Source organism: Salvelinus fontinalis, chromosome 32, assembly GCF_029448725.1.
Source record: "Salvelinus fontinalis isolate EN_2023a chromosome 32, ASM2944872v1, whole genome shotgun sequence".
Classification (NCBI taxonomy): domain Eukaryota; kingdom Metazoa; phylum Chordata; class Actinopteri; order Salmoniformes; family Salmonidae; genus Salvelinus; species Salvelinus fontinalis.
In genome coordinates, this window is record NC_074696.1 from 22,686,870 (window position 1) to 22,758,958 (window position 72,089).

A 72,089-nucleotide genomic window follows, 5' to 3' on the forward strand; every position below is an offset into this window, starting at 1 on the left:
ATCCGAGTAGGGGCAGTGTGGGAAGTGTTGGATGAGAGCGAGAGGGAAAAGGATACAAGGTAGTGGTCGGAGACTTGGAGGGGAGTTGCAATGAGGTTAGTGGAAGAACAGCATCTAGTAAAGATGAGGTCAAGCGTATTGCCTGCCTTGTGAGTAGGGGGGGAAGGTGAGAGGGTGAGGTCAAAAGAGGAGAGGAGTGGAAAGAAGGAGGCGGAGAGGAATGAGTCAAAGGTAGACATGGGGAGGTTAAAGTCACCCAGAACTGTGAGAGGTGAGCCGTCCTCAGGAAAGGAGCTTATCAAGGCATCAAGCTCATTGATGAACTCTCCAAGGGAACCTGGAGGGCGATAAATGATAAGGATGTTAAGCTTGAAAGGGCTGGTAACTGTGACAGCATGGAATTCAAAGGAGGCGATAGACAGATGGGTAAGGGGAGAAAGAGAGAATGACCACTTGGGAGAGATGAGGATCCCGGTGCCACCACCCCGCTGACCAGAAGCTCTCGGGGTGTGCGAGAACACGGTTGTTAAGTGCTTCGTTGAAGCATGTGTTCATACTGATAGGATCAAAAGAAAGGGAGTGCTGCTCTTGGATTAGCATCCTCCATTCAAATCTTTCATTAACATTAGAATTATCTCACAATACTGACTACGGATCAGCTCCTAGAGAGATATGACAACCTATGGTTGTAAATATTGATTGCTTACCCAATGAAAATTAGCTACACTTAATGAAGTATATTGAGACAAATTGCAGACAGTAGCCTAGCAACATAGAACTCAATTGATTGAACATTAAATGTATTCCAATATGATTGAAAGAGGCATGCATAGCCTACTGTTTATATTTAATGCAGTCATCTCATTTTTCATTTGAAGCATATTTTTATACGTTGCTTGTTTGTATCAACTGCAAAGACATTGACAACTTTGTATTTGTAGTCAACTTTGTTATGAAGTTATCAGCAGTCACAGAGAGATGGATATCTGTTGCCAATTCGTCTTGTCAAGCTTACCAGCGTGTTTTCTGAGTTCCTGTTTTTTTACTAGACTCTGATTTGACCTCTTGCCTGCCCTGACACTGAGCCCGCCTGTCTGACCATTCAGCCTGCCCTGACCTCGAGCCTGCCTGCCGCCCTGTACCGTCTGGACTCTGACCTGGTTTATGAACTTTTGCCTGTCCTCGACCTGCCTCTAGCCTGCCCCTTGGTTGTTCAATAAATATCAGAGACTCGAACCATCTGCCTCCTATGTCTGCATCTGGGTCTCGCCCTGTGTCATTATACCCTGAGGATGAAGTCACCATCAGACTGGAACACTCAGGTTGTCAAGACCAACTGGAGTTAGTAATTATGATCATACAGAGAAACTGTGAATGTTACGGCATACTATGTAGAGAGGCTAACATTTTCAGTCCACAAAAAGGACCTCCGTCATGTTAATTGATCATTTTTGCCTTTGAATATTGGTAAAACATTTAACTCTATGCATATAGTCATAGGCTATTAATTTATTTTTACCTCAAACCACAAATTCCCAAACGTGCAAAATAAAAACGAATTACCTCAATGATAAAGCATTTACTGTGTGGAGAGGTGTCCTCTTTCCTGGCCAATGAAGTCCAATTTTGGGGACCATTTTTTACTCGTCAACGGCCAAATGTTGGAAAACATTTCACAGTTGAGTTTTAATCCAAAACTAGTTGGAATACCACAGATCATAATTACGTCACTTGCAATTAATGTCTGCACTGTTGACTTCAAATTGCATAGCCAATTACCATTTTCTCATGGACATTTACGATAAGAACTGTAATACGATCTTTGTAAGCACTGAGAAGCTGTGGAGGAGTGTCATACTAAGACCAACGCCTAAACAAGTACCCATAATTCATTAACATTTTTTTTCTTCTGTTCAGTTCCAGAGGATGACAATGCAGGTTTCATCATTGGGAGTGTGGAAGCTGCTGCTACTTTTGCTGTCCTCCTGGCTGCTGTCTGGTTAAACAGGAGGAGGACTAGTGGGGACCAGTGGGGAGAGACTAGTGGGGACTAGTGGGGACTAGTGGGGAGACTAGTGGGGACCAGAAACATGGGGTAGATTCATTACATTCAGGAATGTCATTCCAACTAGTGTTCTCCCCTATCATTTGTATTTTCCTACATGGAATTCTTTAGGTATTATACAGTATATTCCTCCACCAGTTTCCCACATTATGAAGAACTTCTCATTCTAGATAACTATCAAGTTAAGTGGGTGGGTAATTTATTACAATATTATGGTTGTTCTAGTCTAGGTAAACAGCCAAGTAATGTACATAATGTTAATATGGAATATGTGTAAGTTATGTGCAAAATGTAAATATAGAATATAAGTAATGTACAAAATGAGGACATGACTGTGTAAACAGATGTAAATATGTTCATCAGACAAAAGTCAATCCAAAAGGTTAAATTTTTCACATGATATGTTTATACGGAAAGTTGCTGTATTTTTCTAGCCTTTTTTATACTCAAAGCAAACTTCATTGTGATACTGTACAGTACGTTGATCATAAAAACCTGATTGTAGTTGTAGCCTAGTAAAGAGAAACCAGTTATAATCAGCAAGCCAATTTAAACTAATTAGAGACCACATTTGTATTAATGTTTGTATCTTTGTTATGAAAAAACAAAACGTCTGCTGTGTTTTCCTGACATGCTGATGTTGAAAGGCCCACAGTCAGTTCAGCCCTGGGGTGATGCTGTTCTGACTGCTCTGTTCTGACAGCCCTGGGGTGATGCTGTTCTGACTGCTCTGTTCTGACAGCCCTGGGGTGATGCTGTTTTGACTGCTCTGTTCTGACTGCTCTGTTCTGACAGCCCTGGGGTGATGCTGTTCTGACTGCTCTGTTCTGACAGCCCTGGGGTGATGCTGTTTTGACTGCTCTGTTCTGACTGCTCTGTTCTGACAGCCTTGGGGTGATGCTGTTCTGACTGCTCTGTTCTGACAGCCTTGGGGTGATGCTGTTCTGACTGCTCTGTTCTGACAGCCCTGGGGTGATGCTGTTCTGACTGCTCTGTTCTGACAGCCTTGGGGTGATGCTGTTCTGACTGCTCTGTTCTGACAGCCCTGGGGTGATGCTGTTCTGACTGCTCTGTTCTGACAGCCTTGGGGTGATGCTGTTCTGACTGCTCTGTTCTGACAGCCTTGGGGTGATGCTGTTCTGACTGCTCTGTTCTGACAGCCCTGGGGTGATGCTGTTCTGACTGCTCTGTTCTAACAGCCTTGGGGTGATGCTGTTCTGACTGCTCTGTTCTGACAGCCCTGGGGTGATGCTGTTCTGACTGCTCTGTTCTGACAGCCCTGGGGTGATGCTGTTTTGACTGCGCTGTTCTGACAGCCCTGGGGTGATGCTGTTCTGACTGCTCTGTTCTGACAGCCCTGGGGTGATGCTGTTTTGACTGCTCTGTTCTGACAGCCTTGGGGTGATGCTGTTTTGACTGCTCTGTTCTGACAGCCCTGGGGTGATGCTGTTTTGACTGCGCTGTTCTGACAGCCCTGGGGTGATGCTGTTTTGATTGCTCTGTTCTGACAGCCCTGGGGTGATGCTGTTCTGACTGCTCTGTTCTGACAGCCCTGGGGTGATGCTGTTTTGACTGCGCTGTTCTGACAGCTCTGTTCCAGTCATACGGGCTCAAATGTCAGCCTATTCCCTATATAGTGCTCTACCAGGCCCCATAGTAGTTATGGGTCTATGGGCTCTGATCAAAAGTAGTGCACTAAATAGGAAATATGGTGCCATTTGGGACACAACCATGGTGTCAGTGTAACAGAGACACTGACTCAGCAGGAATTGACATTAGTCCTTCGGACAAGTAGGACAGATTTTTTTACTTTCCCGAAAGCTCAAGGACCAGTGGAAGCAAAATTTCCCTATAACCTCAAAGATCCTCCACCATATTTTACAGTAGGTATGGGATTATTTCATGCATGGGGCGGCAGGTAGCCTAGTGGTTAGAGCGTTGGACTAGTAACCGAAAGGTTGCAAGATTGAATCCCTGAGCTGACAAGGTAAAAAAAAAAACTGTCATTCTGCCCCTGAACAAGGCAGTTAACCCGCTGTTCCTAGGCCGTCATTGACAATAAGAATTTGTTCTTAACTGACTTAAATAAAAGGTCAAATTTAAAAAAAAAAATTCACTTGATGCAAAACCCACCACTGGTGTGCGTGGCCAAATAGCTTTTTCTAACAAATTTAAACACCTATAGTTTGATAAACGGCATTGGAACTGGTGCTATGGTCAGATGACATGAAAATAGAGCTCTTTGGCCACGCACACCAGTGGTGGTTTTTGCGTGAAAAAATATGCACATGCAGAAAAGTACCTCATACCTACTGTAAAATATGGTGGATCTTTGATGAATGCATTAACTGTAAGTCACTCTGGATAAGAGTGTCTGCTGAATGACTAAAATGTAATGTAAAATTTAAGGGGCTATTTTGCTTCCAATGGTCCTGGGGCCCTTGTTAAGGTCGACGGCATCTTGAACTTTATCCAGTACCAGGACATTTTAGTCGAAAACCTGTCTGCCTCTGCCAGGAAGCTGAAACTTGGTGTATCTTCCAGCAAGACAATAATCCCAAACACACCACAAAGAAATCATTAATTGACCACAAAAAATCAACATTTTGCAATGGTCATCTCAGTCCCTGGAATTGAACCCCATTGAAAACGTGTAGTTTGAATTGGAGAGGGCAGTACATAAGTGGAGATGAAGGTTATCAAGAATCTGGAAAAATTCTGTATGGAGGAATGGTCTAAGATCCTTGTAAAACTGTTCTCCAATCTAATACAACATTTTAGAAAAAGGCTATCTTTAAGATAAAAAAGATTACTTGTTAAACAACATTTTTCTCTTAGCAATTGTGTTAGTATAAAATAATATACAGTTGAAGTAAGAAGTTTACGTACACTTAGGTTGGAGTTATTAAAACTTGTTTTTCAACCACTCCACACATTTCTTGTTAACAAAATATAGTTTTGGCAAGTCGGTTAGGACATCTGCTTTGTGGATGACACAAATAATTTTTCCAACAATTGTTTACAGACAGATTATTTCACTGTATCACAATTCCAGTGGGTCAGAAGTTTACATACACTAAGTTGTGTCTTTAAACAGCTTGAAAAATTCCAGAAAATTATGTCATGGCCTTAGAAGCTTCTGATAGGCTAATAGGCTAATTGAGTCAATTGGAGGTGTACCTGTGGATGTATTTCAAGGCCTACCTTCAAACCCAGTGCCTCTTTGCTTGACATCATGGGAAAATCAAAAGAAATCGTAGACCTCCACAAGTCTGGTTCATCCTTGGGAGCAATTTCTAAACGCCTGAAGGTACCATGTTCATCTGTACAAACAATAGTATGCAAGTATAAACACCATGGGACCACGCAGCCGTCATACCGCTCAGGAAGGAGACGCGTTCTGTCTCCTAGAGATGAATGTAATTTGGTGCGAAAAGTGCAAATCAATCCCAGAACAACAGCAAAGGACCTTGTGCTGGAGGAAACGGGTACAAAAGTATCTATATCCACAGTAAAACAAGTCCTATATCGACATAACCTGAAAGGCCGCTCAGCAAGGAAGGAAAATTGTGTGTATATATTGAAGCAACATCTCAAGACATCAGTCAGGAAGTTGAAGCTTGGACGCAAATGGGTTTCCAAATGGACAATGACCAATCATACTTCCAAAGTTGTGGCAAAATGGCTTAAGGACAACAAAGTCAAGGTATTGGAGTGGCCATCACAAAGCCCTGACCTCAAGCCTATAGAAAATTTGTGGGCTGTAATTGTTGCAAAAAGGTGGCTCTACAAAGTATTGACTTTGGGGGGGGGGGTGAATAGTTATGCACGCTAAAGTTCTGTTTTTTTGTCTTATTTCTTGTTTGTTAAACAAAAAATATGTTGTATCTTCAAAGTGAAAGGTATGTTGTGTAAATCAAATGATACAGACCCCCCCTAAAATCAATTTTAATTACAGGTTGTAAGGCAACAAAATAAGAAAAATGCCAAGGGGGTGAATACTTTCACAAGCCACTGTATGAACTGTTTATAGTGACCACGGTCCATTCTTTAATTTATCAAATCTATCCTAGCCAGAGATGTAAAGTTAGAGCCTGTGCATAATGCTGTGTGTAGCCTATAGTCTAAATAACATTTACCAAAATACCTACTAAATTATGAAGGTATAGTCAAAGAGTACTCTATAAACGAGGAATGCATTTACTCAAATCGACTAATAAGATGTATTAGTCACGAAAGAATAAACACTCATACAATAACAATGTACATAGTATTTTGCATGTCATGTATTCTATCATGACTATCAACTAAGTAAGACTCCTGTGTTTACTTACAGGCTAACATCAGCTTGCTTGTGCTGAGGTGGTGGCAATATTTGAGGTGAGTCCTTAAAGAAATTGACAAAATATATATCATAAAGTTGTGGGTGAGTTTCCCGTTTTCATTTGGTTAAATGGGCAGTGAATTCACTGTACCATAAACACAGACTTTCTCTCTAGATATTATTTTGAGGACACACTTAGATGGGTAAATTTCTGAACCTGGCGTTAGGGCCCATTATACTATAATCTCATATCATGTGGCAACCTGGTCTCAGAGCATTTTGTATTATTCTGTATGTATATCTGAGACACTCCCTTTAGTCAAATGTTACATTTAGCCTTTTTTTATGTAACCATACCAAATATATATATATATCATACTATTTTGAGTGTCTTAGTAAACTAAATCTGTTACATCTAGTCTATGATACCAGGCTGTGTGTGGCCAAATGAGTAATGCTCACACACCTCGGTCTTCAAACATGTACATTGAAGTGCAGTAGCAAGTATGGAACTTTTGTACTTTAACTGTATGTTACATGAGGATTCATAGGGACCTCAGTAACTTTGTTCATTTGCTTGTCTTTTATCATCTGCTCAGGTTGTGGACAACTTACCTCTATGTATGTCAATGTGCTTTACATATTTCTCTTCTCCCTCCACAAAACATGTTGAAGGAGTGGGGATTTGTTTGGAAGTGTGTGTACTTAAACTGTCTGGACTTTGCTGTTTGCATACCTTCAGTTTCACAGTCGATGGGTCACTCAGTGAGCAGGAGTTACAAGTAGCGGCTGCGTTTTTTCTTCTCCTTTTAGCTTTTCCATTTGGTGGTTAAATGCTAGAGCAACCGCAAACGTGTGGAATTGAGGTTTACTCAGTCATCATGGAGGAGGACGGGGGAAGCCTTCTCTTCAAGTACCCAGTATCTGACTTCCTGTTGACAGTCAGTGGTCTGGTGTTCTTTCTCCTGGATGTGGGACTGGCCGCGTGGGCGGTGGTGTCTTTTTATCAGGAAGAGGACTATGTGTTCATGGGACTGCTGGTGTTTCTACTCCTAGGTTCCTCAGCCCTGGTCCAGGCTTTCAGCTGTCTGTGGTACCACTATGACAAGGACGGGACTGAGACCAGGACTGAGAGCCTTGTGAAGAACCTCTGCTCTCTCAAGATCCTACATCTTTTCCAGATGGGAGTCTACCTCAGGTGGAGTTCAACTGTGTTAACTTGGTGTTGAACTGGAAACAGCACAGGCTGTGTTTATAATATAAAAAGGTTGATTTCAGAGTCCTTGTGAGTCTGGCAAGCAAGGCTCCTTAAAGAATTCTCCTCCGTTTCCCTTTCTGCTCCACTGATTGTGTTGCAGTTGAAAGGAATAGTTCCGGCTGACAGGAAAAGTACAGCAAATACAATTGCATAATAGCATGTTTTAAATGATACATAAACATTCCAGAGTACATTGTCAGAGTTGTACATTCATGGAGTAGTACATCATTGGAGTAAATGAGTAGTCAGTTCTCTGAGTTTCCCACTCATCTCAAGGCAGAAACACCATTAACCACACTTCTTTGTATTATAGAATTAAGATGGTGAATATTGTGTATAAAATCAAGTCTCAAGTTACACATACTGCTTGGCTGTCATTCTAGATATGCTGGTGTGGTGAGGATCTCGATATGTGGCTTCTGCTGTGGAAAGCGTTACATGGACGGCGATGCTGTGTATCTGACCCATGACCTAAGCCTGCTGCGCCTCATCGAGGCTTTCTCTGAGAGCACCCCACAGCTTGTCCTCATGATCACTATCATTGTCCAGAGGGGAGAGGTTGAACCCATCACAAGTACATACATGTATAGACAGAGACTGCGTCCCAAATGACACCCTATTCCCTATATCATACACAACATTGACCAGAGCCCTATGTGCCCTCGTCAAAAGTAGAGCAAAAAATAGGGAGCCAAATGTGACAGTCCTAGAGGTATGACACATTGTGGCTGGTATTGCCCTGTAACTAGGCTTCAGAGTTTTCTCCTGACCCTACTCATAATCTAAGAGTACAGACTCCAAACATTATGATACATTTTTATAATTTCATCCATTGTCAGTTAGTTGATCAGTCTGTTATTTAACATCCTGTGTTGGTATTCTCTCTCCCTCAGTCTTGAAGGCACTTGGTTCAGCATCTGCCATCGCCGTCAGTGTGACCATGTACCACCGTTCCCTGCGCTCCTTCCTCCCTGACAAGGCCAAGCAGGGCTGGTTCTCCTCCGTGGTATACTTCCTGTGGAACTTGCTCCTTATTGGTCCACGTGTGGCAGCAGTCGCCCTCTTTGCCTCAGCCTTCCCCTGCTTTATCACTGCCCACTTCCTGTCTTCCTGGATGGTTCTCTTTTTCTCCGCCTGGCGACTCAAGACAGACTTCATGGACAGCGCCGGTGGAGAATGGCTCTGCCGGGCCACCATAGGACTCATCTGGTATTTCAGCTGGTTCAATGTGATAAAGGGGGACACCAGGTGCCAGAGCACCCTCTACCACACCTGGATAGGAGTGGATATTGGTATGCTTTGTGGTCTTTGGGTGTGGCAGATGAAGAAGAACCCTCCATATTTAGAACTGCCACTAGATCCCTATGTCATCCTTGGCATTATGATCTCATTCTACATTGTTGGGCTCGGTCTTAAGGTGATATACTACAAGTACAGTCACCCAAAGATCACACAGCTAAGAGAAGACGAGTGTTGCCTCGAGCCGGAGCCAAGGTCTGAGCCAGAGGATCTCACCTCAGATTGCCATGACGAAGTGGACTCTAGGCTTATGAGCCATAGAATAGGTCCTACAGAACCAGTCAAAACCTCATCAGGCCCTCCAGAACCGGTCATCAGAGTCAATAAGAGGATGAGGAACTTAGCTGATAACTTTTACTCCTGAATGGATCATCAGAGACCTCCTACACATGGAGAAGGCTGTATGGGCTTGTTTGACATTGCAGCCGACATTGCAGTCAGTCTCAATTAGTCATTCAGTCACAATTTACCCACAATGACTAAATGGTCTGTCACATGTGGAGATGGAATCCAAATGACAGATGCCTGTGTCAGCTCTTCCCACTGGTGAAAATACCAAGTTCCTTTAAGAAAAAATATTTAAACTTTATTTTGACAGGGAGTTATGCTGAGACCAATGTGTCTTTTACAGATGAATCTGGAGACGAAAGAAAGGCAACGCTGTTTAGGCGAGGTGCTGGCTAGCAGTGGTTTTTTGATGTTGGAACATCTGTTTAATGGAAAACTTCAGCTCCCCTAATCGTGATATTTCTACTGAACATGTAGGTTGCTCACCTGCACATACTCCAACTCCTTTTAGAAGTAAGAGTTATTTTGTACCTCCAGCCAATCGCAATCACTCTATTGAGAGATATTGTAGACTCGTTGAAAAATATGTTGGTAATCTCCTTCAGAACAAAACAGGAGTACATATCCTTCCATAATTTAAGAGAATGAAACACAAGCTTTGCTTGATTTACAATCCGATACGTCAGTCCTTACCCGCCCTGCTGATAAGGGTGGGTCGGTTATACTCATGGATAGTACAGTTTATGTAAAGGAGTGTCATAGACAACTGCTTGACAACACCTCTTACAAGAAACTCAGAAGTGACCCCACTTCCTAATTTCAGAACACTATCTTTACTGTCCAGGACACCAGCAGTATGATCTCTATTAGTGAATCTCTTGATCCTCTCCCTGATAATACATTGTTAGTTACTTTTGATGTTGAATCGTTATACAGAATATTCCACACGAGGGCGGTATTGAAGCCATGGAACATTGTCTTCTGCAACGTGACCCTAATGAACTACCTTCCAGTGCCTGCATTATAACATTGGCTGAAATAGTACTTGCACACAACTACTTAATGTTTGTAAATGATTTATTTATTCAGACGAAGGGTACTGCTATGGGATCCACTAAGGCTTCTAACTATGCTCATTTGTATGTGGGTTACATGGAGAAACAGTCCATTTTCAATCCTCTCAACAACAAAACATATTGTCTAACATTCTTATTTGGAAACGGTACATTGATATTTTTGTTCTATTGAGGGGTGAAGTGAAACAGCTCCAGGCATTCCATGCTTCTCTTAACTCTTGTTCTGAGCACCTGAGATTTACTATACAATCTGACACACGTCAAATCAGTTTCCTTGATCTTCTGATTTTGTTTGAGGATAATGTTCTATACACTGATCTTTTCAGGAAACCTACTGATCGTAACAGTTTATTGAAAAACAGTTTGCCCTATAGCCAATTCTGTCGAATCAAAAGAATTTGCAAAAAAACAATCAGACTTCGACAGAAATATGTCTGAGACGCAAAGCAAATTCAAGGAGGGGGTACAAAAATGGTCAGATTAATACTGTCATTGAAAAATTCAAAACTAATCGAGACATAAGCTCTTTCAAGGACAAGTCTCGCAAAAATAAGCATTCTTGCGTTCTAGCTACACACTATTTAAAGTGTTCTGAACAAATGACGGGAATCTTTCACAAACATTGGCACATTCTATGATCCGATGACAGTATCGGACCCTCACTTGGTGGTATTCTCGCTTGGCAGAAATCTCAGATAAATTGATAAACTGATTTACCACCCTTAAATATCCCTGCACAATGTCTATTTGCGCCTCTACTGGATGGAAACTACAAGTGTAACGGCTGCGCTCAATGCAATGGCACTTAAAAATGTAGATCAATCAAACACTCCCAAACAGGGAAACAGATCCCTATCAAAGGTGTTATCACGTGCTCCACTAAGGCAGTTATTTATCTTATAACTTGTCCATGTGGTAAAAAGTATGTGGGTAAAACAAAGCGCGAATTAAAAGTACAAATCTCGGAGCATCGTAGCACCATCAGGTGCAAAAACTCGATTTACCCAGTTGCGGCCCACTTTTTGGAAGTGAACCACTCGATTTCGCCCCAACGTTATATCGGCATCGAACATGTCACCCTCCCTAGGAGATGGGGTGACCTCGACAATTTATTATTACAACAAGAGGATGCCTGGATCTTTCATTTAAAGACCCTTGCGCCCTTTGGTCTCAATGTAGACTTTGATCTGAAACCATTGTGATTTTGCTACTCATTGTAAATGTGTAGCCAAATTGTATCTACGATTGTATGCTATCCATTCATGTTTTTTGGGAATCTGGGAATTAACCAATGATATCAGGCCACACCCGGCCATGATTACAGACACCTGTGTGTGTCCTTAGACACTAAACTAGTGCCCCGTAGTGTTTGTCATTATACCCTGATGAAGACAGCTTTTCTGTCGAAACGTTGGATATTAGGTTATTATAAACTGGTTGATTCAGCACTGAATGCTGATTGGCTGACAGCCATGGTATATCAGACCATATACCACGGGTATGACAAAACATTTACTTTTACTGCTCTAATTATGTTGGTAACCAGTTTATAATAGCAATAAGGCACCTCGGGGGTTTGTGATATATGGCCAATGCACCACGGCTAAGGGCTGTGTCCAGGCACTCCGTGTTGCGTCGTGATTAAGAACAGCCCTTAGCTGTGGTATATTGGCTATATACCGCACCTCCTCGGGGTCAAATCATGATGTCAGTGATCTTCAGGTCGGAAAGTTGGAGCTCTAGAAAGAGGCCCGAGTTGGATGACTGTTCAAAAAAAGAATCCCAGTCGGCGTTTTTTTTTTCTCCCAGAGTTCAAAGTTGTCTTTCTGAGTTCCGAGTTGTTTGAACGTGGCATCAGATTGTAACTATGGTACCCTCAGGGTTGCCAGCGCATCCCCCCCCCACCTCCAGGGGTTTTATTTTTTATTTAGCTTATAAACTTCTCCTGTGTTTGCCCATATTTATTGATAAATCCCCCATCATAGTGGTTTCATCCAAACTTGACAACCCTGATAAACTTTCGTATGGTTAGGCTAGGCAGTAGGCTTCTATTTGGAGTGATGATCTGAGAGGTGATAACATTTTATTTGCTTTGTGATTTGTCAAAAACCGTAAATGACTTGTCAAGTCATGTGCTCCAGTTCTCGTATGCACTATAACAAGTACATTGAAGTTTGGCCACTTTTCAGCATATTACAAATCTAAATTTTTCAGGCAAAGGGCGCAGCCATCGTTGAATTTGTTTATTTGCGTTTTATAGTGAATGCATTCTGGGATTAGGGAGTATTTACTTGTCAAACATGGCTGCCATCATAAAGAATTTAACTGCTGTTAATTTAGCTGACACGCATCTCTTTTCTAAACAATATTGCATTTCTCCCTTGTGCTCACCAGAGATGTGGCACATTGTAAATAAGTCTGACTGTTAAGTCACTAACTTATGTTTTGGTCAGCGCAACCTGTTATTTAGACTGGTTTATGGAATGAGTTTGGCTGTGGATGTGTTCGGGTGATGATTGGATGATGTTCGCATTTATCTTTTACAATAAAAGATGAAATTGAGGAATAAAGTTGTGAAGACTTATTTCCAATTAGTACAAAACATTATTTGGATGCTTTTCAGACAATGATAGTTTAGACGCGTTTGTTGCATCATACGTTCTGTTGCTACTGTTCCAATCATATTAGTGATGGTTCGCTGCAGGGACCGTGCACTCAACAATGATCACATATGTGATTGTATGCATCAAAGGGTTTAATACATGCAATAGGACAGTGATCACATTTGTAAAGATGATGATTGACCGCTGTCTTGAGTCTTTCAAAGTTATCAGCTCTTTAAAATCCTGCTTTAGCAGCTCCGAATTAGGCAGTTTGAAGTCGTTAGACCCAGGCCTCTGGCATAGCATGGAAGAAAGCCACTGAGTAATAGCCTTAACCTTGTGCCCCAGTATAGCACAAGGTTGTTAATCCAGAAATCAAAACATTTCTGATCTCTGAGCTGCCGACGATTTGAACCGGGCCGGTGGTAGATTCCATCAGAGGAAGGGGACAGAGCCTCTGAAGTCAATCGGGGCCAACTATTAGAGGAATTGAGCTTCCCAAAGCACGGTAAACATTCCAGACATGTGTATCATTGTCATGAAGTTCTTACTACTGCAGTCTCATGACCACAGCTGATCAGGGTTACATACTGAAATGTTAGCAGGGCCTCCAGCGTGAACATTTTTATGATTATATGGTAATAAACTCAGGGAATTTAATAAGTGTCATCTCTCACACAATCATTTTCATACAGCTGCTAGTGAGAGGTTCTGAAGCACTTTATGGTGTACAATTGCATTTTTTGTTCTTTGTATGCAAACATGACTATAAAATGTGCAAAGACGATGAAAACCAGGCACTTTCAAAGTCATTTTATTTGTATTTACAATTGCCTTGAGTGTTAATATACACAGGACAACCTTATTGGGCCTTCAACAGTGTTCCAGTCCCAGACAAAAAAAGTGGGGTGGGAAAACAAGTCACTTCAATGTTTAATCATCAAGGTTTTTTTCTACAGAAGATAGTCACACTAGCTGAGTATTCAAGAAATAACATGATCAAGTTGAGCCAGATATGTCCCTACAAAGCTGTGCCTTCATAGCTCCTTGCATTTGACAGTTGAAATGTAAAACACTACAATGACAGCCAACAGAGACTGGTCAAAATGCACTTATAAAATGGTACATAGTTCTTAGTCTTCAACACAAATCCAAGGGAAATGCAAAAAGCAGACCCAGCTTTTTTTTTTAACAATCAATTTTTGTAGCAACAGAGTACTTTAAATCAGAAACCATCTCTGATAGAAATACATGCACCGTAAACACCTAACATAAAACAAACTAAATCATACCAACCAAAAGGGTGAAAGGCAAACAAAACTAAAGATGATCTAATGATCAGTTCAACAATAAAAGGGATTTTGGTTTGGGTATGCTGACTTCCAAATGTGTGTCAACTTCACAAAATGCCATGTCCAGAACACCCTTCCATTCTAAAGGATCTAATTCATAATTTTACAATGCATCCATTTCCTCTTAACTCCATTAGGTAGTAACATGTACTGTTTTAGGAGAACATACACCAAACATACTGCAAGTCTATATACATGCTTCACCATAGGCGGTGGATCTGGGCACCATTCAAAGTACCATGTGATACAGATTTGATTGTCTAAGCAGTAAAAGCCAGTCACAGCGACTCAGAAATGCTACGTGACAGCATTGGGATTCAGTTTTCAACAAAGGGAAGGATGCTATGACTTGGTGAACAAAGCTGCGAATCGTCTTTAAAGGAGAGAATTTCCGCTGTAACATGTCATCGGCAGGACAATCAAAACAAGAAAATAAAACTTATTAAAAAGGAAAAAAATACATTATTCACATACAGTAAGCTTTTCAGTGCTACTGATAGTTACAAATAAAAGATTTCAGCACCGATTAATGACGGTAAAAAAAGGTATTAGTAAAATAACACTTAAACTAAAGTGTAACAACAACCATGTTTGATAAATGCATTTAACACAACTTAAGTATTTCCCTTAGAGATGATATATTCATATACAATATAGATGGCTAAAAAGGCACAATATAAATATGTACAAGACACTCTAGAAAGATGCAAACAAATACACAAAGAACACATTCTTAACGGTCAAGCTGCAGGGGTGTGTAAAACTGGCAAATCTTCAGGCTCAGTATTGTTTAGTCCTAATCTCACACAGACCAGGGTTTAATAATATCAACCCTCTAACCACCTCTCTTGACCAGCTAGCTACATGCGGCAACAAAATGTCCCTTGAAATATAGACCAGTTAATAACAGGCATACCATTACCACTGACCAGAAATGTATTGCACGATCATCCCTGTTTTCCCCCCCAATATGTATAATGACGAGGGTAGATCGACTAACTACACTGCAAACAGACAGCGGCTGTATATTTTTTGGGCATCCCAGCTAGTTCACAGATGAATTACCAACTTGGGGACATATCTTTGTATGCTGCTGTTTCTCTATTCAAAATGTGACGATAGGAAAATCTGTGGTATTTGGAAACTGATGTCACACTTGGGAAATAATTCAACACATATTTTTGGTAAGTTACCCACCACATTGAAATAATGGTATCTGGGCTTGTGTGTGACCCCGCACCATACAAATCAACTATAGGTTGATTTTACAATTGCGACCTAGACACAATTCCATTTATCAATGACTCAAGCAGTTGATCTTTGTGATGGAAAATATCTGTCATGCGAGGTAATCAGGACCACATTGATCAGACAAACCTCCTGTGACTTGGTCTAACATAATTTCCAGTATTGAACAATAACAACAATTGCATTGTATCTTAAACAACATGTGATTGAATTGTGCCATTTGCCATTCCGTTCAGCGAACTGCTTTTAAATGCTATTTGTCAAGTTTAAGTCCCTTTGCAGGAATTCAAGGACACTTAGGGCTGTGCTCTGAGGAACAGTTAGCCCAGTGGGGACAGCCTCTAAAAGGTTATGTATACATGTACACACATTGAACTTCAGCACAATGCTGAAGAAATTACACATTGTTTTGAAGGCCCATCCTTGGTCTTTTAAAGTTAATTTACAGAAAGGCCTGGTTTGGCTTATCTTAGGTAATACAGCAACCTGGGGTCCATAGATATCATGCAGTGAAGTACAGGCTAGGTTCTTCATTGAGTCATTGTCTTTGCCACACATCAGTTTATGTAAAAAGACCACAGAAGACTGTTAGGCTGTTGAAGTCTGACACAGTGGCGAGGTCGGGACAGCTGAAAGAAGGGTGGTTTTATAATGAGCATTCTATCAACACAACATTCTATCTCCATGGAGGACATTGTAAGTACTAGAGTATAGCTAGTAGAAAGGTTACATCCAGAAGGCAATTGAAGGTCATTACTAAGTAGCCATCTCATCATATGCTTAGAAAAACTAAATCAATTACCAACCCCACTCAATGCTGCCTCAGTAACATTGAATTCTGTTTTCAAGCTTTGGAATGAGTGCAAAATAACCTAAAAATGATAAAAATAATTAATTTAGTGACATTATCCTTTCATGTATAGCTACTGAGGGCTCTAAAACAATCCAAAGCGTCCGTCCGTGATGCCCGACATTGCTGCAGACCTTTGCTTTGGTCGATCCACGAATGAGAGACAGCGTGCATCCCAAATGGCACCCTTTTCCATATATAGTCACTACTTAGTCAAAAGTAGTGCACTGCATAGGGAATATGGTGTCATTTGGGATGAACACAGAGGAACAACAGCCTGTGGGTTGTGGAGCCAGAGGTTTGTCTTCTTCCCTTTAGTTGTGTCCTCTCTGACTGCTGTGCCCAGTGCCAGGATAGCTGCCATAGGGAGAGTGCTGCTGGGCAGGAGCCCTGCATCAGAGAGTATATCTGTCCAGTCTACTTCCCAACCACTGCCATCCCCAAGTCCACCTCAGTTCAGTCCATGGCCATCACACTGGGGCAAGAGTAACTCACTAGGGCCAGCAGGTGTGTAAGGGTGTGTGTGTGTGTATTTCAGAGGGCTGGGGTGGAGCCGAGTACCTAATAATAATAATAAAGAAAAGAAGTCACTCCACAAGCGAACAGTGGTGTGACTGACTGTTTCCCTCTGTGTCAGACCTCTATCCCTTCCGCTCTACAAGAAGTCGAGCTCCAGAGCTTGGTGCAGGGATACTAGGTCCCCGTGGGTGGAGATACGCCAGAAAGGCATGTTGTGCTGCAAAAACAGAGCAGAGATGCCAACAGTAAAATCAATACACCAAGACTAATTTACTGGAGTGTTGAGTGTAAATGGTGAATTACTGCCAGCTGTTTGTTCAGTCTTAATACCTTGTAATATGCAGCTGATACCCAAATACACATAGGCCTACCTGTTTTGCTGCAAATTCCTCATCACGGCCATCTCCTACCACCACATAGGTCACCTTCTTCCCAAAGCGAGAGACGATGCGCTCAAAGCAGCTCTCTTTCCCTACAGAAAGACCACAGCAAAATCATAAGTAAATAGTCACAAGGATACACACTAGTAGATTGACTTTCAGCTGAGATACTCAAATGCTGGATTTAATCCATTTCATCCACCTTGGATCAAATACAAATCCTTTAAACCCCACGGCTATGGAGAACATGGGTTAAGGTCTGTGTGTTAGTTTACCTATCTTGGTGGCACTGTAGATGTTCTCTATGGGGAAGACGTCCCCCAGGCCGTAGAGCAGCACCTTGGCCAGAGCAGGCACCAGCTGGGTGGTCGTCACCAGGACATTCATACACTTACCCCTGTGGACACGGATGCACACACAGTGAGTCAGGCCACAATAAACTCCACTACTATACACTTCCAAATTTCAGTAAAAATAAATAAAAACCCATCAAATTACACTGTAAAATAAGAACATAGAATGTCTAAAATGGCAAACTCACTGTGCTGACCTGGACTGGATGAGCAGCAAGGATTTGAGTGCCGTACTAAGCCAGGCGTCCGTCACATTTTCCATCTCAGACTGCAGTCGAAGGAGCAGCTCCCTCTTCATGGGACTCAGCAGGCCTGGAGGAGAGCAGAGGAGTTAGATGTGTTATTACCAGGAAAGGCCCAAGAACACAAATATAGCATCACTCATTTCTTGCATTGATGCCGTATATAAAAACAATACCATCAGAGCAGGGCGTTTAGAGGTTATTACCACAGAAACCAGGAGATGGCGCAGGAACACATTTACAACCTCCCCATCGTCGCCCTATTCTTTTTCCATCTATTGGAATGTGGCTTTAGGTCTGGCTGTTATATCAATGTCTGGTTAGATTCTACATTCCAGGATGCTGCACACAACAAAATGACTGCACAAACAGGAATATTCCTCCCAGGCGATACTATGACAGGGCAAGAGTACACAAAAGCATCCAGTTTTTATTTGAACAATGCATCAACTTTAAGTAATATTGCGGATATTAATATTCAGATGTCATCAGTGTTTGGACGCCGTGCCCTAAGGGTTTCCCAGTAAGTCACAGACCGGTGATTAGTCCAAATTTGAAGACAAACACAGTTGTCACACATCTCACCTCCCACGTTGCATTTGTATCCGTTGTAGAGATCCTTTAGACGGCGGTAGCGGAAGGCCAGTTTCCTCATCCACTCCACTCCACCCTGGACTCCTGTAGTGGCCCCTGGGGCCCCTCCACCACTGGGGCCGTTGAAGCCGTCCGCCAGGAAGTTATAGGTGCTGATAGGAGGAGGATGAGAGGATTGTATGTGGCGAGCGAGGAAATTAGGGTCACTGAGTCACTACCGTTTCCTGATATAAGCATCACAAATCCTCATTATTTAGCTAAATAGTATGGCCTTTTGCATTTACTGGTTGTTTCCAGCAGCATCATAACTGAAGACATGTCCATACCTCAGATCCTGTCCATTGTCATCAGAAGCCATGTCTTCAACATGGACCTGGTCACACTCCTCCAGGTCATTGAAAAACAGGTGCGTGTCTGCCAGCTCGAAGATCAGCTCCTCCATCTGAAGACCCAGGTTCAATACTGTGGCAGGGTCCTACACAACCCCAACAGGACAGAGGTTATATTCATATCAATAGAAATCTTACCACATCAGAGAACTTCTCTCTATTATACAGATGTGTAAAATAATAGATTACAGAGCAAAACATGATAGTTGTGATTTCCCCAATGTTTCTTCATTCCCAAAGACACACCTTGCCAAACTTCTGAGCGAAGGAGCCGGTGAGCAGAGAGTGGAAAATTATGATGGTCTCATCCAGATCCCAGAGAAAGACTCTCTGAAAGAGACGGGAGAGGAATGAGTCAGTTACTAAAAGTCAGTAACTAAAGAGTGGGATTAATCAGAAATTATTCAATTTATAAAATTACATGAACATGTAAAAACGAAATAACATGTTGTAAAGCAGATACATAAATAACAAAGACAATTAAAGAACCAGTCACCTGAGTAGCTGGTTAATTTGTAAGTCTGTATATGAATGACTGCATTTTTAAACAGTCTGAGGTGGGGTTTTTGAAGTGTTTTTTAAATGTATGCTTTGGCCACATACGAGGATAGGATGAGTCAACAACATTATTTGGGTACGAGTTAACAGAACATTTAAAAAGTGATATTTTCACTGGAAAGTTACTTTAAAAATAACTTCATCCAAGTAGCTGGTAAATTTGTATGTGACTGGGTGAGTAAGTGGTTGTGCATCTCTGTTCATGTGGGTCCTATAGTTACCTCAAGGTCGTTGTCAGTGGGCTGGTTGCTGTCTGATTTCTTGGCCTTCCCCTTGGCCTTGCCAGCAGGGTTCCTCCTCCCTGCCTCATCCTGGTCCCGGGCCCCTGTGGGGAGAGCCACACCTGCCGGGAGGGCCACTCCGGTCGGGAGGTTCTCACGTGGAGACGCGTCTGAGGGAGATGGCAGACAGGTTGTGGATTGATAGTTGACAATTCAGTTGAGCACTGACACATTCTCCTATGTTTCTGAATGTTGAACACCTCAGCCTAAATGGCCTAACAAGCCGGTAATCAAAGCAATGTTGATAACACATTAACTACTGGATCCCAGTGTTATCCATCCAGCTATATTCTAAACATGGAACTGACATTCATCCGGTAAGGCAGTGTGACACCGATAACGGGAGTTATCAAAAGTACCTATAGATACCTGCATGGTCATAAGGTAAGACTAAGGTTGCATTTATTTTATGTATTAGTCGTCAATGTTTTGGTGTCAAACTGGTGGCAGTAGTGAAATACGTCAATCAATGGAAGAGTTGCAGAGTTAATTGAAAATTATGAAATTGTTGATTAGATGTTTTTTTAATTAATTAGGATATTTTCTCTTGAATCATATTGGCCTATCTACTAGAAAAACTAATGGACACTGATAAACAATGAATACTATATAAGAATACATTTGTTAAAAGTTATTCAAGTATAAATTACCAAAGTTACCATAGATTGCTATTGATTCTGTTAATTACCAAAATAACGTTAACTTTTGTAAACTACCGGTAGCTTTGTAACCCTAGGTAAGCCGGTACTAGCTATTGTTATGAAGTAAGGCTGAAGTACCTGTAGTGCTGGGCAGTCCAGCGGAGGCACTGCCCTCCGTCTTGATGGCTGGATAGCCAGCCACACCAACACTGGATCCATTCCCTTCGCTATTGGGCTGGCCGGCGAGCAAGTAGCTAGGAGGCGGGGCGTAGTACTGAGGGAACTGGCCCTGGCCCAGAGAGTTATAGCTGCCGAACTCCTGCAGCATGAGAGACACATACAGAGAAGGGACATGAAACAATCAAGGATGGATTTACAGGCCGTGTCCCACAGGGCTCTGGTCAAAAGTATGGCAGTTGTGAGGCAGCCATACTCCATCAGACATACTCCGTAAATGCATTGTGCCTTGACCCTGCACCGCACTGAAGGCTCTGTGTAGAGATTTTGGTCTTGCCGTAGGTTGTAACTTTACATATGCTCCAGTGACGTTTTGCTACAGAGACGAGGGCAGTTGCAGTGACCATATTAGCACCACACCGGCAGTCATGACCGGAGTAAAATTCTACATGAAAGTTGAGTCACGGTAATCTCCTCTTATGCACTCTAGACATGCCTTAGTAGTAGCCTATCCAACTGGCTAACGATCATCAGGTCCTAATGGTCTGCTACTCAGGGCTCTATTGTCCCTCTAACCACTGACAATGCAAAGGAAAAATCACATCAAAATCCCACCTCATTGTGATTGATAAATTCAAAGAAAGAAGTTCAACAATAGGTTGAAACGGAGTAGAACACATGGCCATTCTGGATGATGTTTCAAAGCCTAACAACAACAACAACAAAAAAAAAATGGACAGCGCTTTCTAAGGAGACGATTCATTCAAAAATACACATATGCATATTAGAGCTTATTAATAAGCATAGGCCTATATAAGCCCAAGCCCCCCCTCCCACCAAAAAATGATTGGGCCATTATACAATACATAACCAACAAATAATACACATGGCAGAAAAACATTTAAAAAAAATACTGATTCAAGATATCTTTGGTATATGGTCTAGCCTACATTAAACAAATTCTGATTTAGCCTACACTTAGTGAATTTGTTTAAGATTTTGAATAGCTTAGTAATAGGGATTTTTATTTTAATAATGAACAGATTTGACAGATTACCTTTAGCTACAGATTATCTCACCACTCTGAGTTTCCATCTACTTCATTCCTTTCTCCAGCGCACAGAGGGGGGCTGTCAACAGTTTCATGAAAAATGTTTTGTGAAAACATGTTACTATCGATGTTCCCCAACAGATTTCACTTGGTTTCTCAAATTAAGCACTGGGTAGCTGCTGGAACAGGGTTGGAGAGCCCATGGCATACAGAGTTTGCGCGGAATATCACCCGTGGCGCAGCGAAATTACCGGAGTAGCCTAACCAAACATGAGTGAAGAAAAAAAAACTTACCGTCAGGGAAAGTGGCCTCCATTCGCTATTTCAGTGCATAAGGATGACATGTATTTTTTTGTCTTGACCCTGTTCCTGCCCATTTGATAACGGGCCATTCTAAATTTATTTTACATATTGGTAAAGACAAGATTAAATTGAGAATAGTCTGATGGGTGAAAATATGATCACTTGAGAGAACAGTATGTGCAACCTGAGGCAAGGAACAGAGAGCAAACTTTTTTTGTAACTTTCTCAAAATGATCAATAGCCTATAGTCGTATTATGCAGCTCAAATATTTGGATTTCTAAGGCCTTCTAATGTTTGTATCATTTATGACAAAAGTTATTTTATTTAGCTAAGTTCAATTAGATGATTCATACAATAAAGGTAGCCTAGTGGTTAGAGCGTTGGACTAGTAACCGAAAGGTTGCTAGATCGAATCCCCGAGCTGACAAGGTAAAAATCTGTCGTTCTGCCTCTGAACAAGGCAGTTAACCCACTGTTCCTAGGCCGTCATTGTAAATAAGAATTTGTTCTCAACTGACTTGCCTAGTTAAATAAAGGCAAAATACATTTTTTTGAATATATAATAGTGGCACTGGACTTATACGCATATTTGGTCAGCTAAATGAACAAGCCTACAGCCTATGGCATAGTGTATAGTCAGATAACATACAGTAAAGCCAACTCATTCTGTTCTGAAAATAAAACAAAAACATGATTTTTTTTTCTTTAGACCACCTAAAATAAATAATGAATGTATTGTGATGGTGTTTATTAAATTGATTTATTAGACTTTAAATGTAGATGTTCCAAAAAGGCACATATCAGTGGCTTGTATGCTGCTTGTATGAGTGGAGCCTTGAGATGCTAAACATGTTTATGTTAATTAATGGTAAATTACTGTGAGACCAGCAGACTTTTGCATGACAATAACCAGCTGCCAAAATTTCATGACCCCGACAGCCCTAATAGAGACGTTCAGATAAATGTTTTTGCTTTTGAGGCCCTAATTTCCCTGGTCAAAGCTAGCCAGTCCTTACCTGGTGAGTCACTGTAGGTGTAGCCGTGGTAGCTGAGGGGATGTTAGTGTACACACTGGATGTAGTGAAACTGGAGCCTGGCAGAGAGAAAACAGACACCTCAAACATTGGAAAAGCGCAGACAAGAATTAATACTTCATCTCAATCCATTTCAATGAATAGATCATTCACACCAGTGAGCGCAGTAACTGTAGTAGTGAAAAGAGCAAAAACACATCTGCATAAATCATAGCACCGATTTCCTTGTCCAGTAAGCTTGTGCCTGACTTGCACTATGGGACTGTTCAGAACCGTAATGTGCTGGGTTGGATATTTTCCTTCCACATTGCCTTTTCCAGAACAGTTAGAGCAACTATTGTGGATGCGTAACCAGGCCAGGCCAGCCCAGCACAGCTTGGCTCAGTTTGGTCCTGTAGTGTGAATCAAGCATTGGTTGGAAATATTATTATAGGAAGTGCACCCTTATTGGCGTTGACAGAAAGCGGATGTTTCCGGTTTTCAGGAACACTATTTTCAAACTAACTTCCATTTGCGCTCAATAACAGAAGTAGGGAATCCTCTCAGGCGTCTGTCTACATCTGCTACGTTAGGTTATATGATGTGAGTCAGGGTGGTGAGATTGATAGATGGCGATGGCTTGCCTTGGCTGGGGTATGAATAGTGCACCTGGCCTGGCTGGGTTGAGGTATATGCAGAGCTGAAGCTGAGAAACCCAGGCTGGCCAACAGAAGGCACTGCATCAGGCAGCCCTGTCTCTGTCTTAACGCCTGGCCACATAGCACCTGAGGGAGGGATGGACAGAGAGAGAGAGAGAGAGAGGGGGAGAGAGGGAGCAAAAGGTAGGAGAGGGAGTTGTAAAAGGAAATTTAAAAAAGATGTAGAGAAGGAAAAGAGTTAAAGAAAGACCTTTCAGTCAAAGGAGTGAAACTTATTGGAAATTTTAGGGCATTTGAATCAGTGCAAAAGCTTGACGTAGCGTAACAAGCGTAATAATGAACGAACAGAAGCGTAGTGTTGGGTTATTGTGCAGGTAATGTTAAGAGAAGACCAGGGAGGTGAATAGTGTTTGTGTGTGTGTGAGAGAGCGAGAAAAGACTGACCAAATGGTGGGAGGCCGTAGGTCTGTCCTGCCTGGGGGAAGGCGGTGTACACAGTGGACTGGGTCAGAGGAGGGAAGGCCACCTGGCTGCTGTACGACGTGACAGCTGGGCTGTGGGATAGACGGGGACTGTGAGAACTACTGGAGGAAAACTATCTTCCCAATAGCATGCAGTGGAGAGCTGGGCCCGCATTGATCAATTGTCTCAGTGTAGAAGTGCTGATCTAGGATCAGGTCCGCCCTTGTCCATGTAATCTGATGCATGATGATTTAAAAGGCCAAACTGATCCTTGAGCAGAACTCATACCCTGAGACGCATTGTGAATATGGTCCCTGGGCCCCCATTTATCAAGTGTCTCAGATAAATAGTGCTGATCTAGGATCAGTTTGACATTTTAGATCATAATAGTTCAGATTATTATGGACAGGGCGGACCGGATCCTAGATCAGCATTTCTACTTTGAGACACTTGATAAATATAGGTCCTGACCAGAACTTTTTAATGTCTAGAGTTTCCACAGACAGATTCTTACATTAACATTTATACAGTAGAACTAGAAGTCATCACACACTGATTACTTCTGGCTGCACAAGGCATTTCCCTGCGGGAACAATAAAGTTTGAATTGAACTGTCATGCAAGTCCCAACATACAAGTAACCCAGTGTTTCCCAATCCTGGTCCTGGGAACCCAAAGATGTACAAATTTTTGTCCTATCCCTAACACACTTGACTTAACAAATCAACTCCTCATCAAGCCTTAGATTATTATTATTTTTTTTTTTAATCTGTTGTGTTAGTGTTAGGAATACAATTTAAAAAATGCACCCCTTTGGGTCTCCAGGACCAGAAAACACCGAATAACATATGACAGCAGACGATACTCACCTGCTTCCATGGTAGATGTGGGAGTTATATTCAGAGGCTGTTGTCATGGTGAGCTCTTTGCAGGTCACTGCTGTAAAAACATGAACAATGGTAGCCAAACCTCAGCTTAAACACATTTTACAAAACATGTTCTCACTATGACAAATTAAAAGCTTGTGTAGACCCAAGGAGTGTTGTGCTCGTACCGGCGTGTGCAGGGCAGCGTTTTCCAAACTCTGTCCTGGGGACCCCAAAGGGTGCACATTTTGGGTTTTGCCATAGCACTACACAGCTGATTCAAATAATCAAAGCTTGAGGATTTGAAACCAGCTGTGTAGTGCTAGGGCAAAACCCAAAAGGGGCACCCCTTGGGGTCCCCGGGACAGAGTTTGGGAAACCCTGTGTAAGATGTTGTGCTCATACCAGTGTGTGTGTAGGGGTTCATGGACTCGTCACAAGCCTGGGGCCCTGCTCCTCCTCTGTCTGAACCAGACTGGTCCCTGCTCCCTGAAATCAAAAGACAACAGTCAACCATCTACACCAATGAGTGAACTACCACTTATGTTCACTAACGCCATCTACAAGTTTCATCTATTCCTTATATGCTCACACACAATAGATCAGGGCATAAAATGAACACCTACCAAATGTGGGTAGATTTAGGTATTTGCGGGTAAGAATGTCTATTTCACCAGCTACTTTGGCGGGTGGTCAATTTGCAGGGCTCTACAGTGAGAGCAGTACATTCGCAAATGTGAATAATATACAAAAGTCAAGTAAGAGCACTAGAAGTCGGCCGATTTCAAGTTCATAACAAATCGGTAATCGGCCTTTTTGGCCGATTACATTGCAATCTACGAGGAGACTGCGTGGCAGGCTGACTACCTGTTACGCGTGTGCAGCATCAAAAGGACCTCGTGGCTGCAAGAAGCCAAGGTAAGTTGCTAGCTAGCATTAAACTTAGCTTATAAAAAACAATCAATCTTCACATAATCACTAGTTAACTACACATGGTTGAGGATATTACTAGGTTAACTAGCTTGTTCTGCGGTGCATATAATCAATGCGGTGCCTGTTAATTTATCATCGAATCACAGCCTACTTCAACTTCGCTCAACGGGTGATGATTTACCAAAAGCGGATTTGCGAGAAAAAAAAAGCACAATCGTTGCACAAATGTACCTAACCATAAACATCAATGCCTTTCTTAAAATCAATAGACAAGTATATTTTGTTAAACCTGCATATGTAATTAAAATAAATTCATGTTAGCAACTTTTATTGTGTCACTTCTCTTGCGTTCAGTGCAAGCAGAGTCAGGGTATATGCAGCAGTTGGGCTGCCTGGCTCGTTGCGAACTGTGTGAAGACAATTTCTTCCTAACAAAGACCGTAATTAATTTGCCAGAATTTTACATAATTATGACATAACTTGAAGGTTGTGCAATGTAACAGCAATATCTAGACTTAGGGTTGCCACCCATTCAATAAAATACGGAACGGTTACGTATTTCACTGAAAGAATAAACTTTTTCTTTTCGAAATTATAGTTTCTGGATTTGACCATATTAACGACCTAAGGCACATATTTCTGTGTGTTTATTATATTATAATTAAGTCAATGATTTGATATTTGACAGAGCAGTCTGACTGAGCGGTGGTAGGCAGCAGCAGGCTCGTAAGCATTCATTCAAACAGCACTTTACTGTGTTTGCCAGCAGCTCTTAGAAATGATTGAGGCACAGGGCTGTTTATGACTTCAAACCCATCACCTCCCGGGATTAGGCTGGCAATACTCAAGTACCTATAAGGACATCCAATAGTCAAAAGGTATATGAAATACAAATGGTATAGAGAGAAATAGTCCTATAATAACTACAACCTAAAACTTCTTAACTGTGAATATTGAAGACTCATGTTATAAGGAACCACCAGCTTTCATATGTTCTCATGTTTAAGTTCCATGCTCAGAACGTTAGCTTTTTATATGGAACATATTGCACTTTTACTTTCTTCTCCAACACATTGTTTCTGCATTATTTAAACCAAATTGAACACATTTCATTATTTATTTGAGACTAAATTGATATTCTTTATGTATTATATTAAGTTCAAATAAAACTGTTCATTGTTCATTCAGTATTGTTGTAATTGTCATTATTACAAATATATATATATAAAAATTGGCATCTGCTTTTTTTGGTCTGCCAATAAATCGGTATCGGCGTTGAAAAATCATAAGTGGTCGACCTCTAATGAGCATGTGCGAGTTAGAACAATTCTGCAGTAGCTGTTTTCAACGTATGTCAGCTGTTTTGTTTCATAGCTAATCGCACAAAGAAATAGGAATCCTATATCTCACCTCACGCAACAACACCACTGCCTGCCAGTAAAGTGCAGTGCTGATAGATTCATTTTGAGGCACTGCGCACAGCAATAAAAGTTGGTCTAATTTACTCTAAAGTCTTCAAAGTGAGACTTTGTCCTCGTGTTTCTTGGCTATTTACAGTTTTTCTACAAGATCGGTTGTTTTTCAACGTTAGTTTGAGTCTACTGCTTCAACCAATAGCGAAGAGACGCCCTAGTCATATCCCAAGTCACTTTCACTCAGGACTCTTATAGGGGCAGCTGAACATTTTGTCTCTGATATTTTGGTTTAAAAAATGAAATGAACCAAAAATGAAATGAAATTTAGCAAAGCACGGTCATCCATTTTGTGAGTTGCTTGTAGACTTCGTAATCTACCTGCCACAGGGGCTGGTGGATAAAAAAGTAAATTTTAGGCCCTGCAATAGATGGATGAGTATTTTTTTTAGAGCCATTTATTTCTCAGGCTTTCTTTTATTCAACTCACCTCCATCAAGCTGGGCATTAGACAAGGAGGAGAAGGAGTCGTCCTGATCTCCTGAGCCCAAGAGAGTAGGGGGGCTCTGGTCATCACCACCCAATCCCCTAAAAGAAAAAACATTCATTTACCAAATATCACAAGCCTATTTACTACCCACCGACAGCACTACCTGAGCTAATGAGTCAAGTAAAACTGAACCATCAAACTATTCAGTAATACATTTATCAGTCTAGCCACCATATAGAATCTTTGAAAGGCCGTTAATAAGAACAAACACCACTGTACAACCCACAACAGGAAACAATCACAAAATTATCTTCTAGTGTATGTGAGAATGCTGAAAAAGCTGACAAACCCTCTCAAATGTCTGCTCTTTCAGTCATCTATTATCAGAACATAGATCTCAATCATCCGAAGTGGCTTTCTAGAGACAAAATGGGCCATGTTAAAAAAGCATGTTAGAAATAAACAAACTGACCGTGGCTCTTTATCCAGTCCAACGTTGAGCTCATGCCTTGCCTTCTTGATCTGTGAAAGTAAAACACACACATGAATGACATGTTAACAGTTCTTTAAGTCTTAAAACACCTAGAAACAAATTACGACAGTCAATCAGGTAGTGTCAACTTTAGTGTCTGGGAAGTTGTGAAGTGATGTTAAAGGAAAATCCACTCAAAAACCCAACATTGCCACCAATTCTGTCAACAAGAAGTATATTACAAATCTTTTCCGAGATGTGAGATAATTAACTTGCTATCTGTAGTATCGTATAGATTTGGAATCGTGACATTACGTACTTTCGAGAAAAATAGGCACGTTTCGACATATTCCTTCATTCATTGGATTCCTATCTCCTTTCTATAATATCTCTGGCAACGGCTCCATGCAATGCGCACTGGACTAGAGGCAGACTAATTGGAAAAAAGTGCTAGAACCTCCTTTAAATTACACCTTTCTTGAGGTAGGAATATAGTAAAATATGATCAATGGCTTATTCGAGAGGAGATATCCTCCCGAGTTATGACATTGGCCTGTATTGAAATCGGACATGTACGATAGATGTTTTCGTGATCTAAAAGTAATATTCCTATTATCTTTCAGTGTAGTGAGAGAGATTTTATCACGGTGCTACGTCATACCGGCAGGATTTCTGCCTGCTTTGAACGCCAATAACTCAGATACCCGTGAAAAAACATGAAATGACCCAGGGAATCAATAGAAAATCCCGCAGAGATGCAAAATAAACAAATGTAACATTCAAAATCGGTGAGCCATTCCTTTAAGGTGAATGTCTTGAGTTTCAACTCACCGGCAGTTCAGGCAGGTCCTGCAAGTCATCCATGTCTGCTGAGCCACGTCCTCCTGACATATCTTCACTCTCTTCGTCTGGGGAGGCTGTCCGGACCCTGCTTCACACAAACACGGTATGCCCAGGGTGAGTGGACAGGACCACTGGTTTAAGTAGCCAGCTATGATCCCCTCCCCCCTGACGCATCTCCAGGTGCCCCCCCTACTATCGTAGGAGTTGATCAACAGTGAGGCGTGATGTCGCCTACTGGGGAAGAAGTGATGCACGGTCGGCCTAATCTACTGCAGGGGAGCGGCACGTGCACCGTGGCCCCACCACTCTGGTGTTTACAGTTGGATTAAGGGGAGCGTGCCTCCTTACATGACCTAGCCTACATTTGAGGAAATGTATTCTCTGCGGATTATATGAGCGGCATTAGGTGTTCAGGTGCAAGCTGTCGTATCAATAGGTGGTCCACTGGATAAGATCTAACCTCATTTTCAGCCACAGGCCGCCCCCTTTAGCCTCCTCTCTGTGTGCCCTAGCCATAGAGCCCTGATCTAACTGGCATTTGCGGGAAGAGAAGGGAGAAAATTGTCTTTTAGAATTTCCCATCTGACCTAATTTATCACACACTTGTTAAAGAAAACCGTGCACATGAACAGGATGCCAGCCACCTGAATTATAGGCATAATCGAGGCACGTGTCCCAAAAACACTTATGCAACTATTCCTAGTAAAACGGACCACTGCATATTTTTTAGGAAACATTTTTGTACACCATGCAGCTTACGTCAGATCATCTTGCAACTTTTTCTGTAACGCTAACTTTTGTCAAGGTTTCATATATTCTACAATTGGTTTCTTTTTTCATTGTCAGTAGGCCCATCCATTTTCAGCGTTGATATCCATAACATCTAAGTGTTGATATTGATGGCTCATAGCTTCAGAAGCTTGTGCATTCACCACATTGTGTGCGCTTGTTCTGAGATTTATTTTTCAGACTTTTACTGAAGAAATTGTTGATATTGAAAATGTGTTTTAGCCAAGATTCTCTTAGAAAATGCACACTAAAATGTATTTCTCATATGTAGCAGTACTGTTCTTTATTTCAGATAAGTGTTTATCTTTCTATCAATGATCTTTTAAAATAGTCCTGGGAGTGTATTTTTCTAATTAAAGTGACCTAAAACATACTGACTTCATCCAGTGTCCTGAAAAGTGGATTAGTACATGTATCATTTGCATATTTTGTATGGAAACAGTATCAGAAAAATGATAATAAAAAAAAAACGAAATATTTGTGTTACATTATAAATCAGTTGTATATCTTTACTGTTTTATAGCATTCTTAGTATGAATAATTGTTTTTATATATCCTTAGAGATTAATTTCAATTATTTTATATATCCTTAGAGATTAATTTCAATGATAAATTTAAGCTCTTTGTGTATGAGAAGTAATTATTTAGCGGCCTGCAGTAATGTGTACTCCCTATAACTCAAGGCCTCTCCTGACTGATTAGAAGTTATGTGATATGCAGAGAAATCCTGGGTGATGGAAGAGTACTGAAGTGCATATTTGTGGAAAGGAAGGGGCGAGAGCTAAGGGTGTAAGTGGACACTGCACTGTTTTTACAGTCTTATGTCCAACAATTAAATGTATTTATACATTGAAAAAATTGCTCAGAAAATTTTGGGTTCGAAATAAAACCACAGCCAAATTTAGCCCGCCAGTTGGGAAACCCTGGTGTTTACCTTCAATTGGTTAAGGTTAATTTGGATATATCAAAACGAGAAGAAAAACCCTATTTAGGTTGTCGTGCCTTGCATCAGAGATGCAAACTGGTGAGGGCCCAAAAAGGTGACACCCCCCCCACAGAAAAATGCAAAAAAATCTCTGCTTAGGAGGAAATGCAGGTTTTAACTAATTAAAACAAAGAATATTATCTACATGATCAGCTTGGGTGTAAAATAGTGGTTGAAGTGAACCTAACTCGCAGCTAAAAAATGTAACGAAAGCAATCCAATGTTATTTGTTGCCTAGACTTTACTGCAAAGAGACTCAAGTCTTGAGAAAAAACAATACACTAATATTGCAGTTAGCCATGACAGACTTTATAATAGAACGCTTGTGACCACACACAAATATTGCACTTGGGGAACAAAACATCTTAAGTAGAAATAGAATGAAACAGGCATTCTATTTTTGCTCTATTATAGTGGCCACTATAGACTTCGATTAAGTGCACAAGGCTACATGTGTGCAAAAATAACATTCACTGAGTAAAAAATAAATAAAAATAAGATAACCCCCCTCTCACTCACACGTGTTACTGTCAAGTTCAACACAACAAAAGCAATATCTCTGGGCTACACTGCACATTATTACATTGTACACTTTCTGCCTGTGGACATCTGTTCTACAATGTGCCAGCAAAAGTGAGAAAGTGTGTGGTGTTCCTTTCACCTCTATAGTAGCATCCAGCATAAGCCAGGCCCAGCTCCAGCTACACTTGATCCCTGAATCCACTTGTTTAACAAGCAACGCCTCATTTTCAACTAATTCTCTCATTCTGAAAATTAACCACATACTGTAGAGGGATAACATTAGTTAACAGATAGTGGTTAGTTTGATAGCTAGTTAACATTTCACACAGATTGCCAGGGTCCAGTAAGCAACTAACGTGTTACAACTTTGAGGAAAGGTGTTTTGCTGAAAATCTCCAAACGCGCATCACTCGTTCGCTAATAGCCAGTAGTCATCCAAAGCCCCCCCACCCCCAAACGTATCTCATCGGATCTACACGAATCACGTAGGTCACCCATTTTGGATTCAAAATGGCAAAAGAAGGAAAACCATCTCGGTAGCACTCCACCAATCAGGCCTTTATGGTAGAGTGGCCAGACAGAAGCCACATAACACCCCACTTGGTGTTTGCCAAAAGGCCCCTAAAGACTCTCAGACCATGAGAAACAAGATTCTCTGGTCTGATGAAACCAAGACTGAACTCTTTGACCTGAATTCCAAGCTTCACGTCTGGAGGAAACCTGGCACCATCCCTACGTTCAGGACCTCGGACTGGGGCGAAGGTTCACCTTCCAACAGGACAACAACCCTTGGCACACAGCCAAGACAACGCAGGAGTGGCATCGGGAAAAGTGTCAGTGTCCTTGAGTGGCCCAGCCAGAGCCCAGACTTGAACATCTTTGGCGTGACCTGAAAATAGTTGTGTAGCAAAGTTCCCCATCCAACCTGACAGAGCTTGAGAAAATCTGCAGAGAAGAATGGGGAAAACTCCAAATACAGGTGTGCCAAGCTGTAGCATCATACCCAAGAATAGTCAAGGCTGTAATCGCTGCCAAAGGTAAATGTAACATTTCTTTTTATTATTATTTATATATATATATATATATATATATATATATATATATATATATATATATATATATATCTATATACACTGCTCAAAAAAATAAAGGGAACACTTAAACAACAAAATGTAACTCCCAAGTCAATCACACTTCTGTGAAATCAAACTGTCCACTTAGGAAGCAACACTGATTGACAATACATTTCACATGCTGTTGTGCAAATGGAATAGACAAAGGGTGGAAATTATAGGCAATTAGCAAGACACCCCCTAAAAAGGAGTGATGCTGCAGGTGGTGACCACAGACCACTTCTCAGTTCCTATGCTTCCTGGCTGATGTTTTGGTCACTTTTGAATGCTGGCGGTGCTCTCACTCTAGTGGTAGCATGAGACGGAGTCTACAACCCACACAAGTGGCTCAGGTAGTGCAGTTCATCCAGGATGGCACATCAATGCGAGCTGTGGCAAAAAGGTTGGCTGTGTCTGTCAGCGTAGTGTCCAGAGCATGGAGGCGCTACCAGGAGACAGGTCAGTACACCAGGAGACGTGGAGGAGGCCGTAGGAGGGCAACAACCCAGCAACAGGACCGCTACCTCCGCCTTTGTGCAAGGAGGTGCACTGCCAGAGCCCTGCAAAATGACCTCCAGCAGGCCACAAATGTGCTTGTGTCAGCATATGGTCTCACAAGGTGTCTGAGGATCTCATCTCGGTACCTATTGGCAGTCAGGCTACCTCTAGCGAGCACATGGAGGGCTGTGCGGCCCCACAAAGAAATGCCACCCCACACCATGACTGACCCACCGCCAAACCGGTCATGCTGGAGGATGTTGCAGGCAGCAGAACGTTCTCCACGGCGTCTCCAGACTCTGTCACATGTGCTCATGTGCTCAGTGTGAACCTGCTTTCATCTGTGAAGAGCACAGGGCGCCAGTGGCGAATTTGCCAATCTTGGTGTTCTCTGGCAAATGCCAAACGTCCTGCACAGTGTTGGGCTGTAAGCACAACCCCCACCTGTGGACGTCGGGCCCTCATACCACCCTCATGGAGTCTGTTTCTGACCATTTGAGCAGACACATGCACATTTGTGGCCTGCTGGAGGTCATTTTGGATCCAGGAGGATCCTCTTGATGGGGCTGTCCATATCGGCAGACTCTGATATGGCCATTTCTTAGAGACTCCTTCCCCTCCAGGAGACTGTCAAACATGACGACAACACCAACCCAACGGGTGTTGCTGGGCAGCTCCAATGTGATGCTCTTATTCTTCTCACTTTGCTTGGTGAGATAGATTGCTGCTATAACTTGATGACCCTTCACATATCTAACCTTTTCCTTGTCTCTCTTGTAGTGTTTCTATTGTTTTCATTGCCATGGTGTCCTTGAGGAGCAGATTCAATGCATGAGAAGCACAGCCAATGGGTGTGACGTGAGGGTAGGTCTCCTCCACTTCAGACCAAGCAGCCTTCATGTTCGCAGCATTGTCTGTCACCAGTGCAAATACCTTCTATGGTCTAAGGTCATTGATGACTGCCTTCTGCTCATCTGCAATGTAGAGACCGGTGTGTCTGTTGTCCCTTGTGTCTGTTCCCTTGTAGAATACTGTTTGAGGGGTGGAGATTTAGTTAATTGTTCCTTGCCCACGAACATTCGACCACCCGTCAGAGATGATTGCAATACAGTCTGCTTTCTCTATGATTTGCTTGACCTTCACTTGAACATCCAGCAAATGAGTAGATAAGGCATGTCTGGTTGGAGGGGTGTGTGCTGGTTGAAGAACATTCAGAAATCTCTTCCAATACACATTGCCTGTGAGCATCAGAGGTGAACCAGTTGCATTTACAGCTTAAGCAAGACATTCATCAGCATTTCTCTGACTACATTCCTCCATTGAATCAAAAAACTTCTGATTCCAGGAGGACCATGAGCTTTTGCTATCGATAAGGTGTCTGAATCCTTATTTTCACCTCGAATAGAAGTAGAGGGACTTTTGTCAGAGGTTGCTTGTTGTGAGCACTGAGGGAACTTTATGCACTTGGCCAGATGATTCTGCACTTTTGTTGCATTCTTCACATAGGATTTGGCAAAGTATTTGCACATTTATACAGCTATTCCTTCTACATTAGCTGCAGTGAAATGTCTCCATACATCATATGGCATTTTCCCGTAAAGATTAGAAAAAAAGAGAGAAAAAAAGTTTAAAAATACAATTCCATGTACAGATAAATAGTTAGATTAAACAACTTTTGTAAGATAAATGTTTTAAAATGAAACATGGAAACAGGTGACTTAACACTCAGTGAGCAGGCTCAAGCAAGCTAAAACCCACATGGTAGCAAAAACTAACTAGCAGAAATCGTAAACAAGTTAGAAATGATTTAAACACTTTGCTGTAGGCTACTATTTCCTAGTTAACAAAAAAAAACACGTATGTTATACGAAATATATTCACCCCACCCAGAATTGTAATCAAAACTTACTAGAAAGCATGTAGTCCTTGGCTCAGACAGTGTAGTAGTGTGGGCTCAATTGCATCTCATTAGTGTGATAAATCTTGAGAATCAGCTGTACACGTAATGGAAAAATGCACTGTGCATGCATAGGGTTGCAATTCCATTGAATTGGGGATAGTTTAACCAAAATATGCCACAAAACCTAGAATTGCCTTGTGCATCCCACACAAAAAAAATCACTGTTATAAGCTAACTTTTTTGATGAATTTAAGCAAAATTCCCAGGCTTAACTTCCCATGGAGAAATTCTGGAAATTTACCGTAAAGTTTCAGACACTTTGCAACCCTAAAATAAGGCTGTAACATAACAAAATGTAGAAAACGTCAAGAGGTCTGAATAATTTCTGAACGCACTGTACACTCCCCCCAAGGGGTACTATAGACACACATTAAAAGTTACATTTTATGCATTCTGAGACAGTAAAGTTGTGATATTGCATGCAAATGTAACATCCATAATGCTAGAACTGCCCAGTAGTACTAAGACCAAAAGGCAAAGCTGAAGAATTCAAATGAGGGCACCTTTGACTAAATAAAAAGTCTAAAATATTCCTGTCATTCGCAGTGCAGTGTAAACTTTTTAAAATGTTAAATATGAATTTAATCTGATGGTTTAAAGATTTGCAAACAGCCCTTGCATTTTCTATTGAATTTAGGCATATTATGAATCTGGCCTTTATAATCTAATAGTGTTAAGATCTGGTTTGTGAGACTATTGTGAACCCAATGCAATCTCGGTTGTCCTGACAACCATACAAAAGCTCGAACTACTCACTGCACCTGCTGTCGACATAGGTAACCTGCTGTACCTGTGCTGTACACAGTGATCAGCTGATGTTACCCTATGGTGTTTCCAGTTCTCAGAACCGTCACTAAACTTCTAGCCATCTGAATCACAACACACACAGGCACTGTAGTACGCTTTATGCAAAACAATGAAGCAAGCCTACCTGCTCCACAGACACTGAGGTATGAATCTTTTTTATTTATTATTTTTTAAATAGGCTATACTGTAGTCTACTTCAGGCATCATTAACTAGATTCAGCTGTGGGTGGATTTTTTTGTTGAGCGGATTGTCACGGGGCAAGAACATAATTACAAATAAAAGTGTTGGGCTAAAATAATTATTTCAAGCTTTGCTTACATTTGTATACGATACTTGGGAACAGATTTCTTAAATTAAAATTTTCCTGGTGTTTTTACAGTCTTATGTCCAACAATGAAAATGTAAGTTTATTAAAATTGGGATGTCTCTGTGCTGCCTATGAATATTGTCTTGATAAGTAAACATTGTGTGTATGATGATCTTACTGTTATTATTATTGCCTCCTCTAATAAGACATTGTGACATTTACAGGGGCACTGTGCTGATTTGACTTAATCTTTGTCCAGGAAAACCAGCCCTACAGTGCCTTCAGAAAGTATTCACACCCCTTGACTTTTTCCACATTTTGTGTCACTGGCCTACACACAATAACCCATAATGTCAAAGTGGAATTATGATTAGGAATTTTTACAAATTAATTAGAAATAAAAAGCTGAAATGTCTAGAGTCAATAAGTATTCAACCACTTTGTTATGGCAAGCATAAATAAGTTCAGGAGTAAAAATTTGCTTAACAAGTCACATAAGTTCCATGGACTCACTGTGTGTAATAGTGTTTAACTCATCTCTGTAAGGTCTCTCAGTGGAGCTGTGAATTTCAAACTGATGCAACCACAAAGACCAGGGAGTTGAACATTGAATAACCCTTTGAGCATGGTGAAGTTAATAATTACACATTGGATGGTGTATCAATCCACCCAGTCACTACAAAAATACAGGTCTTTCCCCTCAGTTGCCAGAGAGGAAGGAAACCACAAGGATTTCACCATGAGACCAATGGTGACTTTAAAAACAGAGTTTAATTGCTGTGATAGGAGAAAACTGAGGATAGATCAACAATATTGTAGTTACTCCACAATACTAACTTAAACTACAAAGTGAAATGGAAGCCTGTATAGAAAAAAAAAGAAAACAATTCTGCATTCTGTTTGCAATAAGGAACCAAAGTAAACATGAAAAAAATGTGGCAAAGAAATTACATTTATGTCCTGAACACAAAGTGTTATGTTTGGGGTAAATTCAACACATCACGAGAACCACTCTTCATACTTTCAAGCATGGTGGTAGCTGCATCATGTTATGGGTATGCTTGTCATTGGCAAGGACTAGGGAGTTTAAGAAAAAAGAAAAAAAAGCTGATAAGCTAAGCACAGGCAAAATCGTAGAGGAATACCTGGTCCAGTCTGCTTTCCACCAGACACTGGGAGGCAAATTCACCTTTCAACAGTGGAGTTGCTTACCAAGACAACGTTGAATGTTCCTGAGTGGCCTCGTTACAATTTTTTTATTAAATAGTCTTGAAATCTATGGCAAGACTAAAAAAAATAAATCGGCCATCTAGCAATGATCAACAACCAACTTGAGAGTTTGAAGAATTTGTTCAAGAATAATGTGCAAATATTGTACAATCCAAGAATGCAAAGCTCAGAAGTTTACCTAGAAAGACTTACTGCTGTAATCACTGCCAAACGTGATTCTAACATGTATTGACGCAGGGGTGTGAATATTTATGTAAATTAGATATTTCTGTGTTTCATTTTCAATACATTTACAAACATTTCCAAAAGACACGTTATTGTGTGTAAATGGGCGAGAGAAAAAATATATTCAACCCATGTTGAATTCAGGCTGTAACAACACATTTTCGAATATGTCAAGGCGTATGAATACTTTCTGAAAGCACTGTATACATTTTTTCTGAATAATGTAGCTCATTGAGCTTGATTTGATTCATATTAAAGATAACATATAGGGCCCGTTTCCCAGACACAGATTAGGCCTGAACCTAAAACTAGTCCTGGACAAAAAAAAGCAAGCTCAGCATGTTTTTAGTTCAGGACCAGGCTAAATCTGTGTCAAGAAAACCAGCCCATTGAAAACTGATGTACATTTGGATTCTGTTCTTGCTTCTTTCTGACTCGTGGACTATTGGTAACAAATAACCTACTGTCTAGCTGGATTGCGATAACATCCTGCTATGGTTTAAATTAAATTATTTAAATTAAAAGCTACTCAATTATAATTTTTGGCCTTCATAGTAGTAGCTAGCTAACGCAGGTAAAAACCAATGACAAGCTAGCATTGCCATTATCTGTGGTGGTGGTAGCTATCTGATTTTAACAACGCTAGTATTTACACACTAACGTTACTAGTAGCGTTGCTGGGAATTAACGTTAGCTTGCAAAAAAAAAAACATTAGTCCGCCGGGAAATTAAATTTCAACGTACTCTGTCGAGGGAATTTGAGAAAAAACATCTAAATGGAACAAACGTGAGTCTGTTGTAGACCCATGCAGTTTCTCTCTGCTTACCTCATGGACATGTCAAAATAAAAGTCCCACACAAGTTCTTGCTTTTACGTGTGCAGCAGGTATGGCGCACGTGTAGGATTTTGACATGAAGTTTAGTATATTAGAATCCCCACATGGAGCAGTTACTCTTCCCCAGATCCACATAAAACGTACAGATATTAAGATATAGCTAGGTAAGCAGAGAGGAAGTGAGTCTACAATAGACCCACGTTTGGAATGTCCGTTTAATTTGTTTGTTTTTCTCAATCCCCCATGCATAAGGACCAACACTACAGACAACCGGCAGAGTAAATTTAAATGTAATTAACTTCAGGCTTCCTGCGGACTATGTTTACAAGATAATTATGACATCTGGTGGTAGCTGCTTTTAGTGTGTAAATACTAGCCTTGCTAAAAGCAGCTATGGTGGTGGGTGTCTGAGGCTGACTTTACACTGTAATTTCAATACATTTTGAATGATAAGCGTACAGATGATAGTAAAATAGCTAGCTAATTTTGCCTCCTTGGCAAATCCAAGTTAAATTCTATACAAATGAGTGGGGGGTACTAATAAGTAATTAGCATGCCCAAAACAGGTGTGCTAACGTTAACTGCTACACGCACAACACTGAATCCAACACGGGTTCCTAATTTCTATTAATCTTTATTCAGGAACTGCATTCACGATTAAGTGTTGCTTGCGATGGCACGCTTACTAGAACATTCTACATTTGTAGAGTCAAGGACAGCTTGTGAAGGTGAAGTCCAGTTATTGCTAGCAAATAAGATACCTAGCTAACCGCTAAATTAGCCAAATTACTACGTTACTTAGCCAACGGACTTCTCATTTTAGCAAACTAAGAGGCATTGGAAAGCTATAAAATATGGTTTTATATATTGCAATTAGCTGAGTACCGGGAACATAGCTAACTAGAACGTGTTAGCTAGCGCATAGCAAACTGCATTGTTTTTAGCTAGCTAGCCAACTCTCTCGAGATGCTATGCTAGCTAACGGAGTATTGCCGCAACGTGTTGGAACTTCCCTTCCAAAGATTGAAATCGTTACCGCCGTGGGTCTACATTTTAGTTAGTCAAACTTAACCTTACCATTGGTGTAATGTATTTTTTCTTTAGTCGAATGTCTTCGTACTGAATCCACACCGCTTTGTCTGTTGTTAGACCACTATTTAGCAGGAAGTTTTGATTATTCATGTTACGCCGTGTGCACGGTCCTTGCAATCCGGGATCTTTGGGACGTCACTACCCATCATTGAAGCTGAAATGTTAAATGGATAAGGGGTACTTTAGATATGTTTCCATCAAATTGACTGACTTGTCGCAGATAAAAGGCTGTGCATGATGATGTATGGCACATAAACATACCTTGTGCGTTTAAATTCACATGTACTGAATAAAAAAGACAAGTTAAATGGGTTTCCATCGCATTTTCAACTCTACTAATGGTTCTCACTTTTTGTTGTTGTTGCTTTATATTGCAAGTGTGCCCACTATGGTATTGGCATGTGCGCTCTAGCCAACATTGCGGCTAGAGCGCACATATGTCATCAGAATAAGACACTTGTTATTTATTTGAAAGGAGCATCAAACTCATCAATCAATCATTCAAATGTATTTATAAAGCCCTTTTTACATCAGCTGATGTCACAAAGTGCTGTACAGAAACCCAGCCTAAAACCCCAAACAGCAAGCAATGCAGGTGTAGAAACACCTGCATCATAATTTTGCACTTTCACCACCCTGTGAAGGTCATAATTTATTTAATCTGTAGCATAATAAACTGCATGCTTTCCCAACGAGTCATGGGGGAAGACCACACATCATCGCATGACTCTACATTTATTTTGAATAGACGACAACATTCTGTATACTTCTGGCCCCTCTTTGGACACTGTGTTAACTAACCTCCAGACGAGCTTCAATGTCATACAACTCTCCTTCCGTGGCCTCCAACTGCTCTTAAACGCAAGTAAAACTAAATGCATGCTATTCAACCGATCACTGACCGCACCTGCTCGCCCGTCCAGCATCACTACTCTGGACGGCTCTGACTTAGAATACGTGGACAACTACAAATACCTAGGTGTCTGGTTAGACTGTAAACTCTCCTTCCAGACTCACATTAAGCATCTCCAATCCAAAATTAAATCTAGAATCGGCTTCCTATATCGCAACAACGCATCCTTTACTCATGCTGCCAAACATACCCTTGTAAAACTGACCATCCTACCGATCCTCGATTTCGGTGATGTTATCTATAAAATATCCTCCAACACTCTACTCAACAAACTGGATGCAGTCTATCACAGTACCATCCGTTTTGTCACCAAAGCCCCATACACTACCCACCATTGCGACCTGTACACTCTCCTCGCTTCATACTCGTCGCCAAACCCACTGGCTACAGGTTATATACAAGTCTCTGCTAGGTAAAGCCCTGCCTTATCTCAGCTCACTGGTCACCATAGCAGCACCTACTCATAGCACGCGCTCCAGTAGGTATATCTCACTGGTCACCCCCAAAGCTAATTCCTCCTTTGGTCGTCTTTCCTTCCAGTTCTCTGTTGCCAATGACTGGAACGAACTGCAAAAATCTCTGAAGCTGGAAACACTTATCTCCCTCACTAGCTTTAAGCACCAGCTGTCAGAGCAGCTCACAGATTACTGCACCTGTACATAGTCCATCTATAATTTAGCCCAAACAACTACCTCTTCCCCTACTGTATTTTTTTATTTAGCTCCTTTGCACCCCATTATTTCTATTTCTGCTTTGCACATTTTTCCACTGCAAATCTACCATTCCAGTGTTTTACTTGCTATATTATATTTACCTTGCCACCATGGCCTTTTTTTGCCTTTACCTCCCTTATCTCACCTCATTTGCTCACATTGTATATAGACTTATTTTTCTACTGTATTGACTGTATGTTTTGTTTATTCCATGTGTAACTCTGTGTTGTTGTATGTGTCGAATTGCTATGCTTTATCTTGGCCAGGCGGCAGTTGCAAATGAGAACTTGTTCTCAACTTAAAATAAAGTTAAAATAAAATAAAAATATATATATGCACATCATTTACACCGATATTTCTCGGTGGAAATTTCAGCTTTTTTCATACTGGACACCGATACATAAAAATGGTATCCATACCTTAATCTGACTCTGGGGAAATAGATAAAGGGCCTCAATGCCAAAATCCCAAAGTACCTCTATAGGGATAGGAAAGGTTTGTGGTTAGGGTAGGGACGTCCTAAAGAACCCGGATTGCACTAACTACGCGTGTTGTGCAGCAAAATTCGTATCCCCCTTCCCCAATAATTGTTTTTTTGACCAATCACATCAGATCGTTTCAAATCAGAAAATTTTCAGACCAATAGTGTGGAAAAAATATATAATTGCCCCTCTTTTGTCCTCAGAACAGCCTCAATTTGTCAGGGCATGGACTCTACAAGGTGTCGAAAGCGTTCCACAGGAATGCTGGCCCATGTTGGCTCCAGTGATTTCCAGAGTTGAGTAAAGTTGGCTGGATGTCCTTTGGGTGGTGGACCATTCTTAATACACATGGGAAACTATTGAGCATGAAAAACCCAGCAGCTTTGCAGTTCTTGACACAAACCAGTGTGCCTGGCACCTACTACCATACCCCGTTAAAAGGCACGTAAATAGTTTGACTTGCCCATTCAACCTCTGAATGGCGCACATACACAATCCTTGTCTCAAGGCTTAAAAATCCTAACCTGTCCACATTTACACTGATTGAAGTGGATTTAACAAGTGACATCAATAAGGGATCATAGACTTCACCTGGATTCACCTGGTCAGTCTGTCATGGAAAGAGCAGGTGTTCTTAATGTTTTGTACACTCAGTGCATAAAATTGAATGTAGCCTATATTTCCAGGAGACCAGCACCAATAATCAAAATGTACCAGGTGTGTGTTGCTTTTTTAAATTGATATGAAAATGTATGGAAACGTGTTCCTTGGAATAGAATGTAGTCAGCTAAAACTGACTACTTACTATTTTAGCATACTACTTACCAAGATTTACCATATATTTTCTTAAAACTCCTCAATTCAGTATCAAACTGGCCTCCAGAAAATCACTTGGTTCACACTTCCATTTGAATTTGGTCAATACATTTTATTTACCATTTTGAACAGATAGATTACAATTCAATATTTGAATGTCTCAATACTAGGAATTTGTCCTCTGGTCTTTAAACATACAGTACATTATGTCATGACGTAAATAAATATATATGGAGAAATAAAATACAAAAACAAATATCATATGTAAAGCTTCCAAATATGGAAGAAAATCACCTAGAACTGTATTGCGTTGTTTGTAATTTTCTACAAGATGGAAGCAGTACCACAGAATGGTCTGTAGATATTCACTGCAGAGTCAACACTTCTTTGCAGACCAACATTTTCAGACTTGGCAGGATCAAGGAAGTTTAAGTGACATATCAAATTAAGTGTCAGTCCTTTATCAATTTACACTATATAAAAATAAAAAAAACGTACATGATTTTCATCATGAATAGATATTTGTTCTGTCAGCCATTACAAGGTTATTATATCTGTTAAGGCCAAATAAAATAAAATCAGTTCATGCCCTTTTTTAATTTTGACTTCTGACATCTGGTAAACACTGTGATCTTCCATAATCTCAGTCATTTTAGAGGATGATTTTTTAAGGCATGATGACTAATGGAAAAAATATATCTCTGATCAATTAAAGGTGATTCATGCCAAGCCTGCGATGTTATTGCACTATTTAGGGCCATCAGTAAATGAACGGCGCTAGCTCTGTTTACAAAGAGTAATTTCAGTCTAAGCTCTCGTCATTGCAGCAGCACAGCTTTTCAGGTCGTGGTCTCCAGACCATGAGGATAACAGGGAAGAAATAGATACAAATTGATCAGGCCTACCTCCTCCTACTGTCACATGGCTGGAACAGACAGGCACACTTTACAAAACGAAATACATGTACAGTTCCTTTCTATATCAATCTAGCAAGAGTTCTGTACACAATGCAAATGGATATACATAACAATATAATGGATTCTCTAGAGTGTTTTGCCAGCAAAACAGCAATCACTTTCACTCGCAAGAATAACAATGATTGATATAATGTGTTATTACTGCAGAAGACCTATTATTGCTGGTAAAACTGTATACTCCATTTTCTGTATTTATGACTACAAACATGTATGTCAACACAATTTGTCAACACAGTCTCAGGGGGGTAAAAGTGCAGGTATTAGAAGAACAAAGGCAAGAACATTTTGTTCACATAGGGAGTATAAATAGTTAAACATTTAGAGCTTCTTAATATATTACTATGGTTTTTGTTAAAGATTCAAGTGGAAAATGTGTTTTTAAAAGGAGTAATTTGTAATTTCTCAAACTGAAATACTGTAGTAAAATGAACAGTACCATTAAAATAGTAAACCAATGCATTATTTGGTAAGATTACGATTAAATTACTATGCCATGACATGATATGCAGATTTCTTGTAAAATAACATGTTCCGTGTCTGCTTTCTATGCATCGGCATTCATTTGCTCTATTATCAGTATTTGGATGAAAATTATCCACCAGTAGAATTTGGTTCAGATGGTACCATAGTACCCTATTTGGTCCAAAACAAAATTGTTGAAATTTCATTATCCATTCTGGTGTTTTCCTACTTGTTTGAGATATGATTTTTTGGGTGAAAAGATATGCAGTTGACCAAGAGACAGAGTGGATGCTTAAGCAACGCAAACATTTTCTTTACCCTTGTTTCCTCAAGTGCAATCCACCATTCACATAACAAACAGATAACAAATGCATTGTGACTTGGACAGACATGTACATCTTCAATATATGCAGAAAGATTAGGAAGGCATGGACCTCTCTACAGCTAGCGCCAGGGTCATAAGTCCAAACAGACTGGAAAGTCTGTGGGGTTGATGCAGCCGGCTCTTCTTGCCTAGCTCTGTGGGTACAGTACTGTTCTCGCTGCCTTGAAACTTCAGGCACTTACTTCACTCTTATCTCCGACAGTTGTCGTAGTCCACATCGATTTGAGAGAAATGTCCTTTCTCCCTGTAGTACAAAACATAATCTCTGTTTCCCACCTTGGCACACTTTGGATCAGTTTTGGGGTGGGTGGGTAGGTAGGGCCATTGGTGTTGAAGAGAAGAGTCCCATGCAATCTACACCCCTCATGCAACAATCCAACAAGATCTGGAGTTTCTGGACCCCCTTTTAGGCATGTCACTCAGAATTTCCATTAGCAGGCCATGCAACCCTCCTAAGCTGCTCTAACAGTGCGTGGTCATTGTCCCAGGCAGTGTTTGTCTGTTCCTATTCCCCCTCTCAACTGTGGAGGGGATGAGGATTGAGGTGGATAGAGGAGTCCTTCACATGAAGCTGTCAGCGGGTCCATAGGAGAAGCCTGGGAAGGCTCCAGCTGCCTCCTTGATGCTGCTAGTCACCAGCAGACCGTCTGTGTTGCACAGAGATGAGGTCACAGGGAGGTGGGTGAACTCTGGGTCAAAGTGCCTAAGGTCCGTAGGCCCGCTCTGTGAAAGCCAACAAACCAGAGCACTATATTAGAGACGTGCTCTAAAACACAAACATCAAATTCACATTTCACACCCATACAGCCTCTAAATATATACATTGTTGTCCTTGGGATGCAGTCTGTGACCATTTTTGAGTAAAACAAAAATGGAAATTCTACTTGAAGTGAACAAGAAAAGGTACATTTGTACTTCTCTCTCATGTTAACCTGGAAGACTACATGTATACATTGTTGGTAGATGTACTTACCACTGAGGGAATGTAGGGTGGTGTGATGTTCCTTGCCATCAGGTCATCCCAGTTGATGGGTGAAAAGAAGGTGTGGAACTTCAGTTCCATCTAGAGGCAGATAAAAACACTACATCAATCCACTGGTACAGAACAATACTGAGACCTTGAGTGTTATTCATATAATGTATTTGTTTGTTGTACATGGATTGCTCTGTCTGTGTCTATGTCTGTGTATGTGGGTACTTACAAAATCATCTTTCACTCCCAGCCTCTTAGTGCGGTCCTTTTGCAGGAGCCCCTCCAACAGTTCTCTTCCTGCGTTGGACACGTTGGGCTTCAGTACGAGAGGCTTGTTCAGGATATTGTTGTACATCTCAGCTGTGTTGCGGCTGTAGAAGGGGGGCTATGGAGAGAGACAGCAAAAATCAGTACATGCTACTTGGCCAAACTCCATACAAACCATGCACCATGATTGTCAGTGTACTTGTGTGATTCATACTGACATTCCTTATATATAACTGACATATATAACTGACATGGTGACATACGGTGTCCCACCAGAGTCAATAGAGCTCTGGTCAAATGAAGTGCACTATATAGGGAACAGGGTGCCATTGAGGATGCATTGATAGTGGATATCATAACTATTGTAAATGCATTGTGAAAACCGAACCATGAATGAGATGCTGAAAAGAGCAGTGATCAGTAATGCCTCACCAGTCCATAGAGCATCTCGTAAAGCACGGATCCCAGGCACCACCAATCCACGGTTCGGTCGTATGCCTGCTTCTGCAGCACCTCGGGGGCCAGGTACTCTGGGGTTCCACAGAAGGTGGTGGTGGTCCCAGTGGGTGCTAGGCCCTCTTTGCAAAGGCCAAAGTCTGTCAGGACGATGTGGCCCGCAGAGTCTAGCAGGATATTCTCAGGCTTCAGATCTCTGTGAAGTTGAAGAGAAAGGGAGAGGGTTAGGAAAGTGCAACTCTCCCTATACTTAATGCATTTTAATGCAAAAGGTGGATAAACAGTGTTTACGTCCGTTTACCTTCCTCTAAACCACTGGACCCTATTCACCGGACAAGACTACACATTTCTATGAGTGTTTTTTTTTCTGTCATGTGCTATGACATATAGTCACCACCAGAGGGTGGTGTATGATAGGATCTTAGTTCATACCTGTAAACAATATGCAGGGAATGGAGGTATCCCAGAGCACTGGCGATCTCTGCAGCGTAGAACCTGGCTCTGGGTTCTAGGAACACCCTCTCTCTCTGTAGATGATAGAACAGCTCTCCTCCATTCACGTAGTCAAGCACAAAGTACAGCTTGTCAGTAGTCTGGAAGGAATAGTGCAGCCCCACCAGGAAAGGATGTTTGATATTCTTCATCAGGACACTACGCTCCGCCATTATATGCTTTTGCTAGATGAGGGAGTAAGAGAAAGATGAGCATACCACTCACAATGACATCAGTGCAATACTTAAATTAGAGCAACTGAGCGAGCGACTGAGTGGTTGTATTTGTTTGTGGCTATTGCAGCTTGCTTGGAGTATTGACTGTGTTTTTATGGTGAAGATCAGTAGAGTAAGACTCACTTCTTTCTTCTTCAAGATGATTTTCTTCTGTAGAACCTTGACGGCGTAATACTCGTTGCTCTCCCTGTGTCGAGCCAGCAGCACCTTCCCAAAGCTCCCTTTGCCGATGATTTTCAGGTAGTCGAAATCACATGGTTTGATCGCCAGCTCTTCAGCTAGTGAGCTTCTGGGGGAGGTCAGTAACATCTAAGAACAGAGGAGGAGAGAAGGAGCTAAGAATGACCATCTTGGCTCTGGATAAAATCATCCATTTTCAGTTCACACTGGTAATTCAAATGGCATCCTATTCCCTATATAGTGCACTACCATAGGGCTCTTTTAAAAACCGGTGCACTATATAGGGAATTGGGTTCCTTTTGGCTCAGTCTGTCCCAGTGGCCAAGGCATGTGTTATGCTGATGCTCACCGGATTTAAGAGCTCAGCATTGTCCAGCTTGTCATTCTGGTTCTCATCGATCTTGAGGAAGTCAACTTCAGAGCTGAGGAATGAACAGAGAATGATACACTCATTGCCACTTTGTGATTTTATAGGGATGAGTGACCTCTCTAAGTTGACATTGTATTTTCTACAGTGCTTAAATTATAACAGTAGTCTACTACTTAGATTGCCATCACAGGCCAGTATTACGATTCATACTATTTTTCAAAGTCGGACATTGCAGTAAAATGGTGAGTAATTAGATAGAGAAGGTTCCATTTGTCATAACTGACCCAAATGAGATACAAATTGGCCAAGACTGTAAATAAGGGTCTCTCTTCTCTAACTCCTGAGAGACTATTCAGTTGTTCTTGACCCCCTCCCTATACACCATGTAGCCTGCAGCACCATCTGAAAAGTAGTTCTAAGCCAGGGGATCAGACATGACTAGCACAAACAGCCCAGAATCTGACTGCTGTAACAACCTAGCACCTGAAGATGGTATTTCATTTTTTAAATATTTTATTGAACCTTTATTTAACTAGGCAAATCAGTTAAGAACAAATTGTTATTTACAATGGCGACCTATTCCGGCCAAATCTGGACTGCACTGGGCTGATTGTGCACCACCACAGCCAGATGTGATACAGCCTGGATTTGAACCAGGTACTATAGTGACACCTCTTGCACTGAGACGCAGTGCCTTAGACCGCTGTGCCACTGGGGAGCCCAGGGTGTTTGGGAATTTTCCACTGAGCTAGACCCCCACCTGGCCCCTTTTTAGGCTGTTGAGTACAAGCCATATTGTGTGGTGTGCACTTAATTGAATTACCCGTTATCCCAGTCAAGGGGACACAGGGGATTTGCAGAAAAGATGCTTAAGCCCTGGAGAGGCCGTGGCGGGAACACACTTGACATGACATAACTATTCTTGTGCTGGCTTTGCCTACTTGGCCCCAGATTACTGCTTTGACTCATAATGTGAATAGTGACGTGCAGATGATTGGATTGGAAATGTACAGTAGCTTACACTGACCTAGGTAGACCTATACAATTATAAATAAACACATAGACCTAATCTAATGCCATGGGAAGCAGATGAAATGTCGCATAGAGGCCTATTGTGTGCACCTATCATATATCTTGACTATTTGATAAATATCTATACTTTCAGAAAAGGTCATTTGTCATAATATTATCATATTTCATTGGCAGTTGGTAGCTCATATATAATATCTAAACATCTCATTTGGCCTTACAAGTGCTCCATATAATACTTACTGTTGACACATATGTGGGTTTGACACCAGCCTCGATATGAAGTCGTTAAGTCCAATTTTCCTCTCCTTGATGAAAGCTGCAAATCAAAAATAAGCATTTATGTCAGCTGGGCGCCCAGAGAACACAACGTCACAGATTTAACACAGCCCTTCATCAGACCTAAGCTACACCATTGCAGAACTAGGGCCATGGATAGGCGTCTACTATCTACCTGGGATAACAGCTTACATTTCATCACAGTGCGGTGAACAGTCTAGAAATTATAGCCGTATGCCTATACTAAATCTGTTCAAAAGTTTCATTTTAAAATGTTTCAGAGGTTCAAAAATTATTTGGAATGGATCCCGTTATAACGCATTATGTGCCAAATTTAGTCGTTATGCAACAAAATATTACTATTCCTTTGGCGAACCGCCGTGTCGCATAGTGAAAAATAACACTCAAAGCCTATATCACAAACATGGACATGAGTAAAGGAGCCACACACCAATAGAGACTACAGTCCATCTACAAATCATAATCCAAAGAATATTGATGCATACTATTAAACCACAATGTAGAAGCTAAATTCTAAATAAAATAATTGAACTTAGATTAACAGAAATAACTGATTATTATGCCTACCAGTGAGGACTGACACAATTCCTCTCATTTTGCAAGAAGACAAGTCACATGGAGCCTTGGTTACAGCCATGGTGAATAAAAATATGTATCCACTTGTAAAACAGCGCCAGTAGAAAGCCCCTTTATGGAGAAGACACGCTGGTTGCTCTAGTACCAATTGCTCCACTTCATGCGCACTGGCTACAGAGAGTCAGTCCTGCCTGCGAACACGTTCAGTCCAAAATGCCTATCCAGGGCGCAGGGCGGCAAGGCCTTATATACGGAGCACGTGGTTTGAGGAGGAGCGGCATACTGACGTCACTTGGTTACCAAGCAACTGTCAGAGGCAGTGATGTCACGGGATTCCGCAGCTCCATCTCTTGCCTGCAGGAGGCGGGGAATGACAGGAGGCGCGCAGCAGCACATAGGTGGAGCGCGCTAGATTGAACATCGCTTCCCCAACCCCCTTTTCTACCAATGGAAAGATACGGTTGGCTGTAATCTCGATAGAACCGATAGGATTAAAGGCACTCTGGATAATTTATAATGAAAAATGGAATAACAGGTGCATTGATCCTACACAGACTTCTGTCACCAGCCTCAAAAATACACTGAACAAAAATATAAACACACTGAACAAAAATATAAACACACCATGTTTCATGAGCTGAAATAAATCATCCCATAAATGTTCCACACACACAAAAAAGCTTATTTCTCAAAAAATGTTGAGCACAAATTTGTTTACATCCCTGTTAGAGAGTATTTCTCCTCTGCAAAGACAATCCATCCACTTGACAGGTGTGGCGTATCAAGAAGCTGAATAAACAGCATGATCATTACACAGGTGCACCTTGTGCTGGGGACAATAAAAGGCCACTCTAAAATTTGCAGTTTTGTCACACAACACAATGTGCAATTGGCCAGTGGTGGAAAAAGTACTCAATTGTCCTACTTGAGTAAAAGTAAAGATACCTTAATAGAAAATTACTCAAGTAAAAGTGAAAGTCGCCCAGTAAAATATTACTTGAGTAAAAGTCTCTAAAAGTATATTTGGTTTTAAATATACTTAAGCATCAAAAGAAAATGGAATTGCTAAAATGTACCATTTCAAATTCATTATATTAAGCAAACCAGACGGCATAATTGATGATTATTTTTTTTATTGAAGGATAGCCATTAGCACACTCCAACACATAATTTACAAACAAAGCATTTGTGTTTAGTGAGTCCGCCAGATCAGAGGCAGTAGGGATGACCAGGGAGGTTATCTTGATAAGTGTGTGAATTGGACCATTTTCCTGTCAAAATGTAACAAGTATTTTAGGCTATCAGGGATAATGTGTGGCGTAAAAAGTACAGTATTTTCTTTAGGAATTTAGTAAAGTAAAAGTTGGCAAAAATATAAATAGTAAAGTACAGATACCCCAGAAAATGAGTTAAGTAGTACTTTAAAGTATTTTTACTTAAGTACTTTACACCACTGAAATTGGTAGGCTGACTGCAGAAATGTCCACCAGAGCTATTGCCAGAGAATTTAATGTTAATTTCTCTACCATAAGTTGCCTCCAACGTCATTTTAGACTATTTGGCAGTACGTCCAACTGGCCTCATAACCACAGACCATGTGTATGGCGTCGTGTGGGCGAGCGGTTTGCTGATGTCAACATTGTGATACGAGTGCCCCATTGTGGCGGTGGTGTTATGGTATGGGCTGTTATAAGCTATGGACAACAAACACAATTGCATTTTATTGATGGCAATTTGAATGCACAAAAATACCATGACGAGATCCTGAGGCCCTTTTTTGGAAAAAGGCATTTCAAGATTAAACTTTTTTAAGTTCTGTAACCAATTCCCTGTTTGCATCATCAGCAAATATCAATATGTTCTTATGAAAGGATGGAAGCAAGTCAATACAAGGAACATTCAAATGCATGATGAAAATATGCCAACAAAAAAGTGATTTTCTTTTATATTCTGCAAGACATTATATTCTACAATACACCATCAAATCCTAACCCTGATGTTTGCAAAATGGCCTCTCCATTTCCCTGACATAAGGCCCAGTTATCGACCTATGCATACAGTGACAGTGCAGATCAAAACATTAAAACAAACCGCAGGATCAAAACACAGAACTGTCAGGGGTAACTCCTAGGTTATGTCCCAAATGACACCCTATTCCCCATAGAGCACACTACTTTTGAGCACGGCCCATAGAGCTCTCGTCAAATGTAGTGAACTATGTAAGGAATAGGGTGCCATTTGGGATGTTTTGCTTGCTCAATGACATGTGATAGTCATGCATACTTCGAAGGATGTCCCATCTCGGGTCTGAATTTGACCGATAGTTCCTACTATATAAGAGGAAGCATGTTGCCAAGCTAAGTACATGAAGAGGCAAAATGGTGTGAAGACAACAGCTAATCGTGTCATGTCAAGTTATGGTAGTATACATTCCCAGCAAAGATCTATTTACATTTACATTTTAGTCATTTAGCAGACGCTCTTATCCAGAGCGACTTACAGTAGAGTGCATACATTTTATTACATTATTTACATACTGAGACAAAGATATCCCTACCGGCCAAACCCTCCCTAACCCGGATGACGCTATGCCAATTGTGCGTCGCCCCACGGACCTCCCGGTTGCGGCCGGCTGCAACAGAGCCTTGGCGCGAACCCAGAGACTCTGGTGGCGCAGCTAGCACTGCGATGCATTTACACACTGTCAGGATCAGATGGCACAACATTGAGACCTGGGTTGTGTCCCAAATGAGGCCCTATATTACCTACATTATATATTACCTACATTATATTGTGCACAACTGGTCAAAAGTAGTGCACTACAGGGAATAGGGTGCCATACATACATAAGGACACTCCCGCTGGTGAAGACTCCACATGTAATTTAAGAAAATCATCAAGGATAACACCAAGTTCAAAAGCTTATTTCCATTGTAGTCCTTTTGGAGGGGGAGGGGGGGGGGGGTTAGGTAGCAGTTGTAGTGGCAACAAACAATGACAGACTATTGTTGTTTGTTTCATAAAATTAGCTAATTAGTACAGTTCCATTTCCTAATAAACAACGACAAACAGGTATATCTCCCTTGTCTCACATACCCCTAATATATAAATCAATTCCTAATATATAAAACAATCAATCCCTAATAAATGTATATATAAGACAATTCCAACAGGCACCAAAAGGCAGACCATATGCTATTCCGGGCATTTTCTTCTCACCCTTGTACTAGAGTCTTAGGACTCACTTCTGAGACATGACACTATTTAGCCGTTTTTTCAGTGAGAACTTTAAACTGCCTATGGAGGTTATACTTTTCAAATGCTGTTTCATTTTGGACATAACCCTTGTTAGGAGCTTAGGTAGAGGCTATTTCCTGACCTTATCAAGCCCTTATTCACACACATAACCTCCTCTCTGTCATGCTAGTGTGATATCAACACTTTAAAGGGAACATTTGTAACCACAAACGATTGAAAACAGCTAGGGATATTCAAGTTCCCACGCACAGTTGAATCTATTTCAGTTTTGCTTGACTTTAATACACATTAACGCAAGTTCTTTTGTGCACAAATGCCGGCTCTGCAGGATTGGCTATGTGTTTGTACTGCAGTAAATACACCTCGCTTTCGTCATGTGCATGTGTTGTATTTTTCATTTCTTTTGTAATATATACTGAACAAAAATATAAATACAACATGCAACAATTTCATTGATTTTACTGAGTTATGGTTCATATGAGGAAATCAGTCAATTGAAATAAATTCATTTGGTCATAATCTAGGCAGATAGCTGAGTGGTTAGAGCATTGGGATGGTATTTGAAAGGTTGCAAGATCAAATCTCTGAGCTGACAATGTAAAAATATGTCTTTCTGCCTGTGAACAAGGCAGTTAAACCACTGTTCCCCAGTAGTTTGTCATTGTAAATAAGAATTTGTTCTTAACCCAACTTGCCTAGTTAAATATAAATTAATCTATAGATTTCACATGACTGGGAATACAGATATGAATCTGTTGGTCACAGATACCTTTAAAAAAAAAATGCCCTCAGAATGGACCTCAGGATCTTGTCATGGTACATTTTGTGCATTCAAATTGCCATCAATAAAATGCAATTGTGTTTGTTGTCCATAGCTTGTACGAGCTTATACCAGCCCATACCATAACACCACCTCCACAATGGGGCACTCGTTTCATAACGTTGACATCAGCAAACCGCATGCCCACACAAACGCCATACACATGATCTGCGGTTGTGAGGCCGGTTGGACGTACATTGGAGGTGGCTTATGGTAGAGAAATTAACATTAAATTCTCTGGAAATAGCGCTGGTAGACATTCCTGTAGTGAATATGTCAATTGCAGTATGCCAGTATGCCAATTGAGATATCTGTGGCATTGTGTTGTGACAACTGCACATCTTAGTGGACTTTTATTGTCCCCAGCACAAGGTGCACCTGTGTAAAGATCATGCTGTTCAATCAGATTCTTGATATGCCACAACTTTACATGTTGCATTTTTGCTCAATATATACAGTACCAGTCAAAGGTTTGGGCACACCTACTCATTCAAGGGTTTTTCATTATTTTTACAATTTTCTACATTGTAGAATAATAGTGAAGACATCAAAACTATGAATTAACACATATGGAATCATGTAGTAACCAAAAAAGTGTTAAACAAATCTAAATATATTTTATATTCTTCAAAGTAGCCACCCTTTGACAGCTTTGCATTCTCTGCACCAGCTTTTACATGTTACAATGTAACCTTTTATTTAACTAGGCAATTCAGTTATGACAAATTCTTATTTAAAATGACAGCCTACACCAGCCAAACCCAGATGACACTGGGCCAATTGTGCACCACCCTATTGGACTCCCAATCACAGCCAGTTGTGACATAGCCTGGATTTGAACCAGGATGTCTGTAGTGACACTTCTAGCACTGAGATGCAGTGCCTTAGACCGCTGCGCCACTCGGGATGTGCCATAGACCGCTGCGCCACTCTGCATCACTCTCTTTGACCAAGAAAGAGAGTGATGGAGTGCTGCATCAGATGACCTGGCCTCCACAATCACCCGACCTCAGCCCAATTGAGATGGTTTGGGATGAGTTGGACCGCAGAGTGAAGGAAAAGCAGCCAACAAGTGCTCAGCATGAGTGGGAACTCTTGAAGACAGTTGTAAAAGCATTCCAGAAGCTGGTTGAGAGAATGCCAAGAGTGTGCAAAGCTGTCACCAGGCAAAGGGTGGCTACTTTGAAGAATCTCTCAATTATAAAATATACTCTATTTAGATTTTTGTAACACTTTTTTGGTTCCTACATGATTCAATATGTGTTATTTCATAGTTTTGATGTCTTCACTATTATTCTACAATGTAGAAAATAGTAAAAAATAAAGAACCTGGAATGAGTAGGTGTGTCCAAACTTTTGACTTGTACTGTATGTATACGGGTGTCCTGACTCTCTGAGGTCATTAAAGATCCCATGGCACTTATCGTAAGAGTAGGGGTGTTAACCCCGGTGTCCTGGCTAAATTCCCAATCTGGCCCTCAAACCATCATGGTCACCTAATAATCCCCAGTTTACAATTGGCTCATTCATCCCCCTCCTCTCCCCTGTAACTATTCCCCAGGTCGTTGCTGCAAATGAGAACGTGTTCTCAGTCAACTTACCTGGTAAAATAACGGTAAAATAAAAAAAAAAATAAAAAAAAATACAACATATATATTTATTATTTTAAATATATTTTCCTTTATTATTTTCCCTAACCCTATCACCCCTTCCCTAATTAGAGTAAACTAATGAAACAACACCTAGACTTCTACTTCCAGTTTATATATACATTTTACGGACACAGTATATTTTGTATTTCTAATTGCCATATATTTTTCCACTGTGCTGTGTCACAAAAGTTCTGATGTCCATGTATTTTCCAAAATCAAATAATGCTTAGATCCTGCTCATCTGTCATCTACAATAATGCCAGCACGAGGTTTCCTAGTGTGTACGCACATCATTACAATGACCAAAAGAGAGGATCTGGATTACAATGTGTACATGGGGGAACTCCCTTCTATCCAGGTTTGGCTGCAATCTGATTCTCCTTCTGACAAATTAGTCATTCAAAGCCTGCAACTTGTGTTCAGTGTGCTTTTGGAGATGCTTTATGGCAATGGAAACGTGTGGTGAATCAGAGGTGCTGAATCTACAGTTTAAAAGCTTTGCATGTTTAACAGTCAAAGATGACCTTTCTCTATTTCATTAAACAACACTATTTCACACAACAACACCACATTACGGCTTTAACGGTTATATTTAGCATCCTCCCAATCCTAAAAAAAAGCCCTTAATTTGCCACCATCTCTTTGTCTGATTCATGCCAAGCAGACAGGTGGTAGTATAGGCAACATTTCCGCTGGTGAATACTACCCATGATGAGTCACTACTCACCAAGGACCTCTGTCCTCGCCAGCAGCGGCTGATAAATGCCTCTGTTAGTACTATCTGTTATTAAACCCCAGTCCCCAGCCTGACTGTCTTCTTTTACGTTACTACTTCGCGTTGTCTTGGCTACTTGTTTCTGGCTATCTCTCTATGTTCTGCTCCTACGGATGTTTTAGTTTATTATTTACATCCGAGGCAGTGTGTTGCTGGTTCAGGTCCCCATGTTTGCATCTCAAATGGCACCCTATTCCCTTTGTAGTGCACTACTTTTGACCAGGGCCCCCAGTGCACAAAGGGAGTAGGGTTCCATTTGCATCTGTTTTGGATGGATCTGGTGGGAATGCAGGGCCTGCTGTGCAGTGATGACTCACACAGCCTGCTAGACCCCCACCTGGCTGGTTAACCTGCTGCTGTTGCTGGGCTGAAGGAACCACCAGGGGAGGGGGGCGCACATCCAGGCCTCCCCCGCACCACTCACTCTAGGTGGGTCGTGGCTCCGGGGAGGAGTGGGTAGTGGGTGGGGGAGCCAGCCTCTCCCTCTCATTCTGAGTGTCTAAGAGAGGGAGGTAGTGTCCAGGTCTACGTCCCAAATTTCACTCTATTCTTTACATAGTGCACTACTTTTGACCAGGGCCAATAGTGCACTACCCTATGTAGGGAATAGGGTTCCATTTGGGTTGCAGCCCAGGGCTTTGACTTCCTGCCCCCACCGTTATGCTGCCAGCAGTCGCCCGGTTGAGTAATGAACCTCCAGTGTAATTCCCTAGAATTTCTCACCTGCTACATCCCATCTCTCTCCACGTCCGTCATTTTTGCCTTTTCTACTGCTTCTCGATTGCCCTTTTTCTCAATTTCCTCGAGAGAATCATCCCACCCCTCCCTCTTCCCTTCTATTGCTCTTTCTCTGTACCTATCTATGACTGTGCTGTCCATTCTGTCTATGCTCAGGGCACTTTGGCATTGTTGGGGTGTTGGGGTGTTGGGGTCCTTGACACGGCAATGCAGCTTCAGGTCCGAGTGAGTAGGAGGCTTAACTCATCATCCTAGCACAATCTGTACGGCAGCGTTACGCACAACTCCATTTCCTTCTACAATTCCCAGAAACAGAGATGACTGATATTCAAATCACAGTCAGCTGGGATACGTATATGTGCCTTTGAGTCCCAATGACTCAACATCAACTCAATGGCTAACAGCCACGGAAGCTCACTTTAGGTGAGAGTTTATGTAACAATTCTGGGTGCTATCACCAAGTACTCTATTAGCAATGTCCTTCAAGCTTCTACATTGATGTCTAAGCCAACTGTTACTTAACTTTAACTTAAACTTAACCTACTGTACCAGGCCTACCACAACTGCACCTTCTAATATTCCTGCTGCTAGTATAATTACTTGTACATTTCACTAGCTACTGCTACTACTATTCGTTCTAAATTAATATTTAATTTGACCAATGCCAATAGCCATTGTATTATGGGCAAAGCCAAATTCCCCCCTGAGTCTGTTCTCTTAGGCTGTTCCAAATGGCACCCTATTTCATACATAGTGCACTACTTTTGACCAGAGCCCCATGGGCCCTGGTCAAAAGAAGTGCACTAAAAAGGGAAATATATACAACCCCATTGGTGCAGCCAGAGCCAGGTGACTACTCTACAACAGGCCTGTCACGCTCTACTGACTTCCACAGCATTACCTAGCTCAACACGGTTCAGTGGATGGTACAGGGGAGCGTCTAGGGATTATACCACAGAACAACCCCTCACATTCATTCAAAATGACAACACAACTCATGTTTACAAGCATCAATAAATGAATCAATGGGGAGTGTTGTGACTCAAGTTCTCTCTTCAAGATGCTGCTTCCCCCTTCCTTTGTTTGTTGACTTTTGAGAAGTGTAACTTGGTCAAAAAACCTTGTGATTTCACCTAATTTAAAAATGTAAAATAAAAACAATACTATATTACGTGCCAAAGAAAGTAAAAGGGTTGACTGTAACAGTACCAGCCATAAATCCCATCATGACAGGGGGAATGGAAACTTGTTTTGTGCAACAGGGAGGTGTAATTGAATGCAAGCTTCACAAAAAATAATCAAATTCCTAAAGCATTTCTAACCTGTATATCTATGGGTAACAGCGTTGGCGTATTATACTCGACCCGAAAAGTATTCCAAAAAACACCAGAAAATGTCCAAAAAGAGTAGAACCAGCTCACCTGCTTTACAAAATGATTTTGCCTATCAGATGTTCATTGTTTCTTTTGAAAAAAATGTAAATAATAGTTTTACCATATTAAAACGAGAGTTCAGTTCACGTAACAGTGTTGACCGTACAATGAGGGACAGACTAATCACATGAAATAAATAATCATCTTCAGAAATTACTTTGTCAAGAAAAACTAAATAACTTGGGCTTTTTGGGGGGTTAAATTAATTGAAATATTCCTACAAGTGACACGATTGACGCAGGGACATGTCAAAATGGTGAATCTTCGCACTTTAGCAAGCCTTTATAAAATTCAGATTTATTGGTCTATATTAAAAGGCACTTCATTTAATATAACAGTATTTTAAAATGCAATATTGGTGGACAATTTCTACTTAAAATATCAGAGATGCAAAAGGCACTCTTTTTGTGGAACGACCCTGTTTCTCGCTCACTAATCCATACATGGGATGGATCATGATTAAAGATGTGTAAATGTGAATGAAGCAATGAATGAGTGGGTAGCTGGCTGGAATGCACTTACATTCAAAGAACAGAGTGTGCTTAAACAAAGTGTTCTGTCTGTCTGATATTTCCTGTCACTTTCTTTTCCCTCGTACATAATCTCAGCGTGTTTAGTGATTACTGGCTGCTCCCTACCAACCAGGTGAGGGATGATTATAAGAGTAAAGTGGATTATGTCACCTGTGATGGGACAGATAGAGGTGTGATTGATAGATAGATGGAGCAGGAGGTGATATGAAATTCTGCCTCTCCCTGACTAAATTATTTAGAGAGAGACCGTAAGAAGTAAGTCACGTAAAAAAGGGGAAGGAAAGAGAATCTTAAAGAGATGATGGAACAGACTGAAAGACAGAAACAAACAGTTGAATGAAGACAATAAGCACGGAAAGTTATATTTAAACTCCACTTGTTCTAGACCTACAACAATGGCCTCAAACATGTCACCCATGGGATAGGCGTTGCCAGATAAAGCTTATAATCACACAATAAATGAAAGAAGTTCCTACCTATGAAGGATTTCTTGCCAGTCTTCATGTCCTCTTCTATTTAGGTGCAGTGTGTTTTGTGTATTTGTGTCTGTCTCTCTGTGTGTGTGTCTGAAGTAGTAATATTCCAGTGTATGTCTCTGTGTGTGTGTCTGAAGCAGTAATATTCCAGTGTATGTCTCTGTGTGTGTATGAATGATGTAATCTTGTCTCCAGCTCCTCTCCCTCAGTAATATTCCAGTGTATGTCTCTGTGTGCGTATGAATGATGTAATCTTGTCTCCAGCTCCTCTCCCTCAGTAATATTCTCTATCTCTCTGCAGCACCGTTTGAAAGAATTCGACTCTGCAATTCACAAGACCAGCAAATCCTTTCCTTCATCGCACTTCCCTATCTTTCTCTCTCTCTCTCTCTCTCTCTCTCTCTCTCTCTCTCTCTCTCTCTCTCTCTCTCTTTCTCTCTGTGTCTCCCTCTCTCCCAGGCAGTACTGGCTGAACTGATGAAACCAAAGAGGCGAAACCAGAGAAGTGTGACGAACCTGTCCCCCTCTCAACCCCCCTTCACCTGTTCCTTTATCTACCAGAGAGCCACAAACAAAACAATAGCAGGTGTCAGGATACGGTTCCCGTGAGTATGGGAGTCCTGCCCGAGGGAACCTAGTCTGCATCCTAAATGCACCCTATTCCCATCACAGTGCACTACTTTTTTTTACCAAGGCCCAGGTCAAAAGTAGTGCACTATATAGGGAATAGGGGGCCATTTGGGACTCAGACCTGGTCTCTATGACACTAGAGCGCACCTGAGTCACCTGAGCAGTACAACACCAGGTTTTTAAATCCACCTTTAATTGGGGGGTATTACTCTAATGATGGTGATGATGATGCTGTCTCCATCCCCCTATAGTATAGTATAGTATAGTCTTTCTATTTAAAGTCTCTGAAGTAATCCAGGAAGTAAAGTGATCTATTTAGGAACACTGTTAGAGTTCTGATATATTTTATTGCCTGAGGTCGTACGTGAATAGATACAGTAGGACAATGAATGTTGGTCAGGAAACGAGGTCTGCTTCCCAAATGGCAGCCTATTCCCTTCATACGACACTACTTTTGGACCATGCACTGGTCAAAAGTAGTGCACTATGTAGGGAATAGAGTGCCTTTTGGGACACAGCCTTAGGTCTGTGGGCACACCTGGCTGCCATTCACTGTAGTTCTATGGTGAGTTCTATGCAACTGGGTCATTGACGCGGTAAGGCCCTATTCAATGAGGAAAACCTATTTGGTAAATAATTATGTTTCTTTGTTAGTGCTAATCTAAGACACTGAATATGTGAAATCATTGTAAACGTGTTGTAAAATGTGATATACAAGTGTATGCAGGCGGTAGGAAGCCCAGCGGTTAAGAACGTGACAAAAATATGAAATGTTTGCATTATTTAATGTACTGAATATAGTACATAGTATTTGACCATGGTGGATATAAATAGCTTCGTTGAGTGGGATCTTGCAACAGAATGTAACATTGTGTCCAATACAAGTCCTGGCTAAAACTATTAGGTCCAGTTTCCCAGACACATATATTAAGCCTAAAAATCATGTTCAAAGGAGATTCACCATTGAAAGTTCTTCTTAATCTAAGATTAAGCATAATCTGTGTCTGGGAAACTGGCCATTAGAGAATCATTTAAAAAGTTGAGTTCACACATGGATGTTGCTGACTTTTAATCTTTCTGTTCACCAAGTCCTCTGTTAAAGTTGTAATCCTTAATGGTTAACCTGCCAGGTCAGTTTGCGATATTACAGCAACAAAGAAGTTACTGCAAACAGCGAACACTGTCTCAGACATCATTGCACGCGCGATAGAAGAACAGTATAAGTACTGCAATTTTTTTCTCCCTTGAATGCGCAACGCTCCCCAACTCTGCTTTGTCGACAAAATAATAACAATGGCCGTGGGGCAGACGGTGGCACTGTTTCCCCTACTTTAAACCAGTATCTATCTGTCTGTCCCTTTTGGACTTTTCTGCGCAATTGGTTTGCCTTCCACTTTGCAAATGAGAATGGCAAAGCTGCCCCACCGCTGATAACTGAAAAGATTTCTCATTCACTTTGTGAAAGAAAATCGAAATGCATATTACTACAATAACCCTGGAAAGAGAAAGCATTTATATCCCAGGGATAGCAATTGTTTTATTTTATGTCCTTGCTGTAATAGAGGTCCATTTTACATCCCAAATGGTACCCAATGCACTACTTTTGACCCTCTGGTCAAAATGTGTGCACTATATAGGGTAGCATTTTGGACACAAACCCATTCTCAGCCTATATGGAAATAAGATGTGCCGTACTGTTCCACTCAGAAAACAATCATGGCTGCCTTTTGGTGATTAAACAGGTTGTTTAGTAGAATGGACTCCATGGCTGTTCAATCCACATTATCTGATGCTTCTGTCCAAGGCAACTTGCATTTCTATGCCTTGATGCATTCTACAACCCATTCATTCATTAATTTCTGCTGTATTGATATCGAGGCAATAGTGGTTATGTCCCGAGTGGCGCAGCGGTTTAAGGCACTGCATCTCAGTGTGTGAGGCATCACTACAGACCCAGGTTCATTTCCAGACTGTGTCACACCTGGCTGTGATCGGGAGTCCCATAGTGCAGCACACAATTGGTCCAGCGTCGTCCGGGTTAGGGGAGGGTTTGGCCGGAGGGGGCTTTACTTGGCTCATGGTGGGCCGGGCGCCTGCAGGCTGACCTCGGTCGTCAGTTGAACTGTGTTTCCTCTGACACATTGATGCGGCTGGCAGGCGGGTGTTAAGAAGCGCGGTTTGGCAGGTCATGTTTCGAAGAACACATGACTCAACCTTTGCCTCCCAAGCCCGTTGGGGAGTTGCAGCGATGAGACAAGATTGAAATTTGGGGGTAAAAGAAAAAATATATATAACCACTATTATTTTTTCCCCTTATGTCCAAAATGGCACCCTATTCCCTATTTAATGCACTATTTTAGACCAAGGGCCCTAGTGCACTAAATATGGAATAGGGTGCAATTTGGGACGAACATTTTAATATTGCAGTTGACGCAATACAGCTTCCCTGCCCTGGTGTTGAAACCATGGATTTGAACAAACAGTATCGCTCACAGGCCATGCAGAGAAAGCATGCAGATACTTGGAGGTTAGTAAGACTTGTTACATTGGTGTATCTTTTACCTCAGTCGTGTTCATTCCATGGAATTGCATCAGGAAAAAAATGTAAAAAAATATTGAAAGGTTTCAATGTTTGACGAGTTAGTGATCTAATATCTTGAGGGAACTAATAGGTTTCATGTAGCAAACATATCTTGTGGGTTCTTTTTATTGCTCTGTACAATCCAAAGCAAACATTTCACAGGGAAAGCAAACATACTAGATATTGGCTGGCTGATTCCATGGAACTTGATAACTGGGCCTGTTTTCACAAATCATCTCAGAGTAGGAGACACGATCTAGAATCAGAGGTCCCTCTGTCCATATAATATTACTTATTATGATTTAAAAGGCTAAACGGATCTTTTATCAGCACTCCTACTCAGATACTCTTGATGAATATGGGCCCTGGTGTGTTGTGAGAAAAGGTCAATAGGGAAACTAAACAAACAGAAATTTGGCAAAGGTTGGAAAGTGTGTCAAGCAGAATCTTTTGAAAGATTTTGAATAAACAGATTAGAGTGTTATGTACAACACGGGGAAAAGTGTGTCACACGTCATCTTTGAATGGATTTGAACACATTGTGATGCTATTTAGAGCAGAGAGGAGTAGGGTTTGAGAGGAGGGGCAAACGAGAGGAGTAGGGTTTGAGAGGAGGGGCAAACGAGAGGAGTAGGGTTTGATTCACTCATGACAATACTTTTACAGTCACCATCCAGCCATTGGAAAATCATTAAGAATGGAAGATGGCTATTCTTTCAAGTGTTGACACTTCCTCCACAGATTGAATCAAATGTGATTTTTGGCAAGATATGGCCTCAGCTGGTCATAGCTGGCCTCATCTGTCATTATGTTTACCTGACTCTTCGATTTCCCAGTCACCATCCAGCATTGAGTATCCCTGTCACGACTTCAACCGAGGCAGGCTCTCCTTCTCGTTCGGGTGGCGCTCGGCGGTCGTCGTCACCGGCCTACTAGCTGCCACTGACTCTTTTTCCTCCCCCTCCTTATGTGTTTATTTGTATCACCTGTGTTCAGTTAATTGTTAATTAGTGTGGCTTTATTAGTCAGCCAGCCCATACGCTTCTTTGTGCGGGATTGTTTCATTGTGGCTTTTGGATTTCGGGAGTGGATATTATTATTGTGGACTGGGTTCGTTTATTCGTGTCGTTGGACCGTTGTGTGTGACACCCAGTACGTCCGTGTTGGACATTGTGTTTGCAAGTTGAGTATTAAAAGACTCAACATATTGAAGCTCTGCTGTTCCTGTGTCTGACTTCGCACCTCCCGACACTCAGATCGTTAGAGAATCCCTCTCCTATCGATGGAGGAACGGGTTCTCCACCACACCACCGTCCTCCATCGGATCGGATCAGCCATGGACCAGATGATGGAGAGAATGGAGCGATGGGAGAGGAGTGGGCTCCTCTCTCCACCTTCGGCTCCCCTTCCTCAGGACTCTCCATCCCCCGGCTCCAGCGCGCTCCGTCTTACGCTCCCGAGGGATTATGATGGAGCGGCGGCAGGGTGCCAGGGGTTCCTACTCCAGCTGGAGCTATACCTGGCCACTGTTCGCCCCACTCCCTCGGGAGCGGAGAGGGTGAGTGTCCTCGTCTCCTGCCTAACGGGTCGTGCTCTGGAGTGGGCCAACGCAGTCTGGAATGGCCCGGACTCAGCGAAGGAGCACTACCCGGAGTTTACCCGTCGTTTTCGTGCCGTGTTTGACCACCCCCCAGAAGGCCGAGCGGCGGGTGAGAGACTATTCCATCTCAGGCAGGAGAGGAGGAGCGCACACGATTTCGCGCTGGAGCTAGCGTGTCGGGACATCGCTCTGTCTTTGGATGAGCTTATCGACATGTCCATCCGACTGGACAATCTGCTGGCTGCCCGCGGGCGTTCGGAGAGGGTCCTGTGCGTTCCACCACCCAGCGCCCCGGCTCCCATCCCGATGGAGTTGGGAGGGGCCGCGCCTAGGGGTATCGGAGGAGGAGGCCTCCCCTGCACCAGCTGTGGTCGGAGAGGACACACGGCCGATCGGTGCTGGGGGGGTCTGTCTGGGAGTCGAGATGTCAGGCGGAACGCTTCTCGATCACCCCAGGTGAGTCAGCACCAAACTCACTCAGAACCCCCTGTCGGTCACATGTTTGTCTCAATTTTTTTCCTTGATTTTTTCCCCTCTTCCCAGCATAGGGCACTAGTCGATTCAGGTGCAGCTGGGAACTTTATGAATCGCGGACTCGCCCGAGAGTTGGGCGTTCCGCTTGTGCCGATAGATTCTCCCTTTCCCGTGCACTCCCTAGATAGCCGGCCATTAGGGTCAGGGGTGGTCAGGGAGGCCACAGTTCCCCTGGACATGGTGACGCAGGGGAATCATAGGGAACGTATCAGTCTCTTTATTATTGATTTGCCTGCGTTTCCAGTGGTGCTGGGTATTCCCTGGTTGGCCCGGCACAATCCCAGTATTTCGTGGAGACAGGGGGTTCTCCAGGGGTGGTCAGAGGAGTGTTCTGGAAGGTGTCTGGGAGTTTCCATTGGTGCCACGTCGGTGGAGAGTCCAGACCAGGGTTCCACGGTGCGCATTCCCCCCGAGTATGCCGATTTGGCAATCGCTTTCTGTAAAAAGAAAGCGACGAAATTACCACCACATCGACCGGGTAGGGATTGTGCGATAGATCTCCAGGTTAACGTTGCGCTTCCCAAGAGTCACGTGTACCCTTTGTCCCAAGAGGAGATGTTGGCTATGGAGACATATGTCGCGGAGTCTCTGGGACAGGGGTACATTCGGCCCTCCATCTCACCCGTCTCCTCGAGTTTCTTTTTTGTAAAGAAGAAGGAGGGAGGTTTGCGTCCGTGTATTGATTATAGAGGTCTAAATGCCATCACAGTTGGGTTTAGTTACCCACTACCTCTCATCGCTTCGGCGGTGGAATCATTTCACGGAGCGCAGTTCTTTACAAAACTGGACCTCAGGAGCGTGTACAGTCTGGTGCGTATTCGGAAAGGAGACGAGTGGAAAACTGCATTTAGTACCACATCGGGCCACTATGAGTACTGCGTCATGCCGTATGGGTTAAAGAATGCTCCAGCTTTTTTCCAATCCTTTGTAGACGACATTCTCAGGGACCTGCACGTGCAGGGGGTAGTTGTGTTTATCGATGACATTCTGATCTACTCAACTACTCAAGCCGCGCATGTATCTCTGGTGCGCAAAGTGCTTGGCAGACTGCTGGAGCATGACCTATACGTCAAGGCTGAGAAGTGTGTGTTCTCCAAACAAGCCGTCTCCTTCCTGGGTTATCGCATTTCCACCTCGGGGTTGGTGGTGGAGAGTGACCGCATAAAGGCCGTGCGTAATTGGCCGACTCCAACCACGGTGAAAGAGGTGCAGCGGTTTTTGGGTTTTGCCAACTACTACCGGAGATTTATCCGGGGTTTTGGTCAGGTAGCGGCTCCCATTACCTCACTGCTAAAGGGGGGCCCGGTGCGGTTGCGGTGGTCAGCGGCGGCGGACGGAGCTTTCAACAGGTTGAAGGCTCTGTTCACGGATGCTCCCGTGTTGGCGCATCCGGATCCCTCTTTAGCATTCATAGTGGAGGTGGATGCGTCCGAGGCTGGGGTGGGTGCCGTGCTATCACAGAGCTCGGGTACGCCACCAAAACTCCGCCCCTGCGCTTTCTTCTCTAGTAAGCTCAGTGCAGTGGAGCGTAACTATGATGTGGGGGATCGGGAGTTGTTAGCGGTGGTCAGGGCTCTGAAGGTGTGGAGACACTGGCTTGAGGGGGCTAAGCACCCTTTTCTCATCTGGACCGACCACCAGAATCTGGAGTATATTCGGGCAGCTCGGAGACTGAACCCGCGTCAGGCAAGGTGGGCCATGTTTTTCACCCGGTTTAGGTTCACGTTGTCCTACAGACCCGGTTCCCAAAACGTAAAGGCTGACGCACTGTCTCGCCTTTACGACACGGAGGATAGGACCACCGAGCCCACTCCCATCATCCCCGCCTCGAGGTTGATAGCGCCAGTGGTATGGGAGGTGGACTCGGACATCGAGCGGGCGTTACGGGCGGAACCCGCGCCTCCTCAGTGCCCGGCGGGCCGTAAGTACGTACCGCTTGGTGTTCGGGACCGACTGATTCGGTGGGCTCATGTCCTACCCTCCTCGGGTCACCCTGGGGTGACGAGGACAGTGGGGAGCCTTCGGGGAAGGTATTGGTGGCCTACCTTAGCTCGGGACGTTAGGGTTTATGTCTCCTCTTGTTCGGTATGCGCTCAGAGTAAGGCTCCTAGGCACCTTCCTAGAGGGAAGTTGCAACCCCTCCTCGTTCCACAACGGCCGTGGTCTCATCTGTCCGTGGACTTCCTGACCGATCTTCCCCCTTCTCAGGGAAACACTACGGTTCTGGTAATTGTGGATCGGTTTTCTAAGTCCTGCCGTCTCCTCCCGTTGCCCGGTATCCCTACTGCCCTACAGACTGCGGAGGCCTTATTCACTCACGTCTTCCGGCACTATGGGGTGCCGGAGGACATCGTTTCTGATCGGGGCCCCCAGTTCACGTCCCGAGTATGGAGGGCGTTCATGGAGCGTCTGGGGGTCACGGTCAGCTTGACTTCCGGTTTTCACCCCGAGAGTAATGGGCAGGTGGAGAGAGTGAACCAGGAGGTGGGTAGGTTTCTGTGGTCCTATTGCCAGGACCGGCCAGGGGAGTGGGCGAGATACATTCCCTGGGCCGAGATGGCCCAGAACTCACTACGCCACTCCTCTACTAATGTGTCCCCCTTTCAGTGTGTGTTGGGGTACCAGCCGGTCCCTCCCCCTCCTTATGTGTTTATTTGTATCACCTGTGTTCAGTTAATTGTTAATTAGTGTGGCTTTATTAGTCAGCCAGCCCGTACGCTTCTTTGTGCGGGATTGTTTCATTGTGGCTTTTGGATTTCGGGAGTGGATATTATTATTGTGGACTGGGTTCGTTTATTTGTGTCGTTGGACCGTTGTGTGTGACACCCAGTACGTCCGTGTTGGACATTGTGTTTGCAAGTTGAGTATTAAAAGACTCAACATATTGAAGCTCTCCTGTTCCTGCGTCTGACTTCGCACCTCCCGACACTCAGATCGTTACAATCCCAGTCACCATCCAGCATTAAGTATCCCAGTCACCATCCAGCATTGAGTATCCCAGTCACCATCCATCATTGAGTATCCCAGTCACCATCCAGCATTGAGTATCCCAGTCACCATCCAGCATTGAGTATCCCAGTCACCATCCAGCATTGAGTATCCCAGTCACCATCCAGCATTGAGTATCCCAGTCACCATCCATCATTGAGTATCCCAGTCACCATCCATCATTGAGTATCCCAGTCACCATCCAGCATTGAGTATCCCAGTCACCATCCAGCATTGAATATCCCAGTCACCATCCAGCATTGAGTATCCCAGTCACCATCCAGCATTGAGTATCCCAGTCACCATCCATCATTGAGTATCCCAGTCACCATCCAGCATTGAGTATCCCAGTCACCATCCAGCATTGAATATCCCAGTCACCATCCAGCATTGAGTATCCCAGTCACCATCCAGCATTGGGAATCCCAGTCACCATCCAGCATTGAATATCCCAGTCACCATCCAGCATTGAGTATCCCAGTCACCATCCAGCATTGAGTATCCCAGTCACCATCCAGCATTGGGAATCCCAGTCACCATCCAGCATTGGGAAATCATGAACATGACTAGCCAAGATGTGTTCAAATGTTGACACTTGCCCTGCACGTTCTGTCAAGAATCAGACGTGATGTCTGGCCTGAGATCAATCAAACTGCTTCAGCTGCATGGTCACAGCTGGTCTCATCTGTCATGTTGTTATGTTTACATTTGAGTCATTTAGCAGATGCTGTTATTCAGAGCAATTTACAGTTAGTGCATCTATCTTAAGGTAGCTAGGTGAAAAACCACACATAAGTTATGGTAATTGCATTATTTCTCAATAAAGCAGCTATAAGCAAAGTCCAACATTGGATATTTCTAGTAAGAAAAGACAAGTGTTAGTGCAGAGATGGCAACAGTGTGAGTATTTCTTATCTCAAGTGCACATGATCTCAAGTGGAGTAGTGCACGTGACTGATAAGATGGCCAGATCACAGCATGATTTTGAAAGTGATCATATTTGTAAACGGCCAGAACGTCCACCCATAAAACGAAATTAGTCATAAACCCTAAGAAATCATGGCACCTGATCAAAGGGATTAGGGATCTTGTAATCGTTTTATTTTTGAAAGTATAGGCTCCGTCCCAAATGGCACCCAACACGCTAGATAGTGCACTACTTTTGACCAGATCCCAATGGGACTATGTGCACTACTGTACACAGGGAATAGTGTGCGATTGAGACGTAGACAGTCACTCATGACAGCCTTTAAGTTAAAATGTTAAACATTAATCAAATAGTTCCAATATGGTTCTGGGTTTAGAGATTAGCTGAAGTACAATTTATGGTGAAAAGGTGAAAAGAAAAACATTGCATTCAAGTTCATGTTCAAGTTTTATTGTCACATGCACAAGTACAGTGCAATGTTTAACTTGTGAGTTCTACCCAATAGTGCAGTAATCAATATCTAAAATAGTGTAACTAATAAAAAAGTATATAATAAAGAACACAATAAATAAGAGAGGAAGCTATAGACAGGGTCAGTGCCAATACCAATTTTACAATGTGCAGAGACACTGGAGTAATTTGAGGTAGCTATGTAACATGTAGGTAGGGATTAGGAGAAAATGACTGGTATCAGGGTAAATAATAATAGTAAACAGTATGGCAGCAGGGTGTGTGTGTACAAGAGTGTCAATGTAGGCGTGATCGGCGGATATACAGTACATGTAAACAGGGCTGAAAAGTGACTGGTAGCAGGAATATACTGTATAAGTACTTATGGTAATATACTAATGGCAATATATACAGTTGAAGTCGGAAGTTTACATACACTTAGGTTGGAGTCCTTAAAACTCATTTTTCAACCACTCCACAAATTTCTTGTTAACAAACTATAGTTTTGGCAAGTAGATTAGGACATCTACTTTGTGCATGACACAAGTCATTTTTCCATCAATTGTTTACAGACATTCTTTCACTTCTAATTCACTGTATCACAATTCCAGTGGTTCAGAAGTTTACATACACCAAGTTGACTGTGCCTTTAAACAGCTTGGAAAATTCCAGAAAATTATGTCATGGCTTTAGAAGCTTCTGATAGGCTAATTGACATTATTTGAGTCAATTGGAGGTGTACCTGTAGATGTATTATAAGGCCTACCTTCAAACTCAGTGCCTCTTTCCTTGACATCATGGGAAAATCAAAAGAAATCAGCCAAGACCTCAGAAAAAAATGTAGACCTCCACAAGTCTGGTTCATCCTTGGGAGCAATTTCCAAATGCCTGAAGGTACCACGTTCATCTGTGCAAACAATAGTACGCAAGTATAAACACCATGGGACCATGCAGCTGTAATACCGCTCAGGAAGGAGACGTGTTCTGTCTCCTAGAGATGAACGTACTTTGGTGCGAAAAGTGCAAATCAATCCCAGAACAACAGCAAAGGACCTTATGAAGATGCTGGAGGAAACAGGTACAAAATTATCTATATCCACAGTAAAACAAGTCCTATATTGACATAACCTGAATGGTTGCTCACTAAGGAAGAAGCCACTGCTCCAAAACTGCCATAAAAAAAGCCAGAGTATGGTTTGCAACTGCACATGGGGACAAAGATCGTACTTTTGGGAGAAATGTCCTCTGGTCTGATGAAACAAAAACAGAACTGTTTGGCCATAATGACCATCGTTATGTTTAGAGGAAAAACTGGAAGTCTTGCAAGCCGAAGAATACCATCCCAACCGTGAAGCACGGGGGTGGCAGCATCATGTTGTGGGGGTGCTTTTCTTCAGGAGAGATTGGTGCACTTCACAAAATAGATGGCATCATGAGGATGGCAAATTATGTGGATATATTGAAGGAACATCTCAAGACATCAGTCAGGAAGTTAAAGCTTGGTCGCAAATGGGTCTTCCAAATGGACAATGACCCCAAGCATACTTCCAAAGTTGTGGAAAAATGGCTTAAGATCAACAAAGTCAAGGTATTGGAGTGGCCATCACAAAGCCCTAACCTCAATCCTATATAACATTTGTGGGCAGAACTGAAAAAGCGTGCGTGAGCAAGGAGGCCTACAAACCTGACTCAGTTGCACCAGCTCTGTCAGGAGAAATGGGCCAAAATTCACCCAACTTATTGTGGGAAGCTTGTGGAAGGCTACCAGAAATGTTTGACCCAAGTTAAACTACACTGCTCAAAAAAATAAAGGGAACACTTAAACAACACAATGTAACTTCAAGTCAATCACACTTCTGTGAAATTAAACTGTCCACTTAGGAAGCAACACTGATTGACAATAAATTTCACATGCTGTTGTGCAAATGGAATAGACAAAAGGTGGAAATTATAGGCAATTAGTAAGACACCCCCAAAAAAGGAGTGATTCTGCAGGTGGTGACCACAGACCACTTCTCAGTTCCTATGCTTCCTGGCTGATGTTTTGGTCACTTTTGAATGCTGGCGGTGCTTTCACTCTAGTGGTAGCATGAGACGGAGTCTACAACCCACACAAGTGGCTCAGGTAGTGCAGTTCATCCAGGATGGCACATCAATGCGAGCTGTGGCAAAAAGGTTTGTTGTGTCTGTCAGTGTAGTTTCCAGAGCATGGAGGCGCTACCAGGAGACAGGCCAGTACATCAGGAGACGTGGAGGAGGCCGTAGGAGGGCAACAACCCAGCAGCAGGACCGCTACCTCCGCCTTTGTGCAAGGAGGAGCACTGCCAGCGCCCTGCAAAATGACCTCCAGCAGGCCACAAATGTGCATTTGTGGCCTGCTGTGTTGCTTCCTAAGTGGACAGTTTGATTTCACAGAAGTGTGATTGACTTGGAGTTACATTGTGTTGTTTAAGTGTTCCCTTTATTTTTTTGAGCAGTGTATTTAAAGGCAATGCTACCAAATACTAATTGAGTGTATGTAAACTTCTGACCCACTGGGAATGTGATGAAAGAAATAAAAGCTGAAATAAATCATTCTCTCTACTATTATTCGGACATTTCACATTCTTAAAATAAAGTTGGGATCCCAACTGACCAAGACAGGGAATTTTTACTAGGATTATATGTCAGGAATTGTGAAAAACTGAGTTTAAATGTATTTGGCTGCGTTGCATGTCAACTTCCGACTTCAACTGTACATGTGAACAGGAGTAATAGTGACCAGTAGCAGTATAAAATAGATAAATACTAATGGTAATGGAAATCAATAATCAATGAACAGCAGCGTAGTGGTAGTAATAAATCCACTGTGGGTGTGAGGGGGCGCAGTAGTTGTTAGCCATTTAATAGTCTCATGGCCAGGGGAGAGAACCTGTTAGGAGTCTGTTGGTCTGAGCTGGTCTGCATCGGTATCCTCTGCCTGATGGAAGCAAGGAGAACAGTCCATGTCTCGGGTGGCTGCAGTCTTTGGGAATTTTCAGGATTTCAAGGGGTCATGCCAAATAGTTAGTAATTTCAGTCTCCTGAGGGAGATGAAGCACTGCCGTGCCTTCTTCACGATTGTGCTGATGTAAGAGGACCATGTTAAGTTCCAAGTGATGTGGACACAGAGGTACTTGAAGCTCTTGGCCCTCTCAACTGCGACCCCCGTGGATGGGGGTGTGCACTCACTCCTGTTTCCTGAAGTCCACGATCAGCTCCTTGGTCTTTCTGACGTTGAGGGAGAGGTTGTTGTCCTGGCACCACACTGCAAGGTCTCTGACCTCTTTCCTGACCTCTGACCTCTTTCCAGTAGGCCGTCTTATCGCCGTTGGTGATCAAGCTGACCGTCATGTCGTCAGCAAACTTCATGTTGGAGTTGGAATCATGCGTGGTCACACAGTGGTGGGTGAACAGGCATTACAGAACCTCCTCCATTCCTGCCATTATTGAAAGAGATCGTGATACCTCACATCTCAAAATAGGGTTACTTAATGTTAGATCCCTCACTTCAAAGGCAGTTATAGTCAATGAACTAATCACTGATCACAATCTTGATGTGATTGGCCTGACTGAAACATGGCTTAAGCCTGATGAATTTACTGTGTTAAATGAGGCCTCACCTCCTGGTTATACTAATGACTATATCCCCCGTGCATCCCGCAAAGGTGGAGGTTTTGCTA

The 72,089-nt window shown here is 42.1% G+C and overlaps 3 protein-coding genes across 9 annotated transcripts; 1 reads left to right on the forward strand and 2 right to left on the reverse strand.

The window, feature by feature from the left end:
- The first annotated feature begins 7,128 nt into the window (after nt 1–7,128).
- LOC129830934 (XK-related protein 8-like) lies at nt 7,129–13,624 on the forward strand. The gene is made up of 3 exons (XM_055893788.1): nt 7,129–7,587; nt 8,031–8,221; nt 8,541–13,624. The coding sequence occupies exons 1-3, from the start codon at nt 7,223–7,225 to the stop codon at nt 9,308–9,310; spliced, it is 1,326 nt and encodes a 441-aa protein (XP_055749763.1). The 5' UTR covers nt 7,129–7,222; the 3' UTR covers nt 9,311–13,624.
- An 87-nt stretch (nt 13,625–13,711) lies between these two features.
- Nucleotides 13,712–39,474, reverse strand: LOC129830933 (eyes absent homolog 3-like). Of its 6 annotated transcripts, none has more exons than XM_055893784.1 (18): nt 39,351–39,474; nt 28,990–29,086; nt 28,159–28,208; nt 27,687–27,784; nt 25,257–25,340; nt 24,855–24,924; nt 23,969–24,078; nt 23,510–23,650; nt 22,869–22,945; nt 20,459–20,639; nt 19,620–19,789; nt 19,087–19,170; nt 18,778–18,926; nt 18,443–18,603; nt 17,813–17,927; nt 17,538–17,659; nt 17,254–17,354; nt 13,712–17,099 (listed from the first exon to the last, which is right to left on the reverse strand). In XM_055893784.1, exons 2-18 carry the CDS (start codon nt 29,047–29,049, stop codon nt 17,019–17,021), a joined length of 1,854 nt encoding a protein of 617 aa, XP_055749759.1. In that variant the 5' UTR covers nt 29,050–29,086; nt 39,351–39,474; the 3' UTR covers nt 13,712–17,018. The 6 variants fall into 6 exon arrangements, with proteins under 6 accessions (XP_055749759.1, XP_055749756.1, XP_055749760.1 ...); XM_055893781.1 differs by having other exon boundaries at nt 17,804–17,927; XM_055893785.1 differs by having other exon boundaries at nt 17,804–17,927; nt 28,155–28,208.
- Nucleotides 39,475–42,380: 2,906 nt separating this feature from the next.
- On the reverse strand, nt 42,381–59,035 carry LOC129830935 (serine/threonine-protein kinase Sgk1-like). 2 transcript variants are annotated; one of them, XM_055893790.1, is made up of 9 exons: nt 58,678–59,035; nt 48,360–48,435; nt 47,067–47,139; nt 46,661–46,846; nt 46,242–46,486; nt 45,786–46,005; nt 45,316–45,471; nt 45,087–45,176; nt 42,381–44,836 (listed from the first exon to the last, which is right to left on the reverse strand). In XM_055893790.1, exons 1-9 carry the CDS (start codon nt 58,703–58,705, stop codon nt 44,675–44,677), a joined length of 1,236 nt encoding a protein of 411 aa, XP_055749765.1. In that variant the 5' UTR covers nt 58,706–59,035; the 3' UTR covers nt 42,381–44,674. The 2 variants fall into 2 exon arrangements, with proteins under 2 accessions (XP_055749765.1, XP_055749764.1); XM_055893789.1 differs by lacking the exon at nt 58,678–59,035 and adding an exon at nt 48,984–49,228.
- Between the last annotated feature and the right edge of the window lie 13,054 nt (nt 59,036–72,089).

Coding starts and splice junctions, on each gene's coding strand:
- LOC129830934 (XM_055893788.1), top strand. CDS start 7,223: ATGCTAGAGCAACCGCAAACGTGTGGAATTGAGGTTTACTCAGTCATC. Junction 7,588..8,030: donor CAGATGGGAGTCTACCTCAG/GTGGAGTTCAAC, acceptor CTGTCATTCTAG/ATATGCTGGTGTGGTGAGGA. Junction 8,222..8,540: donor AGAGGTTGAACCCATCACAA/GTACATACATGT, acceptor TCTCTCCCTCAG/TCTTGAAGGCACTTGGTTCA.
- LOC129830933 (XM_055893781.1), bottom strand. CDS start 29,049: ATGTCAGGAGGACGTGGCTCAGCAGACATGGATGACTTGCAGGACCTG. Junction 25,341..27,686: donor TAATGCCCAGCTTGATGGAG/GTGAGTTGAATA, acceptor TTTTGATTTCAG/GGAGCAGGGACCAGTCTGGT. Junction 24,925..25,256: donor GAACCCCTACACACACACTG/GTATGAGCACAA, acceptor ATGTTTTTACAG/CAGTGACCTGCAAAGAGCTC.
- LOC129830935 (XM_055893789.1), bottom strand. CDS start 49,053: ATGGCTGTAACCAAGGCTCCATGTGACTTGTCTTCTTGCAAAATGAGA. Junction 46,847..47,066: donor ATGCTGAGCTCTTAAATCCG/GTGAGCATCAGC, acceptor CTCTGTTCTTAG/ATGTTACTGACCTCCCCCAG. Junction 46,487..46,660: donor TCATCTTGAAGAAGAAAGAA/GTGAGTCTTACT, acceptor TCCCTCATCTAG/CAAAAGCATATAATGGCGGA.